A 72,089-nucleotide genomic window follows, 5' to 3' on the forward strand; every position below is an offset into this window, starting at 1 on the left:
AACACCAAGTTGCTCGGCCAGCTTGGTGAGGCCGAGAAGGAGAGGGATGAGCTCCAGGCCGAGCTGGATGCAATTAAGAAGTCAAGGAAAAAAGAGCTTGAGGATGCCAATAACGCCGGCTTTAAGGAGGCCGAGGACAGCTACAAAAAGTAAGTCTTTGCCACCCAAGACATCTATTTCAAAGCGGGCTGGAAGTCAGCTTGCGAACATCTCGGTCAAGGTCCTGACACCGATGTATTTGCCACTCCCCCGGCTGCCTTCCTACCGGTCTGCCTCGTGCCTTATGCCAATGACGTCTTCAGCGCGTTGCAAGCTGAGGCCGATGAAGAGCTTGCCAAAGAAACCGAGGTCAATGCCAATGAGGGAAGCGGCGAGGAGCAGCCTGGAGAAACTGAGGCCGGTGTCCAAGAGCGAACTACAGTCGACCTGGAAGCAGCTGACGACGAATTCTCCAATCTTTCCCCCCTGGTGTAGTTCTCTTTTTCTTCCATTTTTTGCTTTGCATATGTAATCGGGCTCTCTGCCCCTCCTTTTGTACTACTTTTACATCAATGAAAAAGCTTTAATTTCATTAAGTGTTTGTGCGGTTTTTAAGCCTCATAACTTCAGCCGAACAAGATATCTCGGCGGGGCAAACCACTTTAACTAACTAATCTAACCGGAGTAGACATCTCGGTTGAGAACATCTAAGTTGAGCAAACCATAAATTCTTTCAACCGGAGTAAACATCTCGGTTGAAAAGAACTGAGTTGAACAAACCATCAACTCTTTCAATCGGAATAACCATCGCGATTGGAAATCCCAAGCTGAACAAGTCATCAACTCTTCCAACTGGAATAAATCATCTCGGCTGGGATCTTCAAAGTTGCACAAGTCTTCAACTCTTCCAACCGGAGTAAATCATTTCGGTTGGGAATCCTAAGTTGAACAAGTCATCAACTCTTTCAACCGGAATAAATCATCTCGGTTGGGAATCCTAAGTTGAACATGTCATCAACGCTTCCAACCGGGGGTAAATCATCTCGGTTGGGAATCCTAGTTGAACAAGTCATCAACTCTTCCAACCGGAGTAAATTATCTCGGTTGGGAATCCTATGTCGAACAAGTCATCCACTCTTCCAACCGGAATAAATCATCTCGGTTGGGTATTTAAAATGCAAAGAACAAAATGCTAAAGGCAAAGAAGACACTTCTATATATTGACAAAAAGAATTACATTCTGAAGTGTAAGCCAAAAAATTCCCTTGCACAAAAAGAAGGCTAAAGCTAGAAATAATACAGTTTGAGGTTGGCCGCATTCCACGGCCGGGGTATTGTTCTACCATCCAGATCCTCTAAGTGGTATGCCTCCTTGCCCGCCAGACCGGTTATCTTGTAGGGTCCTTTCCAATTTGCCCCTAGTTTGCCTTCTCCTGGCACTAGGGTATTGCCCATGACCTTCCTCAAGACCCAATCACCAACTTTGAACGGTCTGGGGTGCACCGTCTTGTTGTATTTCTTTGAAAGTTCTTGTTGATAGGCCGCCACGTGGATGAGAGCCTTTTCCCGTCGCTCTTCCACTAGATCCAGTTCCAAGGCGATGGCCTCGGCGTTCAGCTCGGGCACAAAACTTTCGCTTCTGAGTGTGGGCATGCCAACTTCCAAAGGTATGACCGCCTCCATGCCATAAGCCAAAGCAAATGGAGTTTCCCCGGTAGACCGTCGAGGGGTTGTTCGGTATGCCCAAAGGACGGTGGGGAGTTCCTCAGCCCACTTTCCCTTTGCTTTCTCCAGCCGCTTCTTCAAACCATCAAGTATGGTCTTGTTTGATGCCTCAGCTTGACCATTGGACTACGGGTAAGCCGGAGTAGAGTTGTAGAATTCAATCTTTAAATCCTCACAAAATCCTCTGAAGAGGCGATCGTCAAACTGGGTGCCGTTATCAGAGATCAGAATTTTGGAGACGCCAAACCGCGTGACCAAATTCTGCCAGACAAAGCGCTTTACGTCTTTCTCCTTGATTGTTACCAAAGGCTCCGCTTCAACCCATTTGGTGAAGTAGTCTGTGGCGGTGATGAAGAACTTCCGGTTACCTGGTGCGGTGGGGAGCGGCCCCACTATATCTAGCCCCCACATCGCAAAGGGCCAAGAGCTGGTGAGGAGAAGAAGTTCCCTGGCCGGCTGGTGGATCTGGTGGGCAAACTTCTGGTACTTTTCACACTTGCGAACATATTTCTGTGCGTCGGCTTGCATGCATGGCCACCAGTAGCCTTGTGAAATAGCTCGGTAGGCCAAGGACCTCCCTCCTATGTGACTGCCACAGATGCCTTCGTGAATTTCGTACAAGAAAGTCTCCACGCTGCTTGGGTGCACACATTTTAAGTAAGGACCGGTGAAAGACTTTTTGTATAAAGCGCCGGATGGAGAGAGCCAAAACCGCTCTGACTTCACCTGCACTTTATGTGCTTCCTTTTTGTCGGTTGGAAGAGTCCGTTCTCTAAGAAACAGGATGATAGGGTCTATCCAACAGGGACCTAGCTCGGCGCACAGTACTTCTGTCTGCCCGGCTTCCTCAATGCTGGGTCTCAGAAGGAATTCAATCAAAAGAGGGTTGGGAGATGCGCTATCGACCATGGAAGCAAGGCCTGCCAACTCATCTGCTTAGCCATTTTCTTCTCGGCCAATCTGGTGGACCCTGATCGCTTGAAATTGCCTGATTTGGTCCCTAACCAGGGCTTGGTACTTCGTCATTCTGTCATCCTTTGCTTCGTAAACCCCAGAGACTTGGTTAACCACAAGCTGGGAGTCACTATATACAATTAGCTCGGATGCTTGCATCTGAATTGCGCTCTTGAGCTCGGCCAAAAGTGCCTCATACTCGGCCTCATTGTTGGATGCTGGGAAGCCAAGGGTAATAGAGTGTTCAATAGTTAGGCCATCCAGCGAGATAAGAACGATACCTAGCCCGGCGCCGTAACGGTTCGACACTCCATCAACAAAAAGTTTCCACATCTCCCCGACAAAGAGCTTCCAACATTCTGAAGGGTCGTGAGAGTTTCGAAGGTCGATGAGATCACGGTTGTTCGGCTGCTCGGTTGCACGTTCTGTACAGACTGGTTCCACTTCAGCCCCCCTCGGTGATTCGGCACCGGGCTCAGCAAGTTGATCTTTAATGCCCAAGTCCGTAGGCGAATCTCCAGGTTGCGGTATTATGCCGGCTGCAGGCTCTATGCTGAATGCTTCCATTTCTTTCCCCCTTTGTGATGCGGTACCGGACAGAGCAGGTTGGTTGGTGATACCCAATTCCGTCATCACATCACCAGGCGGTGGTTTTGTACAGACTGAGGGTGTTCCGGAGGGGCATGCAAAATCCGCGTCGCCAACTCCACCAAGTTGTTGTGTCTCGATTGTGCTTGCATTCACCTCATCATCTGTCGCGGCAATGTCGACCGGACACACCGGATTAGTTCCAGGTGAGAATTCCGCAATGAAATCGGCCAAGGTCTGGGCTTTTATAGCAGTGCGCGGCTGGAACTTAACATCAAATTGACCTAATTCGACCGCCCACTTGAGAATTCGGCCAGAGAAGTCTGTCCGTTTAAACAAGGCCTTAAGGGGAAACTCCGTCAGTACGATGATGGTATGGGCGTGGAAATAGTGCGCCAACTTCCTTGAAGCCATCATCAATTCCAACGCAAGCTTTTCCAACGGCAAGTATCTTGACTTTGCCGGCAGTAAGGTTTTACTGACGTAGAAGATTAGGAGGTGCTTAATTCCTTCAGCTCGGACTAGCACCGCACTGACTGCATGCTGTGAGACGGCAAGGTAAAGATAGAGTTCCTCGCTTGGCTTCAGTGTAACCAATATTAGCGGAGAAGACAGATATTCTTTGAGCTCGGCCAAAGCCCGGTCACACTCTTCATCCCACGAGAACTTTGATTTCAATGCCTGAAAGAAATGGCGGCAGCGATCTGATGACCGGCTTATAAATCGATTAAGCGCGGCAGCCATTCCGGCCAGATGCTACACGTCCTTAGCCGAGCTGGGCTGTTTCAACTCCTACACGGCTATAATCTGAGAGGGGTTTGCTTCTATGCCTCGGTTCGTGACTAGGAATCCCATAAATTTTTCGGACCCCACACCAAAGGCGCACTTAGACGCATTCAAGCGTAGCTTATGCTTTTTGAGAATGGTGAACATCTCGGCCAAGTCAGACAAGTGGTCTGCTTGATGCCGGCTTTTAACCACCATATCATCAATGTAAGCCTCCATTGTCCGGCCAAGCAACAGAGCAAACATCTTAGTCACCATCCTCTGAAAGGTTGCTCCGGCGTTCTTCAAACCAAAAGGCATAACTCGGTAGCAGAAGAGTCCTCTTGGAGTCGTGAAGGAGGTGATCTCTCGGTCGGGCCCATGCATGGCAATCTGATGGTAGCCGCGATAGGCATCCAAGAAGCTGAGCCTATTATGTCCAGCCGTCAAGTCCACGAGCTGGTCAATGCGGGGAAAAGGGAAGCTATCTTTCGGACATGCTCGGTTGACTGTCTTGTAATCGACACAAACTCGCCACTTCCCATTCTTCTTGGGCACCACTACGGTGTTGGAAATCCACCGAGGGTAGTGCACTTCCTGAATTGCTCGTGCCTCGAGCAAGTTTTTCACTTCCTCCGCAACTACCTCGGCGTGATGCAGCGCTGACCTCCTTGTTCGTTGAATGACCGGCTTTGCTCCGGGAAAGACATTGAGGTGATGATAGATAAAACTTGGATCAAGGCCGGGCATGTTGTAAGGCAACCATGCGAAGACCTCGATGTTGGCCATCAAAAACTCCACCATTTCAGTCCTTTCTCGAGTAGTAAGGCTGGAGCCGAGCAGGAAGAACTTGTCTGGATGCTCTGTATCAATTTGCACTTCCACTAATTCCTCAACGGCTTTGTCCTCTGCCCTGGTGCCCACATCCTCAAGAACTCCCTGGTCTCCCGGTCCTTCTATCATTTGAACAAAGCATTTGGCAGCCCGGCTCCCGTTGACTGCCATGAAGCACTGCTTTGACATGACTTGATCTCCCCAAATTTCTTCGATTGCCCCCACAGCCGAGGGAAATCTCATTACCTGATGGTAGATCGACGCCACGGCTTGCATCGCGTGAAACCATCCCCTTCCAAGGATCAGGTTATAAGTGGATGGTACTTGCAGCATCCAAAACTCCATTTGCTTGACTACGGATCCCGCTTTGACTGGCAGGATAATCTTTCCCAAAGGCCACTCTGGTTGTGAGTTGAAACCGACTAGGGGCGAAGTTGCCGGAGCCAAGTCTGTATCACGGAGCTTGAGCTGCTTGAATGCATCGTAGTACATGATCTCGACCGAGCTTCCCTGATCGATCAAGATCCGTTTGACATCAAACTCCTTGACGCGGAGCTTCACTACTAAGGCGTCGTTGTGTGGTGTCTGAATGCGCTCTAGATCCCTCGAGGAGAAACTGAGCACATCTCTTTCTTCGGTCTTCCCCCTCTTGATTGCAGGCTGAACCGACAAGACTTCCCTCATGTGTGCTGCCTTTTTTATCATACCCCGGAGCTCGCATACCCGCGCCGGTTCCATTATGCCGTGAATGACATTAACAACTCCTTGTGGGGGTGCATCATGGTCATCCGGTCCCTGCGGACCAACCGGAGCTTGATTCGCCTTAACACCTCCATCGATGTAAAGGTCCAGATGTCCGGCTGCGACTAACTCTTCCAAGTGTTGCCTCAAAGGCAAACAATCCTCTGTCCGGTGGCCGCGCTCCCGGTGAAACGTGCAGCGGTACCGCGGATTGAAGCCCTTTAAGAATGGCAACGGGGCGGGGCGGGGCCGGGGATCGCACTTCCTATCCCCGATCCCCGATGGTAAAATTGTCCCCGTCCCCGGCCCCGATCCCCGACGGGGAACCAATCACCGTCCCCGTCCCCGTCTCCGCCCCCTAACGGGGATCGGGTTTCCTCGACCCCGAAATTCCCCGGATCAAAAAAAAAAAAACCAAACAGAGATGGATAGGGATGGCAATCTGAACAATACCAGAAGCTTATCAATATAGATTATTATCAACAACAGAGAGCATTATCAACAATAACTAAGCATTATTATCAACAACATACATCATCATCAACAACACAGATCATCAATATAGATCATAATCAAAAAATAGATCAAAAAAGAAATAGATCATTATCATAGATCCCCCAAAAAAAAAAAACAATAACAGAACAAAAAAAAAGGCGATCAGAAGCTCTCTCTCACTGTGCAGATCTGTGAAGATCTGTGAAGATCGAAAGCGATCGAAGCTGTGCAGATCTGTGAAGATCTGTGAAGATCGAAGCTCTCTCTCATCGCAAAAATGGCGATCAGAACACTGTGAGTGAGGGACTGAAATCGGTGAGATATAGGAGAGAGAGTAGAGGGAAGAGCGACGGCGGTGGTGAGTACAGCGGTGGTGAGGGAGAGCGAGCGAGCGGCGGTAAGGGAGAGCGAGCGAGTGGCGGTGAGGGAGAGCGGAGAGAGAGACAGAGAGAGGCGTGTTTTTGTGTGAGTGTGAACCTATACACTGATCCCATACCAGCTAGACACACACACACACATATATATATATATATATATACAGATGGGCACAAACGTAATTTTACTTCGGGGGAAATACGGGGCCGGGAAAGCTATCCCCGTTCCCGGCCCGAAATTGATCAGGGATTTAATTTTGAATACCATCCCCGGCCCATTGGGGATATTTTTTGGAGAAAAATCACTCAATTCGGGGACGGGAGGTCGAGTCACCGTCGGGCCGGGTTCAGATTGCCATCCCTAAAGCCCTTCTGACCGTCGCCCAACTTAGCAGGAAATCGGACGTACTCCTCGTCACGGATTTCACTAAGTATGCGATAGATCGAAATTTTGAAGACCGTGGTAATGCCCGTCCTGGCCTTCAATCTCCTGTTTGCGTCGGCCACATCATCCCGGGGGTAGTCATCCCGGTCATTCCGACGTCCCCTACCCCGGTTTTTACGATTTGAGCCACGGTCCGATTCCTCAGCGCGGTCACTTGATCGGCTGGACTCTTGTCCAACTGTGTGCACTTTGCCAGCTGACCTCTTGTCTGTTGCCATCGGAGTCGCCTTCACGGTAGATGTTGACGCATCATCCTCTACTCGGATGTGCTCGTTGATGTGCTGCATTAGTTGGCCCATGGACGTCAGTTGGTGCATGGTAAGTGAGTCCCGCAGTCTATGTCCGACCGGGAGGCCCCGCTTGTACTGAGTGATTGCAAGGTTGACCGGACAATCCAAGATCTCGTTGAAAGTCTCCCAATATCTGGAGTTGTATGCCTTCAATGTATCGCTCGGCTCCATCTTGACACTCAGCAGGTGATCAACTTCTTTAGGTGTTTTAGTGTTGGTTTTGAAGCGCGTCACAAAGGCTTCGGCCAACTGATGCCACCCCTTAATACTCCCCTCCGGCAGCCGCTCGAACCATTTCAAGCCCAGCTCGCCCAAACTTGATGGAAAGATGAGGCACATAAGAGCATCATTCCGCCTATGTCTGGCCATGACCTGTCGGAAGTGGCTTACATGCATGTAAGGATCGGTCTTTCCGTCGTAAAGCGTGAACTTTGGCTGGTGGAAGCCTGTCAGAAGTGGTGTTGTTTCTATTTCCAGGGAGAAAGGGGTGGCGCTCAACCTTGCCAAGTCGGAATCCACAAGGAGTGGCGCCGCTAGGCGGGGTGGAGGCATTCCGACCTCCTCGCTGGCGTGAACTCCGTAGGATAACCGCTGGAAAGCCGGTATCCTCTGTGCCTCCCGCCGGCGAGCCCGTTCCTCTAAGACTGCCCGCAAATCTTTTGATCGAGCGAAATAGGTGTACCTCGACGTCGTCGCCGGACGTGAGGGCTGGTAAGTGCTATCTTGCGCGCTGGACTTCTCTGCGCGCACATTGGAATCACCAACCTTGTAACTTCTGGTAATAGAGATGGACGGTGTGTGCCGCTGACTCTAACTACCTGAACGGCGGGGTTAGGTGCGCTCATTGTGGTCTCCCACTCCAGCTGCACCCTTCCCTCTGACATGCCGCTTCAGCTCCTCCATCTCCGCCGCCATTCGCCGGATAATGGCATCCTAGTCCTTCAGCTTAGTTTCCAGACGTCTGGCGTGTGAGTCTCTCCTCCGCCGATGACCGTTTGGACTCCGTGAATGACCATGACTTCTTCCGCGCTTATCCCGCACTTCTCCCGACTGTCCTCCTGGGAATGTCTCCAAGTCCCCCATCGGAGTAATGGTGGGGTGTCCCTCTCTCCGTCTACTTGACTCCGGAGTGGCTCCATCGATGGCGGACAGCGGAATCTTTTTGTTGTTCGCCATAGAAAGCGATCGGATGAGCTTGGAAGACAAGGTTTTATCTGCAAAATTTTCCACAGACGGCGCCAATTGTGCGGGGAGCAAGTATTCAGGCAAGCCCGTACTCCCTTCTTCCAAGCTCCGCTTCTATCCGATCACCTGCGTATACAAAGGCGGTGAGCTACCCGGCGGTGTGTGGCCGGAAAACCCCTCCGACGGTCAAGTTAGAACACACACCAGGGGATAGATAGAGAGAAGGGAGAGAATTGTGTTTAGTGTATGTCTCACCAAATATCATCCGTCTAAGCATGGGGGGCACAGACTTGCTTATATACCTTCTGCGCCCCAAATCCACTCACATTCTTCTCTCGACACGTGGAGCTGCTATCCCATCTGTCAGCACAAATCTTGCTGAGCATCACCTAACCCAATTGCCAGCCCACTCTTCTGGGAGCTCGGCAGCCGGGCAACGTTATCTTGGCTACCAATGGCCATACTCCACTTCAAGCCCAAGCGCACTTGTCGGCGTAATGCTCCTCTAACCGGGCTCATTTCTAGCCGTTCTCGACTGCATTCCAACGAAGCCGAGATAGAGATTGATCACCTTGGTCGTGCCGAGCTGAGGGCGCGTGTATTACAACCGAGCAATGCGCGAGCTGTGGAACCCTTACTTGACTAAACCTTAACCTGCCCAGTCTTCGTGCCAACGAAATCAGGTAGCTCGGTTCCACAAGGCCTTTGCCATTACCAAGCAAGATCACGGCCCAATCTCGGAGCCAAATACCTCGGCCCAACCTCGTTCGGCCCAATCTGTCCGGCTAATTCCACGGCCCAATCTCAGATCATTAATCTCCGTCTCAATTTTAATCTCCCTCTCAAATATCAAGAAAATACCCTTATATTATTCATTTTCAAACCTTTAACACTTCCTCTTTTCCAGCTGTGTTGCCCTTCCCAGCGTCCTCTCCAAGCCCATTGCCCCCTCCCTCATGTTGTCCTTTTTATCTCTTCTTCAATTTAATGGACTTGTTTGATTTGTATCTCAATATACAATTTTTGAAAAAAAAAAATTTAATTTTATTTGGTTCAGAGTTTTTGAATTTTTTTCTTTCTAAAATCATTTTCTCTCTCCTGTATATCAATCAATCATTTTTTCTCTCACACACATTTACTTAACTATAACAAAATATCAAATTATCCCAAACTCCAAAACTATTTTAAAATATATAATTAAACAAACCAAAAAAAATTCTACACTCTCTTTCTAAATTTTTTTAAAAAAAATTATCTCAAAAGACAAACTAAACACATCCTCTCGTGATAGAAGTTATGCGTCGCAGAAGGTAAGGACTGTACTGCGGTTAAGCATCGTAGGTGAGAGGCACTGACAAGGTTAGAAAGGTGGTGGTGGTGGTGGTGGTGGTGGTGGTTCATGGTAGGGGGCGGTGACTAATAGTGAAGATAGAAGTTGATGGTGTGTAATGGCCTTTATGGAGGATTAGAGTTCAGAATACTTATTCAAAAGTTAATTTGAATGAAGGACATAAAAATAATTAAAAAAATCAAGGCTTCGTTTGGTAAGCAATCTGAATTGTAGTTCCATCCATTGATTTGAGTATATTATTTGTTTTGAGCTTTCAAATCATAATTTTATATCTATTTCTCAAAACTCAATTCAAAACATAATCATTACTTTTCAAAACTCATAACCAAACAAATAATTCAAAACTCTTTTCAAAACTCAATTTAAATCAATATTTTATTTTTTTTAATATTTTAAATATTTAAATATTTTAAAAATATTTTAATATTTAAATATGCTATGATTTTTTTAATTTTTTAATATTTTTAATATTTTTAAATATTTTAATTTCAAAATATTACGATTTTAATTTTTTAAAATTTAAAATATTTTATAAAAATAAATTCAAACTCTATTTTATAAAAATATTTTTAAATATTTTAATTTTTTTGTTATGTATTTGGTTACGATTTGAGTGAAGAGTTGTGAAAGTAGTATGGAGTTTCGAGTTATGTATTTGGTTATGAGTTTTAAAAATAATTTCTTAATTGAGTTTTGTTTTATGTGTTTGGTTATGATTTGAGTGTATAGTTGTTTTTAAATTTAAAATATTAACATTTTAAATTATTTAAATATTTATTTTAATTTTTTACTTATTAAATTTTTTAGATTATATAAATTATTTAAATATTTATGATTTAAATTTTTTGAATATTTATTTTGAAAAAAAATTATTTCCTTTGTAGTATTTTCAATTAAAAATTGATTAATGTTATTTTCTGTTAATAATAAATTTTTTTAATTGAATTTTAAAAAGAGTTTGGTTATGAGTGTTGATCAGAATTTTCAATAGTGTGAAAGTAGTGTGTTTTGTTAGAAGTTATAACAATTTGAATTAAGTTTTGAAAATTCTTTCCAAAACTCATAACCAAACAAATTTTCTTACTTCACATGTCAAATCAAACTTTCAAAACTCAATTCCACACTCTATTCAAATCCATAACCAAATAAATTTTCTACACTCAAATTATAATTCCACAACTCACAAACTCAAAATACAACTTATACTCGCAAATCATATTTACAAAACTCTACCAAACACAACCTAAATAATTCTTTTTTGTCATTACCGATGGGCAATCACATAAGAAATAAGAAAATGGCTAATAATACCAAGATTTTATGAATTATTAGTAAATATTATTTCATCCTTCTCGTTCATAAAAAAAAAAAAAAAAGTGCACTCCATAATTAGACTCATATAATATTTTGGAAGTATTATAGTCACAAAGCCCTTGTTTCTAGACTTTGATTTTTGACTCTTTGAAATTTTGTAAATTTTTTAAGAAAGATCAGCCTTGAAGATTCATTCCACCATCTAAGTGTCTACATCAATTATTGACCTCAAAAACACTCAGAAGAAAAAGACAAAATTTATAGAAGATAAGACCTCTCTTCAACGATTAGCGAAATTCACGCTAAGAAACGACAACAGCTATTGTAAATATTTGTACCTGTAATTATTTGCGTCTATCGGCAGTAAGGTTTTTCCTTCACTCACTACTTTAATAGAGCAGACGACACCTACCCTGCTCCATTAAAGCAAAGCTGTGAAAATCCTTACACGTATCTTGTAACAAATTATAGTGTCGACTCCATTAAAGCAAAGCTATGAAAATCCTTACACGTGTCTTGTAACAAATTATAGTGTCGAAATTTTATCAAAAAATGAGAATTAAATGATATGCGATGGGACCCAAAGCAGTACCCGATATCATTATCCTAACCCTTTATTGATAAAATTTTGTTATCCATATCTAGAATAGTAGTTGGTGTCAAAGTCTATGCATTTATTGCATAGAAATTTTGTAAAGTCTAAAGATAGGCCTAAATAGACCTTTAGACTTTTGGTTCAAATTTTTGACGTAGGATAAATCTCTAGTTTTGTTTGTATCTATCAAATATGTGTATAAATTGGCATTCATGCCAACGAATGAAGCAATGAAAAAATTCTCTCAACTCTTTCTTGCAAAAATCCTCCTCCGACTTTTGGCTAAATTTTTTTTTTTAAGTGTTCAAGTCTTTTAGAACCTCAAAGTCTGTAACATAATCTTTGCAAGTATACTACTTATTAATATGAAGTGTGCGTAGTCTCTCTTCTTCCTCATATATTTCAAAAGGGTTACTCTTCTGTTTTAAAAATCTATTTTCTTTTTGGAAAAATTAAGTTTATAAAATGCTTGCTTGCTCATTAATATTACATGCTTTGCACCTTCATAATATCTGATGTTTTCTATTTTATTACTGAGTGACCTTACCTGAAGAGCCTATGTGAGCCGTGATTAGGCATTTGAGGGTAAATTGTAGGCAGAAAGGGAAAAGTAAAAAATAGAAAATAAAAATATATTATATTGAACGAGGCTTAATTTCAAGGTGAGAGTACATGTAATGAAATCAAACATCGCCTAAAAATAATTTTACCAAAGAAAAGGAATTTTAGAATAAAAAGAGAGCAACCTGAGTAGAAATATCAAGGAAATGTTTTTCATAAAAGAATTTTAAAATCGAAATTTTATGCCTTTAGAAGAAAAACTTAGAATTAAAATCAGATCCAGTACTGAGCTTATACAAGAATTAGAAGATCAAAAATTAAGATATCGGTTTCTGTTATCATAAGCTTCTGGTAAATCTCTAGAAAATTATAGTTTGAAAATCACTCAAATAAATAGACAAATAACTATAAAACAAGAAGCCTTACAGCTAGCCATGCAACAGTTTGAAGATTTATTAGCATAACTGCAGAATTAATTAGACAATTCTCAGCCCAATTTCAAATAGTGGTAAACCACTAACTCAACCCCAAAAAATTGGTGTCAGAGCAGTATTCGATTTTAGGACAGTTTAAGTTAGTTTATGCATTTCGCTTATGGAAATAGAGTAGTTTTTTTATTTTTGGACAATTTAGTTATAAATTTCATATAGTAGCTTTTAATAATTTTAAAGTAGGATTTAATTTCGTGTATGAAAAGAGTAGAATATTTAGATTTAAAACTCAGCAATCCTAACCATCGTCTTAATATAGATAAAAATAAATTTTGTTGTAATTTTGAAGGTACTTTTACACATCAGCTCCATAGTGAACATAATTCTCAGTTAAATAGTATTATAGATCATCAGATTAATTTTGCAGAAAATATTAAAAAGGACGTAAATAAAATTAGTAATCTTTGTACCTTATCTATAGACCATCTTCGCAATACTCGTAGTATAATTAAAGATCAAGATAGAAAATTAGATTATATTCAAGACCAGTGTAGTTCAATCCTACAAAAACGAATAGAGTTGAATTTAAAAAAATTTCCCACAAAGCTAGAAATAGAACCTCTAATATCAGCCATAAATATTAATAGCTCGAAGCAAATAGAGTTAGAATTTAAGCAATTAATTGAAAAAATTCATAGTCAGATAAATCAAATAGCTAAACAAATAGAACAGATCAACCAAATTCAAGATAATTTAAAACTGAAATTAGAAATTTTAGAACAACTAATAAGATCTTAATTTATGAGCAGTGATAAAAAAAAAGCTAATAGAGACTACCAGATTATTTTAAAACGAGCAGAAGACTTTCATAATAACCCAGAACGAATTAGTAGCTATCAGGGAATAAATCAGTCAGATAAAATTTAAGTAAGACAAAATAATATAGAAATTTTATTTCTTATCTGGTTGTGTGAAAAATTTAAAGAATTATCAGAACAATTACACAGTTTAGAAAATCGTTTAGCTTCTTTAGAAAAAATAATACTTCAAAAAGGAAAAGGAGTAGAAGGACAAGCAAACAAACCTCAATCTCAAATAAACGAAGAGGATATAGCCAAATATTTTGAAAAGCTTAAATTACCAAAGAGACCTGCCTGTAGAACTTACAGAAAATAAAAATGTTTAAACAGCTAGTAAAAGGAATAATGAGAATGAAGATGTTAAAATGGAAGAATTTATAGATGTAGAACAACAAATAGAAAAATTTAAGAAAGAAAAACTAGAATTAATCACAGCTAAATATGTATGTAAGCTAGGTAAGATTCATAAAAAATAATATCTATTTAAACATTATGGTGAACAAATGATTAGTGTAACTCATGAAGATGAAAAAATAGAGCTAAATTTAATAAATAGAGAAAGCTATAAATATGCTGTAAATGAACATCTCAAAATGACTCACTTAAGATTAATTGTAGTAAGAATTAAGGCTTTAACTAGAGAAAATTTAAGAACTAAAGTTTTTGTATGTTTTTATGATGATAGGTTTAATGATGTAGGACAAAGTATTTTAGGCAGCTATGAATTAGATATGAATTCAAAAGGAGGAATAGTTTATTTTACACCAGATTTCCTATTACCAACTTCAACCTTTCATAAAAAGATAAAAATAGGGATAAAAAGTAGAGGATACAAAATGAAAAAATGAGAAAAGAATTTATTAGTTTGCACAGGATTTTTAGGCTTAGCAGTTTTAAAAAGCAATACTCATTATAGACTTACAAATGATCAAATAGTTAAAATATTAGGCGCAAAAGGAATAAAGGCACTATCAGCTAAAAAATATAATTCTGAAGATAATGCAGCACTAGATTGGAATTTAGGAGATTTTCTGGGACAAAAAAAGGTTAACCCGTCAAGATAATTTACTATATCAAAAAGCATATGGAAGCTATGCAGTAAGATTTACTCAATATACGTATGTAGCACCAGAAAAATCTAAAAATGATGAATTTAGCAGTATAGATAGGGAAGAAAATCAAGATAATCATAGTGACATAAATCAGCTTTATGTAATGACAGAAGAAAAAACAATATCACAAAATAAGATATATAATATTGATAAGATAGATTTGGAAAATTTCACTCTAAGCGATATGAATAAAATATTAGATGCGAGATACTTCGAATACATAGCTAGAGGAGATACGCATGATGAAGCAATGTCATTTTTAGACCAAGAATTTCATACCGAATATGTAGACGATATCATAGAAGATAAAATACATCCTAGCAAAATATTTAAAATACCAGAACCAGCTTAGTTAGAAGACACTTTTTATATGAACACTCAAACAACAGAAAGCACAGGAACTAGTAACCCACAACATATTGTAGAAGATCCAGTAGAACCAATGCATTATGCAGTAGGAGGAAGAAGACCATTATCCAATACAGGGCGTAGTAAAGCAGACCCGAATAAAAGTTATAGATTTCATGGAAAGCGTAGACAACCAGATATGAGTATACAATTACAGTCGGCAAATAACCAAGGAACCCTTTTAGATTTAGCTAGATTCGACCCCCAGATATGGCAAGAAGTGATAGAAAAATAGGAAAAAGATACGGTAAATGCATGGATGAATAATCCCTTTGAATCAATTGACATGCGGGAATATATAGAAACACTTTTAGGAGATTTAGCTTTTAATATATATTTAACTTTTAAAGGAAAATATGAGGAGACAATTAGACAGCTTAAACGACTAGGAGATAACCCATAGAATTTTACTAGTTTTATAAAAGAAATACTTATAGGATACGACCCTTCTAGAAAAAATGATTATACTCAGAGCATAGCACTGACCGAGTTAGATCAGATAACACTAGGAAGTTGGAAATATATTGTACCCTTTAGCAAATAATATTTAGTTATAGTAGCTAGAAGATGAAGAAATGGGAAGTCAATATTTTAGGAAATTACCTGGAGAATTAGGAAGAGAAATAGAAAATAGATGGTTAATTTATTATGCAAATTTACCAGCAAAAATAGCCTAAGGAGAAGTAAAATAAGAGGAGCTTTAGGAATAGGACCTAGGACAGTTTTTACATTCCACAGATTTAGAGAAAAATGTATAGAAGTTAAAATACAAAAAGATTTGAAAAAGCAAAACTATGGTTTCTGTAGTAGCATAATATATACTCCTCAGCAATATGAAGATAAATATAACAGGAAAAAATACAAAAAATATGGAAAATATAGAAAAGAAAAATATTGGAAGAAAAAATATAGAAAACCATGGAAAAAACAAAAATTCATTAGAAAGAGTAGAAATTTTAATAGGATAAATTATAAGCGACTACCCAAAGAAGAGAAAGATAAAAGAAAACAGAGATATGTTAGAAAACCTAATAGTAAAAAATGCAATTGTTTTATATGTGGAGAACCCAATCATTTTGCAAAAACCTGCCCAAAAAGACAAAGGCCTAATACTAACAAACAGATAGAAATACTACATATTATAGAAGATTTAGAAGAAGATATAGTTAGAATAAACAGTCATGATTCAAAAGTCTACAGCATAGTCAGTGATTATGAATATCAAATAGAAGCCATAAGTTCAGATAATGATTCAGAAAGTGATACAAACATGGACAATCTTTTAGGACAACTTAACCAAGAAATAGAAATGTCTCCTTCTCATGACACTTTCTTTATGATGGAATGCAATGCAGATACTGAATGTCAGCATAATATTCAAATAGGATTAGGATTTGACACCACTAGATGCAGTTATTGTAATTAGTTTTCGACCAAAAATAAGAGATCTCAGTGTTTATTATGCAGTATAACCTATTATGTAGTCTGTCTAGAAAAATTAAACATGACACACAAGATAACATTAGGAAATAACAACGAGATGTTAGAAGATCATAGTATAAAAAGTAGAGAATTGCATTTAACAATTAGAGAATTAGAAATACAAGTAAGATAACTTAAGTTACAAATATGAGAGGTAGAAACTAAGGCTAATTTTGACATAGAATGTTTAGAAACAGAAAATAAACAGCTTAAACAGCAGTTAGAACAATTTCATACTAGATACCCCTTAAAAGATAAATTGGTTGAAGAACATAAGAAACTCTTTAGAATTAGTCAACCTAGTTGATTCTCAACCCTTCAGTCAGTACTCCCAAGCACAGTAAGACAATACTTATTTACCATTTAATTACCCTGTTATACCCAAGCCAAATTTAGTTGAGATTTCTTGTGTAATTAAATTTGCAGAAAAAACCCTTAGTATAGATGCCATGATAGATACAGGAGCCTGTAAATCATATATTGAACAACACATAGTTCCACCAGGATAGAGCACAGCTTTAACAACCCCAGCCTTAGTCAATATAGCCGATGGCACTAAACAGACATACACACATTGCATCAATGGAGCACAAATTAGTTTTCATCACATAGATCTCGAACTCAACATATAGAATGGTTCCTTTACCTCAAGTTTGGATTGGAAAATACTTGATAAAACCATCCTTTCATCTTAGGACTTAAACTTCATACTTAGTCTACAAGGCGGCATGTTTATCAGCTAAAACAACATCAGTTTCTTCAAACGAACTGTATATACACCCACAGCCGATGCCCTTAGCACTATTGCCCATTCATCAGAGTTGCGTGCGAAGTGTGGTGGTACCATAGGAGTAGATTCTATTCCCGCTATTTTTTAATTTCCTAGTAGAAACATTTTTCTTGAGCTAGCCCAAAAGTATATACCAAATGAAGAGATAGCAAATACTTCTTTAGAAAATTTAGATATAGAAAATTTTGAATTAGAGGATATAGAAGAGTTTGAATTTGAAAAAAAAAAAGAGACTATTGGAACCTAGGAGATTTTCAACAAATTGTTAACCTAGAGTTAATTTTTTCAAAAATAGGAAAATTGAAGAAAAAACCAGTATACAGAAGAACAGAAAATGATTTAGATGAAATAATAAGATTAGCTGAAACAACATAAATTTTAGGTGAATAACCCATGAAATATTGGGAAATAAATAAAGTTTTAGCCAGTTTAGATATAAAAAATAAAGATTATAAGATTACATCAGCACAAATAGATCATACGCCAGCAGACATAGAAGAATTTAGGACACAGATTAAGAAGTTATTAGATTTAGGAGTAATTTGACCTAGTAATAGCCCGCAAAGGAGCGCCGCATTTATGGTATAAATCATGCAGAGATAAAAAGAGGAAAAGGTAGAATGGTTATAAATTATAAAAGATTAAATGACAATACAGAAGATGATAAATATAATATACTAGATAAAGATTAGCTCATAAACAAAATACAGACAGCAAAAATATTTAGCAAATTTGATTGCAAATCAGGATTTTGGCAGATAAAAATAAAGAAGGAAAGCATATCTTGGATAGCCTTTTGTTGCCTACAAGGACATTATGAATGGCTAGTTTTGCCTTTTGGACTAAAAAATGCACCTTCCATATTTCAACGTAAAATGGATAGTATATTTAATAAATATAATTTTATATTGGTATATATAGATGACATATTAGTATTTAGCCCAGATAAAAATAGTCACATAGATCATTTATATATAGTATTAGAAGAATTTATAAATAATGGAATAATAATTAGTAAGAGAAAAATGGTATTAAATAAATCCCATATAGAATTTTTAGGAATGGAGTTAGGAGATGGAAAAATCACGCTACAACCTCACATAGTTAAGAAAATTTTAGATTACCCAGATAAATTAGAAGATACAAAACAACTTCAATCATTTTTAGGAATTTTAAATTATGCATGAATGTGCATTCCTAACCTTAGTAAAATAATAGGACCCCTATATAGTAAGACCACACCTACAGGGCAAAAATATTTCAATCAACAAGATATAGCTTTAGTTAGAAAAATAAAAGACATTTGTAAAAATTTACCCGACCTACAACTTCCTTTAGAATCAGAATATATAATCGTAGAAACAGATGCAAGTCAATTAGGATGGGGAACAATAATATTAGTTAAACCTAGCAAATATGATAGTAAAAATAAAGAGCGCATTTGTAAATATAGTTTTGGATAATTTAAAGAAAAAGATACAATCATGATTAGCCTAAATTTTGAGATATTAGGAATAGTATATGCAATAAACAATTTTAGATTATTTTTGCACAAACCCTTTACAATTAGAACAGACTGTGAAGCTATAGTTAGATTTCATAATAAACTTAATGAGCGGAAACTAAGTATCAGAAGATGGGCAAAATTTTTAGATTGTATAGTAGGACAAGGATATAAAGTAGAATTTGAACATTTTAAAGGGAGTGATAATAAATTAACAGATTGGCTAAGTAGGAAAATTTATTTAGAAAAAGAAAATAACCAGTTTAATTTTTGTGCAGATAATAGAGAACAACAAAACAATGAACTTTGGGGGATTTGCTCTTCCCATTTATGAAAGCAGAAACAAATTCAGACCATTAACAGGAATCAAGCTAGACCCAGTTCAACAGTGTCTTTTAGATAACCTTTGGAACAACCATGACCATCCATCTAAACGTCTGTCAGCTTTAAACTCTCTTAGTATATATTTTTCAAAAATCCAGAACAAACCTTTATCTAAAAGCTTTTCTTTTTATGTAGTAATTAAAGGAACCAAGCCTGGTATTTACTGTGATTGAATAGAAGTTGAACCCTTAGTTAAAAATTTTCCCATACCTCAGTTTAAAGGATTTTATGATTTCGAGTCAGCCAGTACCTATGCCCGCAGACAGATAGGAACTAGTTATTTTATCAGCCAAATAGCTAAAGATTATCTGGACACATTGAGCAAGATAAAGTCAACAACTCTTGCTACTAGTGGAGGCCCAGTTAGCCAGATAACAGGAAGCAGTAGTGCTAACCCTCAACCAGATTCTTAAAATCCTCTCCAAATGTACAGACATTGTGAAGGCCATACCAGAAATTTTAAGAAAATTATGGATAAAGGCAAAAAGGTTAGTGAAGAACTAGACCAGCTCCAAGACGAAGAAAAACAATTGAGAGCAACTATTCGAACTCTAACGAACCAGCTTAAAAAATTAGCTCCAGAAAAAGCAACTGCTCCCTTTCCTAACCCAGAAATCAGATAACTTACCAGTGAGGAATTTGAACAATTGAGTGCTAGAATGTATTTCTTCAGGCATTCTATTATTCAATCTTTTGTGAGAAAAATCGAGAAATAGAAGACCTTAAACCCTATATATACACCTTAACCGAAGATAGTAGAAATAACGAGTTAGTCACTATACAACAGTTTCTTCAGGACCTCTCCATAGCAGGAGTTCAATGTCCTGGTATGGCTTATCAATGGACTTATCTCTATGAGGATGAAGAACAACCCTGTTTACAATAAGAAAGATGTATAGATAGGCTAGAATATTTCAGTAGATATCAGTGTAATTTAGATTTCAGCATCTGTCTTTGCTAGATAAATCTAGCAACATTCGAGCCATTGGAGATAGAGATTAGGGGCAAAACGCGTTATCTAACAGCCTCACAATTGTGAGATTACGGTTTTGTCTCTAGAATAATTTTCTCAGATCCAAATCAGACAGATAATTTTGGAAATAAACTTGCTCATTCAGTACTCTGTGTAAAGGAGGAGCATCATCCATTTGTAGAAGTATTAGTTGATAGCAAGCTACCAGAATGGAAAGGAATAAGATGCATTCCCGCCAAGCATAAAATGTACCTTAGAGGAACTTCAACATTTCCAGAATACCCAGGACTTCTCAATCGGAGACCGTGGCCATGCATAAAATTTTCACTCAGAGATCAGCTCAATAAATGGAGAAAATTTGCTAATAATCCTCTATTAGCATATAATGGAAATTATGGCCATCTAGTTTGTGAAGATAGAAATCAAAAGATATACTGTAACCTAGCTATCCCAGGATATCCCTTCAGCAAAGAAACATTTGTCAATGAAAGTCAGTATCTCGACTATCAGCATAACGTCTCTCGTGAGTCACCACTTGTGAGAAATGAAGATAACCAATGGAAGAATGAACTAGATAATGGGGTTGATTTCTACGATCAACTTTCGGCAACAGATCTTGACGATCTTTTAGATAGAATGTATGGGTTAAAAAAAAAAAAAAGAAGACAAAATGGGTTAGGTTTCGTTTGGAAAGATGGGTTAGGTTGGATAGGGTTATTTTAGTAAAAAAAACAAAATATATTTTTTAGCCTAATAAGACAAAATATCATATCCAACCCATAATCATTACATTCTTTCTCTCACACAAAGTCAAAAAAGCCAAAAAACCCTTTCCAAACGAGGCTTTTAACCCCAGGTTAAAATAACAAAAAAAATCAAAAAGTCAAAAAGTTAACCCATTTCCCAAACGAACCGTTATAAGAGTGTCTCCAATGCTTTCTTTTTTGTTTTATCAAATTTAAATTTGATAAAAACACCTACATATTCTAACATTAACATCAAACCAGTATTAAATTGAGAATTTCTCAAACTTTTCATCAAATTAAAGATGGTTAAAACCTTTTATCAAATTACTGTAAATAGCTGTTGGAATCATATACCAGATAATCGGTTGTTTTCCTAGACAATCTTTTCCTTAGGGGTGAGCAGCAGATATACCGATCCTCCAAAACCAACCGAACCGAACCGATCCGCCGCATTTTAGACGGATGCGTGATGATGAGCGGACGGTTGCGGACTGATTTTCTCCAATCCGCCAATTTGGTGGACGAATGACGGATTTGAGATTCCTTTGGCCGCAACCGAACTGCCAAACCGCGAGCACCCCTAGTAATTTATATGACTTTGTATTTTCAATTTGTTTAAATATTTTGTTTGTGTTTTCAATTGAAAAAGAGTTTAAATATTCGGTTGAAAAAAAGTTTTCAACTTGAATATATTTTTTGAATTGAAAAAAATAAACGTATTATTTATCTATATTTTTTAGTTTTTAAATCTAACTCTAAAAATAATAAATAGAAAATATGATACATGCTGATTGATTTTTGTTTTCAAAAATATATACAGATGTAACAATACAGGGACATACAATCTCTACTACTGCTCTGTTCATGGTTTTGGTGGTTTGAATTATTTTTATATTTTAAGAACCATAAATTGTAATACTTTATGTGGATGAATCATGCTGTCATTGTAATATGTGGATGAGACATACAATGATTGTGATATTCTAAAGTTTCAAACTTTCTTTCTTTGGATGAGATATACAGTGATTGTAGTGCTTTTTTAAGTCATTGACTGTAATATTTTTTTTTTTTTTTTGAGGAAGTGCACAAGTTGAATTATGTTGAAAATTTATAAAATTTTAAACCGTCAAACCGATTCGCATCCATCCGCTAAATCGCCAATCCGCTCAATCCACATCCGCTAGACTGGCGGAGGGATGTGGGTTGATTTTCTCCAATTCGCCAATCTGGCGGACGGATGGCAGATTGGAGGTTCCGTGGCGCAACCGACCCGCGCTCACCCTTATTTCCTACTTATGATTGACCGACCAGATAGCCTCTAGGTTGTCCTTCCATTCAATCAATGGTTTGATTAAAAATGAAAATTTTCTATTGCAACACTCTTTATCGAATGAAATTTTTATTTAAATTTATTGAAAAAAGAGAGTACAGGTTGAAAATGCTTCGAGTGATGTAAAAAAGGTAGAAGTAATATATTTTCATCATTGAAGTGTAAGTTATTATTTGACATGTATTAAAATAACATATATTATTTTAAATATTATCTTATTTAGGTCATAATTATTTTATTTAATTTACATTGGTCCCGTTTGGTAGAGCTGTGAGAAAGTGATTATAATTTATAACCTAACAGCTTATACCTTATAACTGTGAACATAAGCTAATTTTTGACTTATAAATTAAGTTTCTCCTCCTCCACTCAAAGAATAAGTTGATTTTTGACTTACAAAAAGCTATAAGCTGTATTGTTAAACTGAACCAAACACATCAAAATAACTTAAATTAAGCTAAAAATTAAAATAAACTGAAAATAAACCTTACCAAACAAGGCCATTACTCTTTTATCAAATTACTTTAAATTCAATTCATATTTTATATTTTTTCATAAAAAAAATTATATATATACTAAATGTAGCACATGCAACAACCCTAATACTTTAGGGGCGTTGGTGTAATTAACATATCACAAAACCAATCACCTCTCTCTCTCTCTCTCTCTCTCTCTCTCATCTGAATCCCCCGAACCCTCCGTCTTCTCAACTATAGAGACACACGGACATAGTCTGTATCTCAGCTCCGATTCGACTCATTCCTCTCCAATCTCTGCTTTCAGGTACGAACCGAACCATCTAATTGTTCATTCTCATCGATGTTGATGTAAATTCTCTGTTTTTGACGGAAAATCGTTTCCACCAATAACTTTCCGGGAAAATTTCTCTCTCTCTCTCTCTCTCTCTCTCTCTCTCTCTATCTCCTTTTATGAGATACTTGTTTACTCTAGGAATTTAACCTAATTTGTATTGTATGAAGAGATAAAAAGGATAGAGAGAATATGAACTAGTTTTAACGAGTTTGTTGTTTTTTGATGCTAAATCGTTTCCGGGAAAATTTATGTCTCGTTCTCTTTTTTTCATGATATTGTGATGGAGAAGAGATACCTATTTACGCTAGGAATTTAACCTAATTTGTGTGAAGAAATAAAAGGATAAAGAAACTGAACAAGTTTTACACTTTGTTTGGATGGAGTGATTTGGCGAGAAATAATTAGAACTTATGAGAAAGTGAACTCTTTTCTCATGTTTGGTTTGTAAGTTGAGTGAATGTTTATTGCCCACCAAAAGTGGTGAAATTTGGCGAGAAACAAGTTGATTGATCGTCAAATAAGTGAATTTTTTACTTTTTGGACTAAAAAGTTGAGGAAAAAAAGATGGTTGACTGGGTTAACTTTTTACTTTTTATGGAAAAATATGTATTAAAAAATTGTATAAATTAGTGTGTGGAAGAAGATTAGGAGCGTGAGTTGTACGGTCGTACTATTTACGCCGCTGAATTGATGCTAAAAAATGATTAGTTACTTTTCGGGCATTGCATTGGAGGGTGCTGTTCGGCCTGTAGGGGGCCATCACGGGTCCCGTTTTGATAATCTGAACCATTCAATGTGTAGAACTCGTCGAGTACTATATCCTTGTAAAAAATCACGTTGATCGGATATCGATAGCTATCTGATTAGATTAATTTTTTTCAACCGTTAATTATAACACTATCCATTTTTTTATACAAAACTGATTTGATCATGTAGTTACCTATATCCGATCAATGTAATTTTTTACATACATATAGTACCCGACGAGTTCTACATATTGAACGGTTCAGATTATCAAAATGGGACCAGTGATGGCCCCAACGGGCTGAACAGAAGTGTGTTAAAATTACACCAAAACTGTGCAATTTTTCTTAAAAAACGCAGCCACAGATCTGATTTTGAAAAGATTGACTTGTAATTTTGTGTGTGAAATTAAGGGGTTGTTTGGGATGTTTTAAATAAGTGCACTTTTTGACTTTTTATAAAAAGATGTGTAGAAAAGTAGAGAGGAGATATTGATTGATGTGACCCAAAAAAGATAAAAAGATAAAAAGTATAGACTTATTTAGTCTTCTTAAATTTGGCCTAAATTTTTTAATATTTTTTTTGGTAAATAGTGATAACTTTTTAAATTTTTGAGTAACTTTTTGACTTTTTTTACATATGTCAAACCAGGCCTTATAATACCAAGGTTGTTCCTTCGTTAAGGAAGAAAAGAAATCTCATGAATATCTCTCTCACATATTTTGTTTTCTTAATCATCCAAACGTGATGGTGAGAAAACACAATTATTTCTTTCTTTTATCACCCTATGATTGGATCGTAGTGTTAACGAGTTTGTCTGTGTAATTTTTCGGGAAAATCTCTCTCCCTCCCTCTGTCCTGTTTAATTCCTGCTGATATTGTGGAGAGAAGGGATACCTATTTACACTTGGAATTTAACTTAATTTGTATGAAGAAATAAAAGGATAGAGAAAATCAACAAGTTTTAACGAATTCGGATTGCCAAAATCTAATGTTTGGAACAAATGCTTACAATGTATAAATTTTTTGATTGTATGATCTGAAGTCTGCTAGAGCATTGTTGTTTCAATATTTGTGGTGAACAAGTTTTATTGGTTTTCAATTCCCAAACCACGATCTGGGTTTTTTTTTCAGCTCGAATAAGCTAGAAAAACGGCTTTTAGAATCTTTTCATCCTGACACTCTGCCTAGTGTTTTAATGTTTCATTGTTTGATGTCCCAGCATAAACATGTGGTTCTCACGAATTTGCATATACACAAACATATGCCTTATGTTTTGTTGTGGGTGCTGCGAGTATGTATCAATATTATTATTTTTAGGCAATAAAATGTTGCATTTTCAGGTCATTCTGTCATTGTGCATGAGGATGTCTTCACTGACTGCGAGTACTGTCCCTACCCCGGCAACAATACCGTCAGGTGTGTGGATATAATTATAATGGATGTTTTAATTTGGAGGTGGTTTGTTTCAGTCTCTGCACTAAACTGAACTCCTAAACTTTAGGTGAATTTTGGAGCAAATCAACCGGGAGGCTAAACAGAAGAATCCCATCTAAAAGTTATACAGTTTTTGGTTTATTTAGGATCAGATTTTGGAGGAAGATGAGGGGGACTGAAGGTGAAAATAACTGAGTGAGAAGTTCTTCAAATAGTAAAAGTAATGAATAGAATTTGATTTGGAAGTCTTAGGGACTTGGATTGGTTATCATTTAGCCAAGGTTACAATTGCACATGGACTTTATTTTCCTTTGTCATAGCTTCTCCACCCACACTGTGATTGCATTTTAAGCTCAAATTCATTGAAAACTGTTTGTGTGTGCGCGCGCGCGCGTAATGGAGTTAAAAGCCGTGTTCTTGTTTTTGTTAGAAAGGAAAAAGAAAAAGACCTAAGCTTTTGGATTATACATTTGTTTAAAGTATTACTAGGAATGGAGTTGGATTTATTTGGCAGAGTCTCACAGAGTTATATGATGGTTTGGGCTGATAAACTAAAGAGGCACACTAGGTTCATTTGTATGTCGTGAACACCTCATAATTAGTATTGTGGTTTTTTCTTTACAATTTACATGTTTTTGTGCTAATTGGAACTTATTCTATTTGGTTTAGGAGGCTTTATAGACATTAATTTTACTTGCGTTACTAAATCATCATTACCTCTTCATACAGTGAGATCAGAGAGTCAGTGCAGGAGGCAGACCAAGCTCAGTTGTTCTTTTCCATTAGGGCTTATGCCACTTGGCCTGCAATTGAAGCCCTTAGATAGAAGGCACATTATACATGCTGTTCAAATGAGGTCTGCTTCTATAATATGTGCTGCTGCTCTGGTAAGTCTATCTTCTCATAGTTTATAGTTACCTTCTTTGCTTTTACATTGTCAGCAACATGACTTTTGGTCATAAATCGTAATGGTTTTCGTCATCTCATCATCCCAAACTTTTAAAAACCATGAAATAAATGTTGTGCTAGAATATGAAATTAGAGATCATAGAAACTAAATGCATCTTTTCTCCTCAATGTGTGTTGGATGAAGTCATTAGGCTTTCATATTACTTTTTTCAGTCCATTCTTCCAAGTATTGCTGAGGCAAGCTTGAGTTATGAAACTTTCAATGCTGAATATGCGCATTGTTGTCTGAGCCTCTTAGCTTGCTTGAGTTGTACATAAGTTTAACATGTGATGAAGCAAGGGATGGCCTAGGATTCAGTTTGCTGCAAACCCCAATTTGATGATGTAAGATGCTCGAGTTTCTGTTTATGCTCGTGCCTTTTTTGGGAGAAGCAGTAGTTAATGGTTTTAGTGTTTAGTCTACAGCATATCTTTATACTAAGCTTTTTATGGTCGGGCCCCTTAATGTCATGAAATTATAGGGACATGTTTCAAGAAATGAGTACATGCGTTCTATTTTTTCTATTTACTGTTTTTTTTTTTTTTTTTTTGATATCTTCATCTGGATTTGTTTCCTGTGCAGAATGTGACATGTGCTGCAGAGCAAACTCAAACTGTTACACGGCAATCATCAACCATTACCGTTGCTCCCATTCAAGGTATTTCCCTTTTAACTGACTTAATTGCATGTGCTCTCCATATTGTAATTTGCTAGTTGTGGTGTTTAATATTTCTTGATCTCAGATTCAAGGTGTTTCTTTGGGAGTCATAACGATAGCTGTTTAATTTTCTCAAATTTCTTCATTTTAGCTCTTCCTTGAGAAACACTGACACTACTAATAAGGTGTTGTATCAGATGTGTTGCATTCAAATGTGTCTTATTTTATTAATCTTTTTAGAACCACTTCAAGCACTTGGGGGCACAAGTGTCCATTATTTAAAACACATCACGTGTTAGAAGAAAATATTTTAAATAACTTGGGAGCAATGATTTAAATCAAAATAATTTGTATTTATACTTGTTAATAAGCATTTTAATATAGAAACCCAAAAACCTTAGTGTTCTAATTTGTTTAGGAATAGAACTTCTTCGAATAAATATTTTTATTTTTGTACATACTTCTTTCTAACATATAGAATGCGGAAAGTAATTTATTACTATTCTAATATAATAAAATATAATTAGATTTGTTACATAAAAAATGAAGAATTTGATATTATTTTATTTTCCAGGGATATATTTATTTGTTGCCATCTCCCTTTTGTTCCGTGTCTTGATTTTTGAATGTTGTTGTATCTGGTTGTCCATATTATATTGTATGCATGTCTCATGTCTGGATCTTTGCTCTCTTTCGACATGTTGAACTCAACAAACCCTAATCCGCTATACCACATTGAAATCAAAGGAAAAAAATGAGGGTAAAGAGCAGGAAAAACTGGTCACCAACTCCTAGCCCCATGTGATGTAACGGAAACACCAGTATACTACAAAGACCTGTGTTGTTTGCTTTACTTGTCTGTTTGGAATTTCTTTGAACTAAAAAATGTGAAATTGAAAGTGTTATGTTGTATTATATTTCTATCTTTTGTATTATTTATGTTTCATGTTAATAAAATTTGGAAGGATTGTCCTTTGAATAGCCCATAATGTTTTAACCAATTCCAGGTAAGGAAAAGTCACCAGAACTTGACGATGGAGGGACTGGATTTCCACCCCGTGATGATGGTGACGGAGGTGGTGGTGGAGGGGGCGGTGGAGGGGGCTGGACTGGCGGATTCTTCTTTTTTGGATTTCTCGCCTTTCTAGGCTTCTTGAAGGATCAAGAAAGCGAGGGGCCGTACCAGGACAGTAGGAGGAGAAGACAACGAAATTATTAGTTAATAAAAATTTTTGAAGAATTTTCCACAAGTTGCACGCGAAAATTTCATTGTGCTGTATTCTCTTGTGATTGATGAGAACAATAATTTGTAGTATGTAATACACACTGAGGCTGCTATTTGCATGTCTTATTCCCCAAATTTATACGATGTGCTTGTGCTAGTGAATACTTTGAAATGGGTAGGCAGTTCTATGTAATGTTCCTTTGATTTTGTGAAGTAGTTGTGACTAGCCGTGTATAATTTAGGGGCAAGGAAAGATCAACATTCTGTCTTGATTTTTGTACTTCATAATATTGACCATTGAATACTGCAAACAACACCGGTCTTGTAGCCTAAAGACAACAGCGTAGATCTGTGGATGCTTAGGTCTCCTTTCGTACTTGGCTTATTAAGTTAGCTTATTGACTTGTTCCTTGGGCATATTAGTGACTTTAACTTTTCTTATGTTTCTTAAAATGACTTGAATTTTAACTACTACTCAGAACTGATAAACTCAACCTCCATATCCCAAAAAACGTCTTTGATCCTTGGCACCTCAGGTGCCAACAAATGGTTTTGTTTTTGATTGATTAAAATCATCACATGGAACCACTTACAGCCTTGCCTCCTATGGAATTGGCACATTACCTCGAAACCATAGGATAGGGCAATAGGCTCATAAAACACAACGTAGCAAACTTAACTGTACTCTTACCATGTCATCAGATCATTGACCACAAAAGAGTAGTATTTGCTAATATACCACCAAACCTTCTTAATAACCAAGTTCTGTTAAGCAGTGTCACATCTGATCTTCAAACAAAAAAATGACCATGAGAAAATAGCCCCAATCGAATCTTTTATTTTTATCAATACAACTAGTGGACTTGAGCCCCAAAAACAAGGCTGCCAAAAAATTAAATTGACCACTCCAAACTAGGCCGTTATCACTCGAACACATAAACCTAAATTGAGTCGTATGAAACCAATGTCACAAGTGACCAGACACCATCTGCTGTGCCATTGATTCTTCCCGCTCATGAACAACTAATAAAATGTACATGTAATGAATGGGACTTGTGAGAGCATCTCAATTATATTCGACAATACAACAAAACAGAAGATGTGAAGCAAAATCAGGATGTTAAAAAAAAACAAAACAAAACAAAACAAAAAGAGAATTCAAAGGGAGGGGAGGGGGTTAAATTTACATTCCCAAAATGCAAAAGCTAAGTGATTTGTTGTTCCCTGCCAAAATCTATTAATGATTCATTTTGTTGGTTTTGTCCAGGTTGTTTCGGATGTGATAGAATTTCCATAATAGACCTGCTTTGAGGATTCATCCCAGTAAGCCTGAAAGATGGAAAAAAGAAACAAAATTGCATGGGGATTAGAACAAAAGAAACTACAAATACATTATGATAAATATAAATATAAATATATATATATATATATATATACATGATTCCTGCCTATTTACACAAGGGTTTCAATCTCGCAAGCAAGGGAATTCCATAAAATAAAAATAAAAATAAAAACAAATAGAGGCCACAACTTAACCACCAACAGCATCAACACCCAGTTTTTTCTTCTTTTTTTTGAAAATATATTTTTCTCAAACCAGTTTTTATTTTTTGAAAAATACAGAAACAAATTTTGAATACTCAACCAGAAAAGGAAAATACACTTACGAAAATTTTGGTACCAGTGGGGTTTCACGACCCACTTCTGACTGCAATAACCGGATTAGTAAAGCAAGGCACAACGGTGGGCTGGCTAGTTTGCAAGTAATGCCTCTCAATAGGCATGCTAGAAACCTGAGATCTAATCCAACCCACAGCAGGAATCAAGGTTTATATTGAGGACCTTACAAGGAGGGTTACCTTTAAAGCAAGGCACAACGGTGTGGTAACTAATTTATGTTTATGTTTATTTTATCATTGTATTGTTGAAGTTATTTTGTTCAAACTTATTATGTGTTTCATGTGTGTCTAAGCGGTGGACATTGATATTTGTACCACATGCACCCATCAGCCAGTATTTACTAGATTAAAGTTGAAGAGTTGCTCTAGTAGAGACTAGTATACCTGCCATCCAGATGGGAGATCTCTTGAAAATTCTTTCAGATCAGGCTGCTGGTTTCCATTAGTAACAGCCTCAGATGGAGTCTGTACAGCTACTTTGTTTAATTGAGCTCTCTTGCGCTTCACCCGCTCCCGCCTGAAAAATAAAAATTCCAATTCACATAAAAAAGAAGAGGCATGGATGATTGCAATGTGTGTGTGTGTGTGTGTGAGAGAGAGAGAGAGAGAGAGAGAGAGAGAGCAACAGAAATACACAAATAAATAAATAAATAAATTTAAAAAAAAAAAAAAAAACTTCCTCCCTAGGAAGCCACCACTCAGCCCTTGATGATGTAAGTAGATGATTTGGTCATACTCAAAAAACAGACATCAAAAGGAAGCTGCAGCTTCGACACACCACATTCAACTCCAGCACATCAATTTTGCATAGAAGTGAAAAAATATAGATGATCATTACAATATGCAAAGGTGTGTGTGCATGTGTTTGCAAGAAATATATCATAAAATGAAATATATGATATAGATACGCAAAAAAGACTGGCAACAGAAATGCAAAAATAAAATAAAATGAACTTCAGATGCAGCCTCCATTCAGCCATCAATGAAAGCCATTTTTGTTCATTACAGAAAAACCAATATCAAGCAGCAGTAATGTAGTTACAAAGCACCATCTTCACTTTACTACACAGAAATATATCATCAACTTCAGGTTTCCATCATTGTCATCATATAGGTTCAAGATTACATACCAATCACCACCCAGAGGCTGAAAGTTAGCATTAGCTCTGGCCTCTCCACTAGCAATTTGCTGTGCACGCCATTCCTGCAATTAAAAGGAACTTGAGGCACCAGAAGCAGCTGACAGAAAGATTAACAAAAGGATAAGAGATTCATTTGCAGACCTCTATTTCCCGTTGTCGCTTCTTCTCTAAAATCTCATAAGCATTTTCAGGTTCATCTTCCTCATCTTCTTGCAACTTCTCTTTGGCTGCCTTCCACTAATGGACAAAATTATTGAATACTTAACAACTCCAAAATACTAATGCACATCCATGACATATATACATATAGAACCTCTAAAGCTAATAAAGTAACGTACTGAACAAAGGAAGTACCTTGTCCACCAAGCTGGAAACTTTCTTATTTGACCTTAATGTGGATACCACAGCAACTGTCCGTTTTTTGCTGTGCGGAACTGAGAAAAAGGAAACCAAGTATGATGAGTCCATTTGTATAGTTATGAATTCCTTCAAGAACTGGTGTTCTTATACAATGTACTTGTGTGTGTGTGTGTGTGTGTGTGAGAGAGAGAGAGAGAGAGAGAGAGAGGCACCAAGGCTCTTATTTTGTACTAATCTTGGTCCTTAAGTGGGAAAAATTCCAATAACCAAACAGCCTCTTAAGGATCAATTATATGAATTGATGAGCAGCATAAAAACATAAATTTACAAGATGAATTTATAAGCACAGCATGTCCCACCAATCAGTTGGCCCTAGTTCAGGGGTTCAAAGAGGGAAAATGTTTGGAGGACTATAATAGCCCAACAAAATGAATAATTCTGTAAAACCCATAACGAAGAATATATTGAATTCTCTGAAATTATCACCATCCCAGCAGCTAGTGATCATGAGCTGCAAGCAGCTGCAACACCTATACTAAGTACAATTACATGGCAATTACAATTTTTGACAAAATATATGATTCAGTAAAGATTCGAACACACAAAATTTGTACAGTCCATATTTAAATATGGTGTCGTGTGCGTCACACCTAAGATGAATCTGACCCACAGATTTCATCTTATGCATTCGTAGCATTGTTGTAGATGAGTAGAATAGAAGAACCATAGAGCACAAGTAGGCAATCATAAAATCTTAAGTTCATGTGAATGCTGTAGGTCGATCTGCATGTGACAATTTGGATATTTTGAAACTTTACCTTTAGATTGAACATTAGTGGCTGTTGATTTAGCAACAGCAGTCGCAGCCGTGACTGCAGTGGTTGACAACCCAGGAGCACTCTCTACTGCTGAAACGGTCACTGGAGCTTGGATGGTAGCCGGCGTAAAAGGAACCTCTAGTGATGCTATGTCAGTACTGACAGACAAACCAACCTCAGCGTTCAATAATGAAGTAGAGTGCGCTTCTGCGTGTGACTCCACAGAACTGATTTGATCAGAACCAAGGACTTCATGACTGGATATTCCGTGTGACACTAAAGATTGTGCACCACTTACTGCTGGTCCAGGGAGTACTGCTCCGTCTTGAACGTCACAATACACAACAGGCTCAACAGGGTTAACTACAACTGGAGCAGCAACAGGGTATGTACTAGGCAATGCTTCATAATAAAGTGGTGGATGGGACACAGCTACCTGAAATCCTTCAGTGTGTCCATATACATTATTGGCTGGGAATTCTGTAGTCGATTGACCATAATACTCAAAGTTAGAAGCTGGATAGGACAGATTGTACTGTTCTGTATAAGAGACTGGTTGTACTGTTTCAAAATAAGTTGGTGGTGGGGGATATGAGAGTTCAGGTGGGTCATCAGGCGGCGGTGGAGGAAACGATTCATTATCAGGAGGTGGCGGGGGAATCCAATCATCATCTGGAGGGGGTGGAACACCAAAAGCTTCTGGCAGCACAAAAGATTCATGTTCTGCAGGTGGATTTGGCTGAATAGTCTGTTCTTCTGGAGCACAATATTTGGCAGCCAATGAATCTATGGTAATTGTGGCATTTTCTGGAGTCGCATCTTCAACTTCCATGTCCACATCCATATCCACATCTTCCCCACCATGGAGTACAATATTGGAAGTTAATTCAGTTGGCTGTGCAACTCCATGAACTCCACTGCTCCCTCCAACACCACTGCCTGAATGAGCTGTGGGATAATCAATTACAGAAACATGTTCAGCTTGAAGAACATCATTATTGGCAACTTCATTTTTTGAATCTTTCTGGGACACTGTTACATAAACATCCGCAGAGGGGAGATCAAAAGAAGAAGAAACTACTTTCTTTTCATTTCCATCTGCATCAATCTCATTCCCCTCACTTTCCCATGAATTATGTGGTGCTTCAGCTTCGCGTATTTTGGTAGAATCGGCAGATTTAAAAAGTTGGGAAACTTCATTGTCAATGGCACCTTCTAGCTCTTTAAGGTGCCTCTCACAGTGCACCCAGAAAGGTAACAAGGATGATCCAAAAGGTAAAAGTGACTTGATGTCAGAAAGCCTAATCTCAACTTCCAAAAGAAACTTTGATATCCATTCATGCCCTTGCATGTGGCTCTTGGAACTGAAATATTTCAAATATAATCACAAGAGAAAATCATTTTACAACAGAATAAAAATTTGGCAAACTTAAATTACAGGAGGAAATCTCCAGTCATCAAGAAGATAGATAATGCAAAAAAGTAGATAAAGAAAACAGTGGTGAAGGATGTCCGTACCCTTTCAGTGATTTTAATCTCTCCAATAATTGCTCACTATGCTTCAGAACTGAAAAACTAAGGTCATTCTCCGTGTCATCTTCTTCATGAACCATGGATTGATCAGCATCTGTGGCATCCCCATTGCACAAGAGAGTATCACCCAAGTCCTGGGAAGAAACACTGTCCCCAAGTGAATACAGTGCAAGGGCTGCATTGGAGCTATTTTTCATCTCAGTTTGGTTAGCATCAGAACCTGGCCTTTTATCTTCCAAACCTTTATCTTTAAATCCATCATTCTGATCCTCTATCTGGGCCTCGGGCTCATCAATTTCTCGAGTTTCATGGATTACATTGCCTGCTTTACAGTGATTATTAGGATGCACTGTTACAGAACCATCCAATTCCATGTCTAAAGTGGAATTTGGTTCATGTGTCCCACCAAGAGGACCGTTTCTTACTTCAGTATCAGGAGCAGTTTTCTGCTCACCCGTCAATTCAGCTCCCTGAGCCAACAGATCAGGACCTGCCCATGAAGTTTCCCCAGTCACAGTATTCCAGTAGTAATATTGATTGCTCTCTTCATGCAGCACAACCTTCCAACTTGAAATCACATCACCGGTTAAGTGAACATCAGAAGTTCCTGTAATAGATGCTTCTTCCGTTGAAACAACTTTGCACAAATCAGCTGTGACAGCAGAATCAATTTCTCTAACGTCATTGTCCTCTCTATTCTGCAAAGGATCTGGTGAAACAGAACCTGTTTCTAGGTCATGTCGTCTTTCCTTGTCAGCATCAAGCTCCATGCTCGCATTGTTTTCCATATCTTCATTTTCTGTGCCTACAGATCCCTTTACCTAAGTCAATGTAAACAAAATTTAGTATGTGAAACACATAATTTTAATGTGGAAAGGTGCTGGAAAGTAAACAAACCCTTTAAGTTTACTCCAGAACTTGGAAACTATTAGGTGATAAATTAAGGCATCACCAGCAAAACAAATAACATTGTCTGCTCCAAATGAAAAGCAGACAGATAGTTTGCATAGAATGAATATGGAGTTTACACATGACAAAAAGCATTGAGGACCTGCCACTACCAAAACACCGGAATTTAGCTCACAGCTTGTAACATTTTAGAAACGTATACTAGCAGAAACTTGAGAAATGCATCCTATAATAGAATCATCTCTGAACTCAAATTACAGGAAGCACAACATGACATCGCCAACATGAATTTTAGAAAAGACCCATCTAAGAAAAAATTTAACTAGACACAAAACCAAACCCAGCTTTAGTTTCTTTGTTCAGGCCAGTGGAGGTGGATAAAGATGGTAGTGGGGACCGAAAGGGGGGGGGGTGTTGTTGATGATGATGATGTCCTCCAGATACTCTTATGCTAATCACTCACTATTAAACTATTAACCACCTGAGCCCGTCATAGCCAAGCTCATGTTTGTTACAAAGAATAGCTTTCTTAAAACTTGAATTTCTGATTTGTGCACCACAAAAGCATACTCAAGGATAATCTATGACATGGGAAATACACCTTCCTCCACAATAGCCAATTAAAAAAAGATTGTGGAATCGATAAATCACCTGTTCATCATCATCTTCAGCAGTGGACTTCTCTGCAGTAACATCGTCAAGTCTTTTACTTGATTCCTCATCCAACTCATCATCACTGTATTGCCCAAGTAACAACAAAGGATTCTCTGACTGTTTACCTGAAAAACAAAATACCAACATGTCAAAAGCCTTCAAAACACATCAAAAGAATCCTACCTAGCAATGACTAACATATCTGATCTCAGGAAAATATATATACTGTAGGTATAAACTACAAGAAAGCAGTTGCTGTGAAAGTCAGAAAACAAAAAGAATAAAACAAGAATAGTCAATCATAATTTGACTGTCAGATTTTCAGATCAACTCATCACAACCACCTGTTACACAATGATTAGTTGTTAGTGAAGCATAAAACAAATAAAGCCAGAGACATACGAACCGCGAAGGAAAACAATTCCTGTCGAAATCTCCAAACCGCTTTGATGCCGCGAAAAATAAAGGGCATATCAGGTCGGGAGTTTCATTCAATAATTCAGGACTTATCTGATGACCAATTGAACGTTCCCGAGACTACAGCCACCCTACATGCTGAAAACAAAAATTCTTTCGGGCAAACAATATGTTCTGTACAAAGTATAATTTCCACCAAAATAATGCGGTGCACATCAAGTCGTCTCTACATAGATCAGTCCTTTTGAAGATAACTGACGGAACCCACCTGAAGATGATGGTGAATTGGGTGACCCAGCACGATGTCTCGGATCTATGTCCCCTCCAAGTTCATCCTGGGCGGAGGAACCACCAGAATCTCCTAAAAAGACAACAAAAATGTCCAAATTAAAATACAATCAATCATAAGCTGAGAATTAATTATGATCAATTTGTAACTGACAAATATGAAACTAATAAATTATCATTATCTTTATCATTAACAACAAAAAAATGGCAAAACCCATTTTGTTATTTCCATCTGGCCATAACAAAATTCAGATAAATCATTAAAATGTAAGCTTGGCTATTTTAATCTATTTTGTCTTTATTGGCTATTTTAACCAAAAAAAGCCTCCCAACCCGAGTTCCCAAACACCCCCAATAAAAAGCTAGGCAATACAATACACAAACCGTAAGTTCTCCATTTGGTACCAGAAGAATCTCCATGTTTGGTTTTGTTTTCATTTTCTGTTTTCCAAGAAAACAAAAACGAATAACCGAAATTATATTTGGCAAACTATTTTTCAAAAAAAATATAATAAAATCTAAAAACACAACTCTTAAACAATTTTCTAAATTTTAGAATGATATATAAACAACAGGTGTTGTTTCCACACCTATCTTTGTTTTTGTTTCCCAAAACACAAAAAACAAAAGCAAACAAATAAAAATGAAAATGAATCCAAACAGAGGCCTTAAACTTTTTCTACATGATAGAGCTTAAATTCATCTATTGAAACCAAGACAATTAGAAACCAAATATCCAAAAGCCAAAATTCCTTTTTTCTAATCTCAGCAACCAAATCATACTAATCAAACAAGCATCAAGCATCAAACTTCAAACCCTAACAACATAATAAAATTCATACATACTGATGTACATGCATGCATACATATATGTAGAGAGGGAGAGGGAGAGAGAGAGAGAGAAAGAGAGAGAGGGCAAGAATTTGAATACCAGAGGGTTCCGCGAAGAGGTCGAGCTTTACTCTACGCCCAGCGGCGATCATGGCGGCGATTCGACGCTCCTTTCGTTTACCCATTTATCTATAATGCTCCAAGATTTGAAATTTTGATTCAAGATCGCGATTGAAGATCGAAATTGAAAGATTCAACTGGAATTGAATTGTTCACTTTCTAGGGTTTCACAGAGAGAGAGAGAGAGAGAGAGAGAGAGAGAAGATAAGGATAGTCCGACTTGTTTTGGATCCGAATCAGACACGAATGTTGTATATTTATAGTTAAGGGTTATTATTGGGCCAAAGGCCTATAATCTGGGCCAGGCTTGTTGAACTTTTACCTGGCCCAATCTTGTACTTTAGTTGGGCTGGGCTAGTTAGAATCAAGCTTGATTTGGGGTTGGGCCTAAAGTGTTGAAGCCTGTAAGAGGCAGTACGTCGGCCCAATTCACCAGTCCAGAAGAAATATAAAATTAAGGGACAAAAAAGGTAAATTACACAAAAATCCAAAAGTATCATTATTTTTTAGCTTTTGAGTTCTTGATTTTTAACATTATAATAAAATAATTAATGATTAATTTTAATATGCTGCAAGATTGTTTGTATGTTTTGTTGTTAATAAAATCTTACTTTACCCACACACTGACACAGACACACACACACACTCGTTAAAAAAAATTAATTTTACATTAACTGGTACCTTTAAGAATTCAATAATAAGACTTGTAAACTAAAATTACAAAAATATATATATACATATAAAGTAGTTTTGCAATTTGTTATTTAGGCCTCGTTTGGGAACAGACTAATTTAGTAACTTTTTGGCTATTTAGCTAAAATATGAGCTAAAAAAAACTAGTACGTTTGGGATGACTTTTTGACTTTTTACGAAAAGATGTGCAAAAAATAGAGACAAAAGAGAATTTTTGACTTTTTGGTATGTGTTGTTGGCCTTTTGACTAATTTAGTAATTTTTTGACTTTTTGGCTAAAAATGAGGGTTCCCAAACGAGGCCTTAGTAAAATTAGTAACAGTAACAGTAACAGTAACAATGAAAACAGAGAAGAAGTGAAGATTGAGAACCAAGAACTGCCTAAGAGTAAACATTTTCGTTATTTAGGGTCGATTATCACAACAGCGGGAGAGATTGATGCAGATGTGGCCCATAGGATTAAGGCGGGATGATGTAAATGGAGAAGTGCGTCTGGGGTATTGTGCGATAAACGAATACCCACTAGACTAAAAGGTAAGCTTTATAGAACGGCTATTAGACCAACTATGTTGTATGGGACGGAGTGTTGGGCAACCAAGAAACATCATGTAGATAAGATGAGTGTGGCTGAGATGAGGATGCTAAGGTGGATGTGTGGTAAGACTAGACAAGACAGGATTAGGAATGAGCGTATTCGGGAATGGGTAGGAGTAGCACTGATAGAAGATAAGTTAAGAGAGAATCGTTTGAGATGGTTTGGTCATATTCAACGGAGACCAACAACGGCAGTAGTGAAGAGATGCGATGTTGTAACGGTAGATGAAAGTGTTAGGGGACGGGGTAGGCCTAGATTAACGTTGACTAGCGTTATAAATAGAGATATGAATCTACTTAATTTGACTAATGATATGACCTTTAATAGGACCGCGTGGAGAAGAAAGATTCATGTAACCGACCCCATTTAATGGGACTTAAGGCTTGGTTTGGTTTGGTTTGCAATTTGTTATTTCAACAAAAAAAAATATATACTTTATACAAAATTTATATTTCATTTTTTAAATTTATGTTTGATTGTATCATTGCAACTAATATACTAATAGTTGCATTAGGGGTGGTAAGGTAGCACAGGTGGTGGTAATGGAGTAGTGGTAGTGGTGGTCGTATCGTGACATTTGTAAAATTTTAGTATGAAAAACGTTTTTGAGAAGGAGATTTGTGCCGAACAAGTGGACCGAGATACGGTAGCATGAAATATGGTGTTAGGCCATGTGAGGGCTAGAGACACTGTGCCTAGTCGAATTGCACCAACACAGCACTTCGGCCCTTTACATTAGGCCGTGCTGAGGGTCACCCGGAATATGGAGGCACGCAGGTGTTTAGCTGAGTTAGGATCACGTGGAATCGGATATTTGGTTAGGTCCGCACGGATGCGTTGGGTCGAACTATGGATGGTTCGAACTGATGTGGGGATTGAGATAGCCCCTAAGATCACTATGTGAGGCCGAGATGCCGAACGGCGCGCCTCGCATCTAGTCGGTTCTAATGGACCAGTTTAGTTTTGCTTGGCAGTGGCTATCAATCATAATGTTTATGTTTATGTTTATGTTTCACTAAGTAATAGCCTGGTTCAATATTCCACGTGGACCAATGATAAGAAGAGGGGGATCTACTCCTGGTATGCATCAATATCGTTTGGTGGTTCGACAAACATTGTTTGGAGGTTTTGGTCTCTACACGTATAAGAAATCACTACGCCAAAACAGGGCATTAACGGCAGTTTTTTTAACGGCGGTTTTCGTTACCGCCATTAAAGATATTATTAAGGGCGGTAACGAAACCGTCGTTAATGTATTTTTAACGGCGGTTTCGTTACCCCCGTTAAAAAAATCGCCGCTAAAGTATCTTTAACAGCGGTAATGAAACCGTCGTTAAAAAAACTGCCACTAAAACCCTCTTTTAACGGCGGTAACGAAATCGCCGCTAAAGCCCTCTCATTACCGCTGTTAATGACGGCGGTCTTTTCCGGCAGAGCTCCGGCGGAACTCCGGCGAGTGGTGACCACGTGCGGCCAGAGGTTGAACATGACCATCTACAATAAAGCAAAAGTAATGTTTAAATATTTATTTAGGGAATATATTTCATATAGAGTGGCTGTGGTGGAGTGGTTGGTGTGCGTGGATTAGAGGTCAAGGGTTTGAGACCTGGGGGGTGCAAGAAGAGAGAATTACCTTTTTAAAAATTTGAACCTATTTACGGCGGTAAAGAATCGCCGTTTTTGGTCCTATATTACTGCCATTTTTGGTCGACTTTTAACAACGATAATTTACCCTTTTACGACGGTTGTACCTTTTCCGACATGAGTATAAACAACGGTCCTAAATTACCGTCGTTAAAGGCTTTAACAGCGGTTTTACATCCTTTAACAGTAGTAAAAAACTGCTGCTAAAGCCCAATTTTGGCGTAGTGAATGTAGAGGGGAGCACAATAGCTTGTCCAAAGAAGGACAACAGATGTAGTACGCCCATAGTCTCTGAAGCTGCATGGCCAGTCTTGAAAAGGAGGAGCATGCAACCGTTAGAGGTAAGCTATTTTTGATATACTCTCTCTCTCTAGAAAGTGCTTTGCCTTATCTCTTATTCTCTAAGTGTGCTAACTTGATCTTTGGAGGGTTTATCTGGAAGCACACCACCGGGCAGCTCACCGTCTTTTTATTCTCAGGTTAAGCGACGTTATAGGAGGCTTGGACACAAAGAGTATGGAGAGCGACAAAATTTCCTTCCCGTATAATTGGCGTCGTCTGTGGGAATTCGTTGATAGACAAACCTTGGTCTACTAGCCTTGTTGACTGTCTTCCATGGCGAACGTCGACGAAACACCGCTGTCCGTTACAGACGGAATCACTCCAGAGTCAGTCTGGAGAAGAGATGGCCCTCCCACTATTCCAACCATGGTGGGCTTAGAGACCTCATCTAGAGGGCAGCCCAGGGAGGCACGAGACAAATACGTGAGGAGCACTAACCATTCAAAGAGCCCTGAGGGTCACCAACGGTGAAGAGAATCGTATGCTTAGCGCTTGGAGCACAAACTCAGAGACCATGACGCCTTCATTCGGAAGATGGCAGCGGAAATGGAGACGTTGAAGCAACAAATCAAAGGGAAGGGTGTTGCTGGAGTGGGCGACCACAGTGAGCGCACCCAATCCCGTCGCTCTGATAGTCATCACCAACGGGGGACACCCTCGTTCTTCATCACCAGAAGCTGCGGAGTTGGCGATTCTGACCCACCAGTGGAGAGGTTCTACACGCACGACAGCAGCTACAGTCCCTTGCGTCCGTCGATGACGTCGAGATACTCTTACTCTGCCCGTTCGGAGGACCTGAGGAATGTGATGGAGGAGTGAGCACCCCGCAAAGAGGCACAAAAAGTGCCGGCGTTGCAAAGGCTGAGCCTCCAAATCTGTTACAGTGAGGAGGTGGCCATGTCGGCACCTAGAGTGATGGCTCCAGCACCGATTGACAGAGAGCTGGCAAGACTTACCGTTACCCTATTGTCTCCAAAGATCGAGAGCACACCACTCCCTACCAGATTCCACTAACCTAAGTTCACGTTATGCGACAGCAAGACGGATTCGTACATGCATGTTAGTCATTGCCAGTAAGTGATGGCAGGCCATCGGTGCAACGATGCCTTGATGTGTCTCATGTTCCCCACAAGTTTGGGAGAACTGGAGCTAAAATGGTTCGAAAAGCTTTTAGAGGGAAGTATTGAGGAGTGACAACAACTAGCGGGAGCCGTTGTCACCAGATTCAAGACCAATAGTCGTACACCGAAGGAGGTCGACCACCTCCTGGGTATCAAGATGGAGTCAGGCGGTTCTTTGAAGGCATACAATGCCAAGTATTGGAAGACTTACAATGAGATCCTCAATTGGCCCACCAATTCGGCGATCACCCAATACAAGCGAGGTTTACCAGTCGAACATAGGCTGCGAGACTCACTCACAATGCATCAGTCCATAACCATGGAATCCTTAATGCAGCGGATTAACAAACACATCCGAGTTGAGGATGATGCCGCCACCGCCACTGCAACCGAGAAGGCAAATCCGGTTTCGGCAGAAAAACGAGTGGCCGGAAGGTTCACTCGGTAGGGCAGGAGGATTATCGCCCTAATAACCAAGCAAGAGAGCAACATTGCGGAACTAACCATAATGACAAAAACAGAGGCCATTGACTGAGCTAATACTCCACGTAATGAGGAGGAAGATGCCAAGAGAAAGTTGAAGGCGCGGACCGATATCATGACGATCTTCAAAATCCCAATTTATCGCATCCTTAATGAAATCCGAGGTGAGCCATACATCTATTGGCCAGCAAAATTGGGAGACGCATAGAGGGGCTTCAACTTAAGATACTGCTACACTTTCCATGAAGAAATGGGACACCGAATGGAGGATTGCGTGCCATTGAAACAGCATTTGGAAGAACTGGTCGCAACAGGGCACTTAGACCAGTACATAGACGGAGGTATGATGACGGCTCCATAAGGGCAAGCCGAGCCAAATGGGCTAGACGTCTTGGATGTAACACCTCAAGGAGTTATCAACGTTATTCACGGAATCATTGAATCGACTCGGGTATGCGAGCTTAGAGGGATGACTAAGAGGCAGAGCACATGAGGGAAATGCTCTCTGATCTGCCTGTCGTGAAGAAGGGGAAGACCGAGATAAAACACATCTTGACATTTTCAAGCAAGGACTTGAAAGAATTCAAACACCTCACAATGACGCCTTAGTTGTGACACTTTGCATCAAAGACTTCGACATAAAAAGAATACTGATTGACCAGAAGAGTTCGGTCGAGATCATGTACTACGATGCATTCAAGCAGATGAAGTTGGAGGACAAAAACCTAGCTCCAGCAATGTCTCTTTTGGTCAGCTTCAACTCTCAGCCGGAATGGCCGATCGAGAAAATCATATTGCCGGTCAAGACTGGGTCAGTTACGAAGCAAGTAGAGTTTTGGATGTTGAATGTGCCATCGACCTACAACCTAATCTTGGAGAGAGGTTGGTTGCACACCATGCATGCAGTAACGACGACTTATCACTAGGTCATGCGCTTTCCTGCTCCAACTGGGCAAATTGAATAGGTTTAGGGGGACCAAGTGATGGCAAAGTAATGCTTCGTCGCAGTAAATGGTAGCCGGGCTGCCAAAGGCTTTGTCCAAATGACAGAAGGGCCAGAAGGAAAGGAAGTCCTAGAAGATGTGGGAAGAAAAGCCGAAGAGAAATCAGTTAAAGACTTGGTGGAGGTTCGAAATGATGAGAACGATCCGAGCAAATTCTTTCTCTTGGGCTTATCATTGTCCAACATTGAGCGGATGGACTATGTCCACTTCCTGGTCTCCAACATTGAAGTTTTTGCGTGGACGCCTTACGATATGCCTGGTGTTGATGCTAGCTTCATTTGCCACTAGTTGAATGTCTTTTCCAACGCACGACCAGTTATACAGAAAACATGGCGCGCGGCCCTATACCATGTTGAGGTGGTGGCGGAGGAGGTCAAAAACTTACTAAAAGCCAGAGCAATTGAAGAAATGCAATACCCTAGATAGATCTCTAATACGGTGGTAGTGCCGAAGAAGAATGGGAAGTGGCTGGTATGCATCGATTACAAGACGGTCAACCGTGCCTGCTCGAAGGATAGTTTTCCATTTCCAAGGAGCGACCAGTTGGTGGACCTTACCGCTGGTCACCAAAGGTTCAGCTTTTTAGATGCATACCGCAGCTACCACCAAATAGCCATGCACGAGCCAAACAGAGAAATCACATCATTCACCATACCAAGATGCTTGTATTGCTACAAGGTTATGCCTTTTGGCCTCAAGAACGCCGGTGCGACTTTTCAAAGAATGGTGACCAAGATGTTCGCCCCCCTGTTGGGCCGCACTATGGAGGCCTATATTGACGATATGGTGGTGAAGAGCAAAAACGAATCCTAGCACCTCACCAACCTAGTTGAAATGTTCGTCATCCTCAAGCACCACAAGTTGCGATTGAATGCATCTAAATGTGCTTTCGGAGTGGGAATTGGAAAATTTTTGGGCTTTCTAGTTACCAACTGAGGCATTGAGGCCAACCCTTCACAAATCAAGGCAATCCAAGAGCTGGAACAATCAAATTCCACAAAGGACATATAATACCTTGCCGGACTGGCAGCCGAGCTGAACAGATTTATCAGCCGGTCATCAGATCGTTGTAGGCCTTTTTTAAAGACTTTGGAAGCCAAGTTTTTCTAGGATGAAGAATGCAACCGCGCTTTGGCAAACCTGAAGACATATCTCTCTTCCACCCCAATCCTGGGCACACCATGGCCAAGCGAAGAGCTCTATTTATACTTGGCAGTTTCTCAGCATGTGGTAAGCGCGATTATAGTCCGAGCTGAAGGGATTCAACACCTTCCTATTTTCTACGTCAGCAAGACACTGTTCCTGGCCGAATCGAGATATTTACCACTTGAAAAATTGGCTCTAACTCTCACGATGGTCTTCAGAAAGTTAGCGCACTATTTTCATGCCCATACAATAGCATTGTTAACCAAATTTTTGCTTAAGGTGCTTTTTGAGAAGGCAGATTTCATCGACAGAATTTTGAAATGGGTAGTAGAGCTGGGGCAGTACGACATCAAATTTCAGCCCCAAACAGCCATCAAGGCGCAGGCCTATAGACATCTCATTTTTGACCGTCCTTACGACTTGGACGTCATCGCTTGCACACCCAATGATAAGTGTATATGCTCGTTAAGTTCTCGAAGCCCTCAACGAAAAGTCATAACTTTGAGCCCTTCAAACCCTGCACCCATGTTGCCTTGCTTTTGACCAAAACCTTGGATTTTTAAGCATGCAACCTCTGGTGGCTTGCCTGCCGGCCATTGCTGTGGGCTGCAGGCCATTGCTTCTGGTTGCCGGCCACCATTAGTAGCCTGCCAACCACTAATGTATTTTATGAATATTTTTTGCCAGCTGTGCCAACTGTTTGCATAGATACATGCATCTGTTCACACGTATATGTATATATATTTTTGAGGGAGTTAGTTGGTTTCCTATATATAGGAGGCCTCCCCTTCTATTTTGAAGGTTGGATTTTTTGGAGCAAAAAATTCTCTCTCTACAAATCTCTTTTGAAATTTCTTAGCTTTTTACAAGCTTTTTCCTATACACTCTTAACCAAACCTCTTCATATTTGAGTTGAGGTACCTTTGAGCCTTGTTTGAGCTCTTGAGGATGTGTTTGCCTTGATTTGTTGCCTAGAATTGGTTCTCTACTTGCTTTATTTACTCTTTTTCCTACTGTTTTTTCTTTATTTTTGGGCTGTAAAAACTTTGTATTTTTAGGCTGAAACCTGGGTTTTAAGGCCAATAAAGGTTAATGGGTGGTTCACTCTTCTTTTCACCTTACTCTCAAGGCCTTTATCCTTGTGTTTCCCACATTTACACTAATTTTTTTTTTGAGATTTTAAACACTGATTTTCAGAGTTATTTCAGCGGCTAAAATCATGGTTTGAAGTTCAAAATTGAAGGGGTTAGCCTTCCCTCCTTGTGTTTTGTTTACTAGACTAGCATGATCCATGTTTTAGCCTATTGTCCTAGTTATTTTTGTCTTAATTCTAGCAAGTTTTAGAACTTATTTGGCACTGTTTTAGGACTGTTTTTAAGTGTTCATTGCATTTGAACCTTATATTGCATGCTTATAGTGTAATTGTCCTCATAAGTTTGGTGTTTTAGGCCTTAGACACCACCTTATTTGAGTTGATTGCATTTATTTAGTGTTTTTCTTACTTGTTCTCACCTTTAATCACCTTTGCAACCTCCCTCCTTTCTTGGCTTTTTCTTTGCTTTGAAAGTGGTTTCAAATTAGTTGTTTGTTAAAGCATGAGATTGAGATGTCATGCTTAATGGTTTAATCCCTTTAGGGGTTCATTACCAATGGTATAATGTCTCTTTTATGCCCAAAGTAACACTTGGTTTGAGCCCTCTTTCCATTATAGGATTTAAATTCACTTGTGGACTTAATTGATTAAAGAATTAAGAGGTAACTAAAATGGAGTAATAAAATTGGTGAATAAAAAAGGTGCAAGATAATAATTTGGTTTGGGTTCAATCGGACATTAATTGAACCCTTGAGTCTTGAGTCGTTTCATTCTCATTAGTGATGAAAACGGTTCAAGATTCATTGTTTACTACTTTTCTTGATTTTTCATGATAGAGAGGTGGTTTTGAGAGTCTTGCTTTGTTGCATTCATTGAACTTGCACACTTGATTCATAAGCCATTATGCCATGAAATTGCATCCATTGGTGGTTTGTGAATCAAATTTACTATTCCTTTGAGTTGTTCAAATGATAAAGAGGGTTAAATTGTGCAAACAACCCTTGAAAATATCCTGTCCCTGCTCTATTTGCTTTTTGTTGGAGTAGAACAATCCAGTCATCAGTGGCTGATAGGCTACTATTGGTGGCTGACAGGCCATCATCAATGGACGGCATGCTCTTTGCCGGCTACCTGTGCAAAATCCAGCAGTGTACTTTTGAAGCAAAACAAAGTTGGTCTGGAGGTGGAAATCAGTGCAAGTGTTCTACTGTGCAATAGAGGCATTTAGCAACAGAAACAGTGGCTTTTTCGGGTGGAAAGTCCGTGCATGCATGAGCATTCCTTGTTTCTCGAGGAGGAGTAATTTGAATAGTTAATTTGGTTACTTCGTTTTGTAATTAATTAGTTAACTAATTTTGTCTTGTAATAATTAGTTAGCTAGAATAGTTAATTAATTCAGTTTGTAATAATTAGTTAAGTAATTTAGCTAAATTATTCATTTGGTTTTGTAATAGTTTCTTAATTAGCTTAGATAGCTAGCTAGTTAGTTCATTCGGACCCTCCTGTGTGAGGGCGCAATGTTGTAATAATGTGTATTTCTTCCAACCCCATGTCTTTCTCCTTTTTATTTAACTGCTTACGATGGTTAGATTAGAGCATCATGTTTTGTTTAGTATAATCCATGCTTGCATCTACTTGTATTGCATGTACCGAGGTTCAGTTCATCATTTTAACTTGCATTATCGTTTAAATACTTCTTTGCATACGTGCTTAGACCGTATGCTAACAAATTGCTTTATTTGCCATATTAGTAGCCAAGCTTAGTAAATTGCATATCGCATGTGTTGCATTAGTCATGTCGCATAGTTAGAAATCTTGCATTTTTCTAACTCATTTCTTTTTCGGCTTGGAGTACTAGGTGAGCCTTTACTCGCTTTAGCATATCGTATGCGTGTGATTGTTGCCATATTTAGCATGCTTGCCATGAGGCTAAATGCTTAAATGATAAATTGCCTGAATGCCTGTGGATGAAGGCTAATTGCTTGAATTGGAATACTTTGAGTAATGTTCATATGCGATCACTTCCTTTTCAAGTGGTATATATTCGAAACAATTTTCAAAACAAACATGAATCAAGTGTTCCAATTCTTGCAAATTAGTCTATACTTGTGTGTGTGTGCATCACATAGTAATGTTAGCCTAATAAACCGAAACAAGAGCATATAATATACATAAGATTCATATCATGATTAGTAGAGGCCAATCTTTGATCAGGCAAGCGGGGGTGCTCAATTCATGACCTTCTCCTCTCGTGCCTAAGTTCCCAAGCCGAGACAATCTTGGTGATGACAGACACGTGGCCTTTGGCAGGAGTCATAGGTGTCCTAAATTTCTCAAAAAAATATTTAGGTGACGACTCTGTATCTGGCAAAATAGTCCATTTTTGGCATTTTTGATTCAAAATCGATTTTTTAAAAGATTTGTCGGATTTGGACTCTTTGGTGTTTTTCTATTTCACATTGCACTTGTGACATTAGATTCAGAACTGCGGGAGTCCGATATTATAGGGCTAATTCATCTTCCGAAAGGAGCACAAAAAGCCGAGCTACAGTTTCTGGCGACTCTGCTGGGGACTTAGAGAACTTGACTCGAAATTCATGATATGATATTTTATCTACACTTACATGTTTCTTTGCATTACATTTACATTGGTGCGTTTAAGTCACTGTGTTTGCTATTTGCTATTCTTGGACAGTTTGTCGGAGGCTTGCCTGAAAAGCTTGCCAAAAGGCTGATCGGTCACAAGCTCTGCCATGACGGAAACACAACCCTTGGGTCTAGACTACCGCTGTACCGTTTGATTTTCCTTTCACTTCTCGGTGTTAGGTGTGAGAGGTATATTAGGTAGTTTTGCTGAGGTACCCTTCTGACCATTCGGCTTAGTTACATATCGAAAAGCCATAGAGACTATTCCAAACTAGGACAGGATGCTCACCGAATACAAGATTGCGTGAAACCACTTTGTTTGAATAGTGAACCCTAGTTCCTGACAAAATTAGGACAGGCCTTACCCCCTCATAGGGGTATTTTGGCTCTCACTTAACTAGTATGTGCTTTACAGTGAAACTGTACAAGAATGTGCGTATCAGTTGCAAGTTTGGTATCTGTTTTGGGGTAAAATTCAGTGTTAAGTGCAGTCCTACAGTTTTGATTACACCTGTGTTGGTAACATCATTAGCTAAGGTGTTGTGCGGTTTCTGATTACTGCTTTCCTTTTGCTTTATTTATTCTTGCTAGGTAGTTTAACACCATAGCTTCAGAAAGTTTGGATATCCCCCAAGTACTCTGGACCTGAGTCAGAAAGCTTTGCAAAGCCGGAGATCTTGTTAGGGGGTAACCTGTGTTTACTTCACTCCCACTGGTTTCAAGACGGAGGAGAGTTAGGCAGAGTTCACCGATCCAGTTTTTACAACAGTCACCCCTCAATTCACCTGCATCAAGTTAGGCTCAGGGACAGTCTTCTACTTTTAGTCCAGCACGAGATTTCTCGCCTATTCCGATGGCATAGTATCTCCCAGTTAGTATGGAGGAATTGATACATCATCTTTAGCAAACAGTTGAAACCCTACAGCAAGACGTTGCTTGTCAGGCCGAGGTCACAGCCCGTCAGGCTGAAGTAATAAATAGGTTACAACAACAACAACCACAGCCGGCAGCGGCTTTTGCATCCCATGTACCTCCCATGGGTATCCCAACACCCGGAGCCACTGCCCATACTGCTAATGTCTAAGAAAATCAGGGCAATCTGGTAAACCCGATCCCAACATAAACCTCCAAAGCACCTGTGTATCAAATTGAGGCTCCATTCGAGTTTAAGGTGGACCTGACTGTGTTCAAGGTCAATAAACTGGAGAAGCTATTCAAGCACAAGGTGTTAATTCCATCCCAAACATAGAGGGCAGGTATACTGACTCTACAGTGACATTACCAGATCGATTCAAAATGCCGCACATTGATCGATTCGATGACTTTGGAGATCCCATGGTTCATCTACAGTTGTTTCCAGACATCTTGCGATCGATGGGCTTGACCAGATTGCTGAAACTGTTTCTCTTTGGCCATACCATGTCTGGTATAGCGGCCATTTGGTATGTGAAGTTGGAGGATTATGTTAAGTAGAATTTGGAGGAAATGGCCGAGGTCTTTATTTCTCGGTACTCATATAGCACACAAATCGAGGTCACAACTCGTGATCTTGAGGCAACGCACCAAGAGTCGAAGAAGGGCTTCTCAGAATTTGTGACGTGGAGGGCTAAAGCTTCAATGATGACCACAAGGCCTTTCGAGAAACATCAGATAAGAATGGTAGTCCGTAATCTGCACGGGAAGTTATTGTAGAAAATGATCGTCCTACCTCTATTCACATTCACCGAGCTCCATGAGATGGGGGTTCAGATCGAAGACGCTATGAAACAAGGGCTGATTACAGACGAGAAAGAGCAGGCAAAAAGGCTTTTTGTGCGCAGTTCCAATGCTACCACTAGTGGTAGCACAGCTACGACGCCATCAGATGTGAGCGTTGTCACCACCATAACCAAGACTGCCAATCCCTTTGCCAACACAGCTCCATAAACTTCAGCCAACCCTACCCGACCCCAAAGGACCTTTATTGTGGTCAAATTAAGCCTGAATTGATGTTGCCAACTCTGGTAGAGGTTAATGTGGTTAGGGAAGATGGTCCGAGCCAAGGGTTGGATGATTTGGCAGAACTCGAGGAGGATTTAGACAACCTATAGTTCTTTGACGAGCAGGATCAAAGGGATGTGCAGATTAGCTGGTTCGATTTGAATAGATTAACCGATAACTCTGGGTGGATGAGTGATGAGCTAGATGAGGAGGAAGGAACTGAAATGAAACCAAGGAAAGAAGAAGCAGGAATTGCTGTAGTGGCCGGAAGGGCTGATGAAAAGGGAAAGTTACTGGAGTACACTGGCATGGAAAATTCAGCTCAAAAACTGCGCACTGTGAGTATTGTGGACACAGAACAGAAAGTTGTGTTGAAGCAGTTTGAACAAGAGAGGGTCGAAGACAACCAGAAAGCAGTACTGACTCAACACCCTGTGGAGGATACTTGTGATCTGAAGGTGATCCAAACAGAGCCGGACAACTATTTGTCGGCTGCTGAAGGTGTATGGTGGGATGATGACGATCTGTATCTAGCCCATATCGACGAAGACTGGGGTGAGTGCCTTCCAGATAACACGTGGTATGCTGAAGAAATAGATCACACGACAAGAAATGGGCGGTATTTTAAGCCACCGCACTTAGATCAAGCTGAGGCATCTAGAAAAGATAGAGGTTGAGAAACAGAAAAAGAAGCAGCTGGAAGAAAAGACAGTGTTGAAGTAGCTTAAGAAAATCCAGGCTGACATCTCAATTTGAGGTTTCCTCATGGCGTCCACAGGTACATCGACAGGTAGTACTGTCAACGATGGACAAGGTTAAATTGTCCATTGACACTACCCCCAAACAGCTTGTGGGATTGGTTTTCCCAAGTGGCGTCAGGCCAACCCTAACCTTTTCTGACAAGAACTGTCGCTGGAAGGCTTAGCTCACAACAAATCCTTGTACATATCTGTTGAGTGCAGAGAGAAATGGGTGACGGTAGTGTTGATAGACACCGGTTCGGCCATCAATGTTTGTCCTTCCCGTACAGCTTATGCAATTGGTCTTAGACCAACAGACTTTGTGCCCACAACCCAAGTAATTCGGGCATATGATAATACAAGCAGGGAGGTCATAGGCACGGTGCAAATCAGAGTCCAGGTGGGCCCAACTCAGTAAGATGTCGAGTTCTATGTCCTGGATATGCCGGCCACCTTCAATTTACTGTTAGGGCGGCCCTGGTTGCATCTTGTGAAAGTTATCTCATCCACCCTCCACCAAATGTTAAAATACCCTCACGGGAAATGAGTGACGATTGTTTTCGGGAATTTATCCATCCATCCGCCGCTAGAGGTAACTATAACAGTGCTGGAAATCACTCATGGCGAAAAGGATGTATTCCTCTCCAAGTTCACTCTGGCTGAAACCCGGGTAGTACAGACTATTTTGGCCGCGGATGAGGGCATGTATATCAGCGCCTAGTCTATCTATTTCATGAACAAGCTGCACCATGTGCCAGGAATGAGACTCGGAGAAAGCAGCCAGAAAGGCGTCGCTGCACTAACAGATGTGCTACACAATCCACACACCTTTGGTTTAGGCTATGTACCCACTAAAGAGGACTGGATCAAGAAAGGAGAAGAAATCAGAGGCAGAGTCAAGGCCAAGCAAGCTGGGAAATACTATGAGCTCATCCACAGGCCAATCTAAGGAATGCTGAATGACCACTTTGTTCAGGAGAGAGAAGATTTTCCTTTTTGTGGTTTTCTTGAACCTTGGGTGAATTCCACGAAGCAGCGTGTTCCCGGGTTCAAAATCTTTTTTGACCTGCAGTTGCAAGATAGTATCGAGAAAAAGGCTGATCCAAGCACTGAAGCCGAACAGAGCATGGAAAGTGACTCAGACAACAGCGAACTTGGAGTAAGGGCAGCACTAGCTAGTCTTCTGATAGATCCGGCAGTTGACTCAGAGAACTTGGGGGATAACCTTACCATCAGCAACATTTTGGATGCATCAGAGGCACCATCTCTTATCTAGCAGCTGGAGGAAGGCTATCTGTTTAGTTCCGAGTCGGGTAATGAGCTAGAATCTGATTCCACTAAGTCTGTGGGATCGGGATCAGATTCCGGTTCTTTTGAGTCTGAGTAAGGTATTCCCGGGAGTGATAACTCAGATGCCAAGGTCTTGTCCAGGTCCTCTTTTTCTTTTGCTTTTGAGTTGGTTGTAACTAAAAAGCCGGAACTTGTGAATGAGAACGCTGCCGATTCTAAGTATTTCTGTAACAACCCTCGTCACTGTTTACCGATAACCACTGATTACCGTTAAACTAAAACTGATTATGACTGATAAGTGAACTAAATAAACTACTGAACTGACTGACTGAAATTGAAACTGAATTGACTGAGTATACCTATTTAATTGTAATTCTATCTGTTTGGTTATTTGATTATCTATTCGTGTCTTTGTGTTTAAACTGCTAATTGAGGGCCTTATCGGCGGCCGAACCGAAAACCGATTAGTGTTTTACGATCATCGCGATTTATGTGATTTTATGGTGTAATTACCTGAAAACTGATTAGGTATGATTAAATTAGATTAAAATGAGTTAAATTGCATTGTTACACTTAATTACAACCTTGCCCTATTAGTGGCCATTACCTTACACATTTTGAGGCTTGTATACACTTTGAATCAACACTTTTCCTCAGCCATTCTCCTTGTTATTGCCGACCATAGAGAGAGAGAGACTAGAAGAGTTGATGTCATCTCATTTTTGCTTGAGTCTTGCTTGATAATTAAAGTAATTGAGGAGTTCTTTGCATAATTGAGCTTGTACATCTTAGACTACAAGACCTAAGATAGTGTTATTACCCTCTTGTTTGTGAATTGAACTTGCTATTACATGATTCATGTCAATTTAGTGGATTAAGTCAAGAATTGGTTCCTTAATGTTGAATTGGAGCTCATTCCATGCATGCATGTTTGAATTGTTGAATTTTGAGTTGATTCCATGGAGAATTGTCATATGCATGCTCATGGTTATGTTAAGTCCATGTTTTCATCTTGTTTTTGTAAGAGTTAGCTCATTTGAGCTTGTATTTAAAGCTTTGAAATGATTTAAATTCATGCATGTTTGCATGTTCTTCATATTTGGGCTTTGATTTTACAAATTGAGCTTTGAATCATGTTAAAGTATGAGTTTTGGGATGTTTTCTGGAAAATTGGCCCAAGAGGATCGAAATTTATGGTTTAAAACTTGGTTTTGAGCTTGAGGTTCAAATCTGGAATTTCCAGAATTTGGACTCACGCCGTGCTCCCAGCATTTTGTTCTGTTTTGAAGTCCGCTCGAGCGGGATAATTGACGCTCGATCGGGACATTGTGTCTCATGCTCGAGCGGGTGTCGAGCGCACAATCGAGCGTGATTTTCGCCTATCTAGCACTTTTGACTGTTTTGCAAAACGCTCGAGCAGGTAAGTCTATGCTCGAGAGGAAACCTTTGTCTGCATGTCCGCTCGAGCGGAGTAACCTACGCTCGAGCGTGAACCCTGTTTTCTGAAAATTCTGAAAATGTTTTTCAAGTGCATCTTTGCATCCTCATCTCATCCTAGGCATTCTTAGGCCTAGTTTAAGGCATCTTAATGAGGATATAGATATAGAACACACCGAGGCAAATTAGGGATTAAGTTATTATTTTCCCAACTGTGTAGCTTAGTGTGTGTTCAATCTGTAACTTTGTAGGGTTGGCGACTGGGGATGCGCTCTAGCTTTACTGTAGCCCAGAACTCTGTGAGTAACAACTGTGTAAAGATATGTTCAAAATGATTATCTTCTGAACAATTGAACTGTACTGTTTTCTAAACTGATACTGTTAATTGAATGAATGTATGTCCTATATTCTGAACTGTATTGTGGCATTCTTAGAAACTACTGTTTACTGTTACTGTTACAGAGATCTCTGTCGGTTCCCTCGTTGGAACCACTACTGTTACTGACTGATGGCCATCATTTACTGTTCGGTCTTTTAAGACCTACTGTTTACTATACTGTTATGCTAATGGATGTACCACATATGACTGTACTGACTGAACGACTGAAATACTAATTTAATGAACTGTTTTCATTACTGTAAGGACATTCATTCTTAACCCCTTTACGCATTGTGTTATTCACTGGGCTTTAGTTCACTGCTCATATATATATGTAGGTGTACAGGCACCAGATCGCAGCTAGAAGCATCGGGATAAACTCCAGTTTTGTCGAGCCAACCTATGTGCCTCAATACGAGGTTCCGAGCCTGTCAAGTTATGGCTTAGGGGTGTTTTAGTTCCCCCTTCTGTCTCTGTAACCGTTTTGTTTACTGTACTGTACTGTACTGTTTAATAGGGATTAGGTACCTGAACTGAATGATTGCATATATGTACATACTGTTTTGTCTGACTGTATATATTTGAATGAAAAGTCTTTTTGCATATAGATTATCATAGCTCATTGGACATTGTTTATTTACTGTATTAGCTTCCGCCAGCCCCTGTACTCTGTATTACTGTATTACTGTTAAGCAGGCCTTCGGTAATCTCGGATTACTGGCCGGTTACGGTGCTAAACCCATAGGGGTGGGTTTGGGTCGTGACAATTTCTCTATGCCGCTTATTTATTGTATTGAATAAGATTTTCAGAATTTTAATGAAAATAAAGAGGAAGGAATTCCTTTAGTTTTGAAAAACTTGATTAATTGAAAGAAGAAGAGGTTTGCTAAACCACGTGCTGATGAAATCGTTGCTATTAATATGGGTACTGAGAAGGATTTGTGTCTGGTCCAGATCAGGTCTATGTAGTCTTCGGAGGAACGTGAGCGCTTAGTCGCTTTATTAAAAGATTTCAAAGATATTTTCGTGTGGTCCTATGAAGACATGCCTAGAATCGATCATGAGATTGTATAACATTAGATCCCTCTTGACCCCAAGGCCCGACCCGTCAAGTAGAAGTTACGTAGAATCTGTCAGGATTGAGCGCTGAAAATCAAGGAAGAGGTCACCAAGCAGATCGAGACAGGTTTCTTGTTAGTATCTAAATATCCGACTTGGTTGGCCAATATTGTCCCATTGCCGAAAAAGGATGGTAAAATCTGAGTGTGTGTGGACTTCCGAGACTTGAATAGAGCCAGTACGAAGGATGACTTTCCTCTCCCACACATTGATGAGTTAGTGGACTTCACTGCGGGCCATGTATTGTTATCCTTTATGGATGGGTTTTCTGGGTACAATCAGATTCTGATGGCGCTCGAGGACAGAGAGAATACCGCATTCACTATGCCATGGGGGACCTACTGCTACCGTGTTATGCCGTTTGGACTGAAGAATGCCGGGGCTACCTATCAGAGGGCTGCGACCACCATTCTGTATGACATGATCCATAAAGAGGTCGAGGTGTACGTGAACGACATGATTGTCAAGTCCAAAGAAAGAGAGGGCTACTATACCACCTTAAAAAAATTCTTTTAACAGATTAGAGAATACATGTTGAGGATAAACCTGCAGAAACGCACCTTCGGCATAATGGCAGGGAAAATGCTAGGCTTTTTGATCACATAGAGGGGCATCGAAGTAGATCCTTCCAAAATTAAGGCCATCCTAGAAATACTACCACCAAGGACTGAAAATGAGGTGCGAGGCTTTCTGGGTAAAGTGCAATTCATAAGACGGTTTATTTCTAAATTAACCTTGACTTGTGAACCACTTTTTGGTTTTCTAAAGAAAGGGAAGAAATTCCAATGGGATGATCGGTGTCAATTTGCCTTTGAGCAGGTTAAGTAATACCTCTAGAATCCGTTTGTGTTATTTCTGCCAGAACCGGGGAAGCCTTTGATTCTATATCTGTCAGTAACAGACACTACCATGGGATGCATGCTTGCTCAAGAATATGAAGATAGAGTGGAGAAAGCCATCTACTATTTGAGCAAGGAAATGCTGGAATACAAGACCCGCTATACTATGTTGGAGAAATCTTGCCTAGCCTTGGTATGATCTACCAGGAAGTTAAGGCAACACTTGTTAGCTCACTCTGTAATCCTCATTTCGAGATTAAACCCCATTAAATATTTCTTTGAGAAACCAGCACTTACGGGTAGGCTAGCCCGTTGGTTGCTTCTCATCTCCAAATTTGATCTCAAATATGTCACCCGTAAGTCGGTCAAGGGAAGAGCTATAGCGGAGTTCCTGGTAGACCACTTGGTAGAAGGGGATGAGGCAGTGGAATGCTTGTTCCCAGATAAAGCCATTATGCAAGTTGAGGAGGAGACTTGGATGGTGTACTTTGATAAAGCAGCCAATCAGTACGATTATGGGATAGTTGTGTTGTTGATAGCACCCGACGACTCCCATATACCTTTAACCTTCAAACTCTGGTTCAAGGTGTCCAATAATGAAGCAGAATATGAAGCGTGTATTGCTGGTTTAGAAGCCGCCTTGGAATTAGGGGCAAAAAGGTTAGATGTTATCGGGGACTCGAACTTAGTTGTTTCTCAAGCAAATGGAGATTGAAAAGTCAAAGAAGAAAAGATGAAGGCTTATCACCAGACCCTGGATGTTCTGATTCCTAGGTGTGAAAAACTGACTTTCACGCATCTACTAAGAGAGAACAACAGGTTCGCTGATGCTTTAGCAACTCTATTTTCTATGGTAGACATCCCACTTGGGGTCTGGATGCGTCCAATTATCATTGAGCAGAAATACACATCGACTTATGAAACTATCGCTGTAATAGATGAAGCTCAAGACAAAAACCCTTGGTACTACGGTATTTGGAACTTCTTGAAAAATATAATTTATCCGCCAGGGGCAAATTCCAAGGACAAAAGGGGAATATGGCGAATAGTCGTCCAATTTATCATCTGCGGAGGTAACTGCATAAAAGAGGTCATCTGGGAATGCACAAGTTATGTGTCGAAGAAGAGGAATCAAAGCGCCTGATGGAGGCTATCCACGGCGGGGAGTGCAGACGCACATGAATGGAGTGATTCTAGCCCGGAAGATTCTCAGGCAAGGTTACTACTGGTTGTATTAGTTTTGTTTAGCAATGCCACAAATGCCAAATTCATGCCAATCGTATGAATATTCCACCGTCAAAACTATACAATATAATTGAACCATGGCCTTTCTCAATCTGAGGAATCAACGTTATCGGTGTAGTCACACCAAAAGGGTCGAATGGGCATGAATACATCTTGGTGGCAATTGATTACTTTACGAAGTCGGTGGAAGCTCAGTCCTATGCCGTATTGAAAGTATTGTATGTGACCAAGTTCATCAAAAAAGTAAGAAAAGGGCTTTGAGAGAAAAATAGAGCATGAGTACCGAGTGATGTGAGAAACACATTTGAGAAAGGGTGGGAAACAATACCTGAGGAAGTAGTGGACTCCCTGTGACTTTGGTAGTCTTTCACCGATGAAAGGCATCTAAGCCCATCAAGGTCTCGGCCAGCGCCAAACTAATGCAACTCTTACCTTCTTTCAGACCTTGGGCCACTTCGATCAACTGAATGATGGTTCCACCAAAGCTAGGGGCAAGAAGGAAATATGCAAGCATACATAAGCAGAGAGCGTGTTGTCGAAAACCTCGCCAGAGAAGGTCTCCTCTGTCACCGATGTCAAAAAATTAATAAATCAAGCTGGGTATGTCTAGCTCTCCGTTGTAGGCCAAAGATCAAGCCTCGTGTAATGTGAGCCCACACATTTGTCCCAAAGCTTAGGCATGGCCAAAACGGGGTTGAGGCATGATTTTATCATCGCGCCGAGTTTCCATTAGTGCCTGAAATTCTTCAAGTGTCAGGCATATTTCTTAAACTCCGAAGCGAAAAACATGTGTGATTGGATCCCAGTATCGGGTCGCGGTATAGAGGAATAGAAAACAAAGTGGAGTACGGCTCAACGGAAAAAGTGCATTTATGTCGAAACCCCAGAAATTTACCTTTTCCATGTCGTCTAAAGCAGCTATCCAATCCATGAGCTTCTCGGCAAGGAATATCTCCATTTATGGAAGAAATTACATCTAAAATGAGGTTCTGGAGAAGAAATCATGAAGTAGAACCTTTGGTAGAAGATAAGGCTATGAGTGGAAGCCAGTTGTCAATATTCTGGAGGTTCCTCACATTGGTGGTCGGCAACTCCCATCTCTGGCCGGCAGTCCCTCTTTTTGTCCTGTCGTCCACCTGTGTGCTGGGTAGTGTTGGCAACATGTGTTCTGACTTGATCTTTGTGTGTTTTAAGGTCTTGTTTTGAGTCTTTTAGTTTTAACAAGTTTGTTTATTTGTATTTGAGTTGTTTTTGCTTTGTTTATCGAGTTATATTTTGTATTTTAGTTGTTGGTCGACTCATTACTTGATTAAGAACATTGTTTCAATCAAGTGCTCTCTTGGCCAATTCAATTCTATTTCTATTTCATGCAAATATGGTGCTCATGATGCAAAAATAATAAACACTTTTTATAAAAAAAATTGTGAATTTTTATTCTGATCAGGGCTTTTCACAAAAGAGGAGTGCAAGTTTCAAATGCAAAATAAAACCTATCTGAAGCTATACATGTGTTAATGCTACTAAACAAAAAGAAACTAAGAAAAAAGTACAAAAACATTAGTGTTGGTCATCTTAGGCTCGAGAGGCCCTCTTCGTTCTCTTCCTCGAAGGGGACTCGAGAGCACTGTCTTCGTCGACATCGCTGTCAGAATCAGACTTTGAACCAGAGCTGGTATCATCTCCGCTTTCTGCCTCAGAGCTCGCCTCGTCATCACCTCCGCTCTCGGACCCCGAGCCAGCATCCTTACCTCCACTCTCGGATGACTCAGAATGCCGACTCACTGCCTCCTCAGAGTCATTGGTCTCAGTATCGTCGTCACTCAAAATGGGCTGTAAAAGACTGTTCTAACCTCGAGTGCCCCTATCCTTGTCTCGACTATGGCTCACATCTCGGCCACGAGTTGGGGCCTATCTCTCTCTCTCTTCCCTGCTACTGGAGGAGGTGCTGCCAATGCTACTGCTGCCGCCGTTAGTGCCATCGGTGTAGGTGGAATCTGAAAAAAAATAGTTGTCAACATGTCAGCTACAATGTGTGTATAAGGATGCAGACGTAGTATGCAGATGCAGAAATCGGATATAGTATGAGTATAGTGTGCAGTGCATCAGTGCAGTTTGGGGAAGACTTAGTTGAAATGCCGATGTATCAGTGGAAATGTAATAGCGTGCTGCATAAACAGAGTTAGTAATGAAATGTATGTTGAACTGGAGGAAATTGCCTGGATACCGTGGAGACAAAGCACCATCTCCCTCCTCTACACCATGCCCATTAGAGAAGCCACCAGCTCGAGGAGGCTCCCTGTATACTCTATAGATGCCTGCAAGCGTATTTGGATGATCAATGTTTGGAATAAACATATCTAAAATGGAAATGTGGGGGTGCAAATTGTAAAGTATGGTCCATACCTGAGATGTGCCTTGTCACAACCCAAACCTGCCCATAAAAGTTTGGACATGACAGGCTTGACTCGAGGCCTTAACTTAGTTATTTTAAATGTTACTCAATTTTGGGGCCTGAACGGAAGCAAAATAATAGAAGAATAAGCATTCATTGTGCTATGTCTAAATGTCAGGATCATGTTCCAATACCATACATGCATAGCATTCCATGTACCATTCATATTATTGAATGTAAAAGGAAACCAACCCAAAATGTTTAATGTTGACAATATTTACATACATATTTATTTTCCCCAGTTATAACAAAACATGCCATCAAAGGGCTTTTCCAAATAAAACAAAAGAGTCACTTCGGGTGAGTTAGCAAGACGGGTTCAGTTACAGGCTTCTGGGCTGACCTAGGGTTGACTCACAAGCTAGTTACCTACAAAACATTCAGGAAAGTAGAGTGAACAAAGCTTAGTGAATAATAGTAGTACCAACAATTAAAAGTACGAACATGGGTTAATAGTGCATATTCACATATCATAATCTCACTCGTTTTTCCCTTTCTGAGCGGCCTCAGGCCCACATAAGACAGAACGGCCTTAGGCCCAACAGAATACAGAACGGCTTTAGGCCTATTGTAGTATAGAACGGCCGTAGGCCCATTATATTAGCAAAATGGCCTTAGGCCCAACAAAACACAGAACGGCCTTAGGCCCATCGTAGTACGGAATGGCCTTAGGCCCATTATAATAGCAAAACGGTCTTAGGCCTAACATAATACAGAACGACCTCCGGTCCATATTTCACATGTCAAAGTTCAAGCGCATTTCATATAGCATAAGATATTCATTATAAATAACATATACAAACATAATACTTGAGTAGGGCATGAGATTACACTACTATCACTCACTGTGATGCGTGTGGATGCTAGTTTTCTCCTGCGGATGCCTTACACATTGCACATAAATCATAAGCACATCACTATTCTTAGTTTCCTTTCAATTTTTAATTATTCTGTTCGTTACGTTTCATGTAATTAAATACATTATAGAAACACCGAACGAACATAATAACACATTCAGATGGTCGAGAAGAGCGAAAGAAAGTTTTAGAATTTTCCAACTTGGGTCGCACGTGTAGAAGTCCTCACCGCACGTGCGGGCTACACGTGCCTTTTTAGCAGTATAGTTCCAGCCTTCTCCCTTGTTTTTCGCACGTGCGGTTGTGCCTCCCGCACATGCGGCCATGGGCTCTCGCACGTGCGGTCATTTGCTCTGTTTTTCTATCTGAATCTCAACAATTCTAAGTCACAAGGGGAATAGTCACATAGCTAGAAGCAAGGCAAATTTTACCCTAAAACAGAACATATAAACATGTGAACATGTAATTTTAGCCAATTAAAGGCTTGTTTTACTTAGGCTTTTACACTTCCAATTTTCCATAATTTCCTCATTCTCACCATGTACATATATGTCTAGATATACATGCTTATGTATCACACAAGTTCAAACATACAAAAGAATGAGGTTTAACATATCATAGAGATCAAGTTTCCTATTATACACACCCAAGAGATACACAATCATTTGTAGGATTGATTACTCACAATCAACCCTAGTTTTTATGGAGGATGCTTCATTTCAAAGCTTAATTCAACCAATAGAAGAGAAATTAAGAATTGACTAGGGATCTATACTTATTTTAGATTGTATTCTTCAATTTCCGCTAGCAAGATCTTGAATCCCCAAATTCTCCTCATTGTTCCCTTTCTTTTCTCTTCTTTCTCTCTCTTTTAGGTGCTCTCTAGAATTTCCACTCAATACATACAAGGAGATGAGTTCAAAAAGGGACTTATATAATACATAGATAAGTCTTTAGCTTCTAGACTTGCCAAACGAGCCTTAGCGAATCAGACAAAACAAATTTTCCATTAAACCTCCCGAATAGCTTTAAAAATTCCCACTAGCATATTCACATACTCAATTTCGATTTATCGTGCCTCTACAACTTTAAATTTCCAAGTTAAGATTTTAATTTTAACAGATGTATTCCAATAATCAATTGGTAGAAAAACATGATCAAACAATTCACACATGTAAGCATAACTTTGCATGAAATTTCACATTAAACATGTAATTTCTCATAGAATTAGGGATGTAAAGCATATAAGATGATCAGGTTATTACATGCCTCGAACTTCGACATACTTGTGCCCAGCCTTTGCTGGCTCGATCGGAATCTGGTAAGCAGTCCTAGTAGGCCGCCATCATGTAAGTGTAGTGGAAAGCTCCGGCTAACGTGTAGTCTGCTCAATGAGAGAAATCCCTCTAGTATGAGCCCTAGTCGCCCGAGTTGCCTTGCTTGCCACAGGAGCCCCTGCCCCCTCGCCTGCGTGAGCACCCGTCAGAGGAGGCATAAGGTAGGTCTGAATAAATGTCGTGTAGTCGCCATTTCCTTTGAAGAAATCAGCGTCCAGGCCTACTATGAACTGAATGACTGCATCAATAGATATGCTATCCTTTGTCCTTATAGACTCTGGAGGTGGCATCGGAACGACTGGATCAGGCAAGCCAACAGTCTGGCGAATGAATCTCTCACTGAAAGACCAAGCCCAGCAGACTGGGCCCTCCAGTAGAATCCAGAAGTGCGATGTGCCCCAAGCTCCCGCATACTGGTATCTCACCCTAACCGGCATCATGGCCCAGGGCTGTCACGTGATTTGTAAACAGAGGATGCACAGATTGTTAGTTGTCGTTAGTTGCCAAAGTATGAATCATAGCAATATTAAAGAAAAAATGACTATGAGTTTTGGGTTACCTCGGCAACGACTACAATATCAAAGTAATGGCGAAAAAAGGCGAAGGTCTCACGGCTCCGGCGCTAGCATCGACCATCGTACCATTTCGAATAGGGGACAACAAGGGGGAGCTTTTCCATAGGTTTTGGAGCGAGGGCAGGAAAATATGCATAAACCCATAGCTGTAAGGAAATGGTAGTTGTTATTAAATAGCATGAACATATATAGAAAGTGCAAAGTAGAAAACATAGAGCATGGACAGATATAGAAAGTGCAAAGCAGAAAGCACAGAGCATGAATAGATATAGAAAGTGCAAAGCAGAAAGTACAGGTGTTGAACATACATAAAATAGAAAATGTGAAGTAAAAATTGTAAAGTGCAAAGAGGGAACTGAAATGCATACCTCCCAGGCTCGCCAGTAGCCTCCGATTCGCTCTCCCTTCATGCGAGAGGTAGAGCTTATATAACTGTAAAGGGTGACGAGGCCGGCTCCACCCCAATCATAGAATCGCACTTGGGGAAGGGTCACCAGGGCACTCAATAGATATAAACCCATGGTGTTCCACCTATTTGAAAACAAGGTGGTACCGAGGACAAACATCAGGAATCCCCAGGCATACTGCTCCATCTCCTCCAGTGTCTCGGGCTTGCTCCCGCGTAACTGCTTGGCGGACCAACTGTATCTCACCATGGTTGGTCGGTGCAGAGGTAGGCGCGCTCTCAACAGATCAATCTAAGTAGCCTCCCACTCGCCCATGTCTGTGTCAAAAGGGGATCGGATCGCCCTTTACTCTTAAACCTGTGATCATGGCAAAGTCGTAGGGAGTTATCGTCATCTCCTCAGTAGTAGAGAAGTGGAAGGAGTTAGTATTGTCCCACTACCTTTCCACCTGCGCTCCAAGAAGGGGGCGGCTTGCTATGACATGTGTCAGTCTGGAGTAGAAAAGGCTGAAGCCAGCCTCATCAACAATGTCACGAACCCTAGCAATGAGCTCATTGTACCAGTCCCTTACCTTCGTCACTCCGTACCCCCTGTAGGCACGGGAGTCTCCATGTGGCAAAGAATAGGTGAATCAGATGAAAGGTAGTGACGAAAGTGCAATAAGATGACAGGTAATGCAATGAATGTAGAGAAATGAAAGGCAAGAATACATGAAAACAAAATTCATACCTCAGTAGCTCTGAAAGAAAGATCGGAGGCCGGCTCCCTCAGCAGGAGGTCCTCTAGTACACTATGAGCAAAATCGCTTAAACATCTAATGCCTCTAGGCGGTAATATATGTGTGCAGGGATGATATGTCGTCAGATCGAAAGGTCGCACTCTCAATGGTAATAGCTCTGGTTTTAACTCTGGTGCAAACTCCACCTCAAGGTCAGCCTCAATGCCCTCTGCTGCCCCGCCGACCTTGGCAACTGCTGGTTCCTCTACCTCGGCAACCGGTGGAAACACAAGTGGAACCTCGGGAGGAGCTCCGTCATGAGGAATCTCATCCGCCATCTGGAAAATGGGTGAAAAGTGAAGAAAAATGGAAAAAAGATGGTAAACTTGAAAAAAGTCAACCTTAGAAGAAAGAAAATAGGAGAAAAAGTCAAAACCCGGGAAAGTTCATGAAACCTAAGAGAAACTCGAGGGGAACAAGCCTAAAGTGGTGAAAATGAAAAAAAAGCGACGAAATCAAAAAATGATCAGTTCAAAATGTAGAAAACCAAGAGGGTTTTACGAAAAAAGTGTGCGTGGGGTATTGGAAAAAGCGTATAAAGCACGGATCTAGAGAGAGAAAGTACCTAGAGAAAGAGAAGGAGAGGATTTTCGAGCTTAGAGAAGTGAGGAAATGAAGCCTTGAGATGTATACTTAAAGACCTGAGCCAAAAAGACCCATTTGCCTCGAATCTGCCATCAGTGGCCGGCAGGCCACATTTGTGGCTGGCAGGTGGCTGGCGGTTTCTCCTGATGGCCGGCAGGTGGCCGGTGGCTCTCAGTTGGGTCCTGGTGCTGTTCTGTGCTTCTGCTTCCTGAATAGTGTATGGAAGGTTCTGTTTTGGGAGCTTGCAACTACGTTTCTGTGTGTGAATGTGTCTTATTTGCTACTATGAACGAGGTGTATCCTTTTGAACATGTTGCAAAGCCTCTGACAGGTAAACCGAAAGTTTCCATCGAATATCATTTTATTCGTTTTGTCAAATTATGTTTTTGTTTTCTTTCGTTGCATAGAATATGCATTTTCACATATATGTATGTTGCATGCGTGTCTTACATCATTCATGATTCGTGCATGAAACATGTTGTCAATTTTGCATAGAATATGCTCTTATTTTATGCATAGAATATGCTCTTGTTTCTTGCATAGAACATGCTTTCAATTAACATCACACGTTAGTTGTCTATCTTGCATGGAATATGCATTGTCGTTGTATTGACTGGTTCACTTTGTGCATCTATCGCACTTGTTTACTTTGTGCATCTATCACACTTGTTCATTCCTCTTTGCATCTTCTCTTGTGTATCTCAAGACGCATAAAGCGCTACCCTGGGTGTGTTTTATCTCGGGACGAGTAAAGTGCGAGCTTGAGCGGTCTCTCTTGTATTTCAGGACATGTGAAGCATGGCCATGGATGTGTTTTATCTCGGGACGCGTGAAACACGAGCCCGAGCGGCTTGTCTTGTATCTCAGGATGCGTGAAGCATGGCCCTGGACGTGTTTTATCTCAGGACACGTGAAGGGCGAGCCCGAGCAATTTTTCTTGTTTCTCAAGACGCGTAAACCGCAACCTTGGGTATGTTTTATCTCAGGACGTGTAAAACGCGAGCCCGAGTGATCTCTCTTGTATCTCAGGATGCGTGAATCGCTTCCCTAGGCGTGTCTTATCTCAGGATGTGTAAAACGCGAGCCCGAGCGATTTTTTTTGTTTCTCAAGACGCGTAAAACGCGACCTTGAATGGCTTTTATCTCGAGACGTGTGAAACACGATCCTGAGCAATTTTCATTTCTCAATTTCTCAGGACGTGTGAAACGCAATCCTGAACGGTGTTTTCTTTCCTCGTCTCGCATTTTGGCATGGTTAGACTGTGTTTTAGATCTTTGTGCATGGAACCTGTGTTGGTTTTAAGCTTGAAGCTGCTCATTCATATGCTATTATCTCATTATCTTGTTTATTGCATCATCTGTTACTGCTTATTGCATTATCTTGCATGATCATGAGTTTTCAAAATAGCCGGCTGTGCGAAGTGTGTGAGTCCTGCTTTTAAAGTTGTCTTCTTGTATATCATTTGCATCTTGCTCCAAAACTACACTGGTTTGATTCCCTGCATAGGGACACGTAGGCAGCCTGTCGGCACAACCATTTATTTCTGTCTTGATTATTTGTCAAAGTCTTAAGGTCTTGTCAAAATGGGTCGTCTTCGGGCTTTGACATTCACTCACGTCATTTCATGACTCCAAGTTCTGTCAAAGAGGGACAACTGTAGACACCCCATTTTTTATCATCCTTACGACTTGGACGTCATCGCTTACACAACCAATGATGAGTGTATATGCTCGTTAAGTGCTCGAAGTCCTCAGCGGAATGCCACAACTTTGAGCCTTTCAAACCCTGCGCCCTTGTTGCCTTGTTTTTTGACCAAAACCTTGGATTTTCAAGCCTGCAACCTCTAGTGGCCTGCTGGCCACTGCTATGGGCTACTGGCCATTGCTTCTGGTTATCGGCCACTGATGTGGCCTGCCGATCACCAGTAGTGGCCTGCCGGCCACCGATGTGTTTTGCAAATATTTTTTGCCAGTTGTGCCAGCTGTTTGCACAGATGCATACATCTGCTCACACGTGTATGTATAGATATTTCTGAGGGAGTTGTTTGGTTTTCTATATAGGAGGCCTCCCCTTCCATTTTTAAGGTTGGATTTTTTGGAACAAAAAATTCTCACTCTTTTGAAATTTGTTAGCTTTTTGCAAGCTTTTTCCTATACACTCTTAACCAAACCTCTCCATCTTTGAGCTGAGGTACCTTTGAGCCTTGTTTGAGCTCTTGAGGGTGTGTTTGCCTTGATTTGTTGCCTAGAATTGGTTCTCCTCTTCAAGAGGTATAAAGTTTTGCTTCTTCACTTGCTTTATTTACACTTTTTCCTACTGTTTTTCCTTTGTTTTTGGGCTGAAACTTGGGTTTTAAGGCCAATAAAAGTTGAGGGGTGGTTCACTCTTCTTTTCACCTTGCTCTCAAGGCCTTTACCCTTGTGTTTCCCACCTTTACACTATCTTTTTTTGAGTTTTTAAACATTGATTTCAGAGTCATTTCAATGGCTAAAATCATAGTTTGAAGTTCAAAATTTGAGGGGTTAGCCTCCCCTCCTTGTGATTTACTTACTAGCCTAGCATGATCCATGTTTTAGCCTATTGTCCTAGCTATTTTTGTCTTAATTCCAGCATGTTTTAAGACTTATTTAGCACTATTTTAGGACTATTTTTAAGTGTTCATTGCATTTGAACCTTATATTGCATGCTTATAGTGTAATTGTCCTCATAAGTTTGGTGTTTTAGGCCTTAAACACCACCTTATTTGAGTTGATTGAATTTATTCAATGCTTTTCTTACTTGTTCTCACTTTTAATCACTTCTGCAGCCTCTCTCCTTTCTTGACTTTTTCTTTACTTTGAAGTGGTTTCAAATTATTTGTTTGTTTAAGCATGAGATTGAGATGTCATGCTTAATGGTTTAATCCCTTTAGGGGTTCATTACCAACGGTATGATGTCTCTTTCATGCCCAAAGTAACACTTGGTTTGAGCTCTCTTTCCATTATAGGACTTAAATTCACTTGTGGACTTAATTGATTAAAGAATTGAGAGGTAATTAAAATGGAGTAATAAAATTAGTGAATAAAAAAGGTGCAAGATAATAATTTGGTTTGGGTTCAATCAGACGTTAATTGAACCCTTGAGTATTGTGTCGTTTCATACTTATTAGTGATGAAAACAGTTCAAGATTCACTGTCCACTACTTCCCTTGATCTTTCATGATAGGGAGATGGTTTTGAGAGTTTTGTTTTGTTGTATTCATTGAACTTGCACACTTGAGTCATAAGCCATCATGCAATGAAATTGCATCCATTGGTGGTTTATGAATCAAACTTACTATTCCTTTGAGCTGTTTAAATGATAAGGAGGGGTAAATTGTGCAAACAATCCTTGAAAATACCTTGTCCCTGCTCTGTTTGCTTTCTGTTGCAGTAGAACAATACAATCATTAGTGGCAGGCTAAATTTTATGGTCGGCAAGCCATCATCAGTGGACGGCAGGTCCTCTGCTGGCCACCTGTGCAAAATCCAACAGTTAGGAATGGCAACAGGGCGGGGCGGGGCGGGGCTGGGGATCACCCTTTCCGTTCCCGATCCCCGATGGTGAAAATTCCCCCGTCCCCGGCCTCGATCCCCGACGGGGAACCTGTCACCACCCCCGCCCCCGTCCCTAACGGGGATCGGGTTTGCCCAACCCCGAAGAGTCCCCGGCCAAAAAAATAAAAAAGAGCTTCAGATCATATATTCAATAACAAATTTAACAACAACAGATTTAACAATGGATTTAATAACAACAATAGATTCAACAACACAACAGATTCAACACAACAATGGATTTAATAAAAAAAAAGAGCTTCAGATCATATACTCATGAACAACAACACAACAGATTTAACAACGAATTCAACAACAGCAGATTCAACAACAAATTTAACAATGGATTTAATAACAACAATAGATTTAACTAGAGAGGAAAATCAAAAAACAAAATCAAAAAAATCAAAACTTCCAGATCTTGTTGTCTCTTCACTCCTCAACTCGGATCTTGGCATCGGTGACCAGAACTTCCAGATCTGAAGAACAAAATCAAAAAACAAAGCGAGAGAGAGAGAGAGAGTAACTAGAGAGGAGATACCGTGAAAAGAGAGAGAAGACATACCGTGAGAGAGAAAGAGAGAGAGGAGCTGCCGCCATTGAGAGAGAGGAGGAGGAGCCGCCGCTGTGATGCCGTGAGGGAGGAGTGACGTCGTGAGGGAGAGAGGAGGAGCGGCCGACGCCGACGCCATCGCCGTGAGCATCGCAACAGAGAGAGGGAGAAAGAGGCCGAGAGAATAGAGAGTGTGAGTGGGAGAGGCTCAAATGAAATGAGTCTTAAAAGTAACCTAAATATATATATATAGATAGATATATATTCGGGGATATATACGGGGATTACTCGGGTCGGGGTCGGGGTCGGGGCGGGGGAATCTATCCCCGTCCCTAGCCCGAAAATGATCAAGGATTTATTTTTTAATACCATTCCCGGCCCGTGGAGAGTTTTTTTCGGGAAAAAACCGTCCCATTCGGGGTCGGGGGGTCGGGTCCCCGTTGGACCGGTTTCAAATTGCCATCCCTACCAGTAGTGTACTTTTGAAGTAAAACAGAGTTGGTCTGAGTTGGAAATCAGTGCAAATGTTCTACTGTGCAACAGAGACATTCAGCAGCAGAAACAGTGGCTTTTTTTGGTGGAAAGTCCGTGCATGCATGAGCATTCCTCGTTTTTCGAGGAGGAGTAATTAAAGTAGTTAATTTGGTTACTTCATTTTGTAATTAATTAGTTAGCTAATTTTGTCTTGTAATAATTAGTTAGTTAGAATAGTTAATTAATTCGGTTTGTAATAATTAGTTAAGTAATTTAGCTAAATTATTCATTTGGGTTTGTAATAGTTGCTTAATTAGCTTAGCTAGTTAGCTAGTTAGTTTATTCAGACCCTCCTCTGTGAGGGCGCAATATTGTAATAATGTGTATGTTTTCCAACTCCACATGTTTCTCCCTTTTATTTAACTGCTTACGATGGTTAGATTAGCGCATCACGTTTTGTTTCGAATAATCCATGTTTGCATCCACTTGTATTGCATGCACCGAGGCTCGGTTCGTCATTCTAATTTGCATTGTCGTTTAAATACTTCTTTGAATACGTGCTTAGACCACATGCTATCAAATTGCTTCATTTGCCATATTAATAGCCGAGCCTAGTAAATTGCATATCGCATGTGTTGCATTAGTCATATCGCATAGTTAGGCAATCATGCATTTTTCTAACTCATTTCTTTTTTGGCTTGGAGTACTAGGCAATCATGCGTGTGACTGTTGCCATATTTAGCATGCTTGCCATGAGGCTAAATTCTTAAAATGATAAATTGCCTGAATGCCTGTGGATGAAGACTAATTGCTTGAATTGGAATAATTTGAGTAATATTCATATGCGATCACTTCATTTTCAAATGGTACATATTCGAAACAATTTTCAAAACAAACATGAATCAAGTGTTCCAATTCTTACAAATTAGTCTATACTTGTGTGTAGGTGCATCACATAGTAATACTAGCCTAACAAACCAGAATAAGAGCATATAATGTACATAAGATTCATATCGTGATTAGTAGAGGCCGATCTTTAATCGGGCAAGCATGGGTGCTCAATTCATGACATTTCCCTCTCATACCTAAGTTTTCGAGCCGAGACAATCTTGGTGCTGACAGACACGTGACCTTTGGCATGAGTCATAGGTTTCCTAAATTTCCCAAAAAATATTTAGGTGACGACTCTGTATCTGGCAAAGCAGTCCATTTTTGGCAATTTTTGATTCAAAATCGATTTTGCAAAAGATTTGCTGGATTTGGACTATTTGGTGTTTATCTATTTCACATTGCACTTGTGAGATCAGATTCAGAATGACGAGAGTCTAAGAATATAGGGCTTATTCGTCTTCCGAAAGGAGCACGAAAAGTCGAGCTACAAGGCCCTGGCGGATTTTGTGGTGAAATTCGCCCTTGACACTCACCTGGTCTGTCTTATTGATCTGGCGCATGAAACCAAGCAACGGGAGATGGCCAGTGCGGATATAGTACGGCCCACTATCACAATACCACCACAAGAGAATGAGGTGCAAGCAATAGAAAGACAAAACACTCCAGAGCAAAAATCAACTGACCTGCCAGACGACATGCTAGGTACGCATGCAGAAAGCCATGCACAGAGCCGAGCGATGCCTTTGACTTGCGAAACTCTCAAAACCCGTATGACTGCTGGAAATTATTCATCGACGAGATGTGGAAACTCTTTGTCAATGGAGCCTCTAATAGACATGACGCCGGGCTGAGAGTGGTATTGACCTCGTCGGACAGGCTAACCATTGAACATGTTATCATGCTTGGATTTCGAGCGTCCAACAATGAGACGAAATATGAAGCCCTCCTTATTGGCCTAAAAAGCGCTTTACAGATGAAGGCACTAGAGCTTATGGTATTCAACGACTCCAAACTAGTGGTCAATTAGGTCTCAAGGGAATGTGAGGCCAAAGATGAAATGATGGCTAAGTATCAAGCGTTGGTGCGCGCTAAGATTAAGAAATTCACCGCAATAAGGATGGAGCAGATAGGCCGAGAAGAAAATAGTAAGGCAGACGAGCTGGTCGACTTGGCGTCTATGTAGACCGCCTTTCCCAATCCATTGATGATTGAGTTCATGCCCAGATCTAGCATCGAGGAACCAGAGGCATCCAAAGTGCTTTGCACCGACCTGGGACCGTCCTAGATGGATCCCATCATCACCTTCCTAAAAGAACGAGTCCTGCCCACTGAAAAGAAAGAAGCCAACAAGATAAAGGCCAAGTCTGAACGGTTTTGGCTCTCTCTATCCGACGCCCTATACAAGAAGTCCTTCACTGGACCATACTTAAAATGCGTCCACCCCAGCAAGATTGACGTTTTCTTTTTCGAAATTCATGAAGGCATGTGTGGCAGCCACATTGGGGCCAGATCGTTGGCGTACCGAGCAATTTTCCAAGGTTATTGGTGGCCGTGCACGTAGGCCGACGCACAGAAGTATGTCCGCAGGTGCGAAAAGTGTCAAAAATTTGCTCATCAGATCCACTAGCCAGCCAGAGAGTTACTCCCCTTAACTAGCCCTTGGCTGTTTGCACTATAAGGGCTGGACATTGTGGGACCACTCCTAACCGCTCCAGGGAACCGTAAATTCTTCATCGCAGCCACTAACCACTTCACTAAGTGGGTGGAGGTCGAGCCATCAGCTACCATCAGAGAGAGAGATGTGAAGAAGTTTGTATGGAAAAATGTTATCACTTGTTCTGGCGTCCCAAAGGTCCTCATCTTGGATAATGGTAGACAGTTTGATGGAAAGCTCTTCCGCGGATTTTGCGAAGAACTAAAGATTGAATTCTACAACTCAATGCTGGCTTACACTCAATCAAATGGCCAAGCAGAGGCCTCAAACAAAACTATCCTAGATGGCCTGAAGAAACGACTGGAGAAAGCCAAAGAGAGATGGACTGATGAGCTCCCCAATGTGTTGTGGGCATACCGTACTACCCCAAGACGCTCAACCGGAGAAACTCCATTCGCTCTAGCATATGGCATGGAGGCAGTCATATCCTTGGAGATCATCATGCCAACCATCCGATCTGAGAATTTTGAGCTCGACTTGAATAGTGAAGCCATTGCCCTGGAATTGGAACTGGTCGAGGAAAGAAGAAAAAGGTCATTAATTCACATCGCGGCCCACCAACAAGAGCTCTCCAAGAAATACAACAAGACTGTGCATCCATGCCTGTTCAAAGTAGGGGATTTGGTCATGAGAAAGGTAAAGGACAACACATTGGTCCCTGGAGAAGGGAAATCGAGCGCAAATTGGGAAGGGCCTTACAAGATAATCGGCCTAGCTGGCAAAGGGGCATACCATCTGGAGGACTTGGACGGCAAAACGATCCCAAGACCATGGAATGCGGCCAATCTCAAGCTGTTTTACTTCTGAAATGTAACCTATTTTTCTTTATTTGAAATTTTGCCTTTTGGTATTCTATGTAATGTTTAAATCAGCTATGAACAAAAATGTTGTATCCCTTTTTGTATTTTGGGCATTTTCTGTGACCTATTCCATTAAAGCCTAGTTGAGCTGGTTCTGCTCGCTATTAGGAAATTGCTCGTCGCACAGAAAGTTGGTGTTGTGCCTAACTTTCTATTTACAACCAAGCTGACTTTGCTCGCTACCCCGAGCTGATGTTAATCACCAGGGAAATTTGTTGTTCCTCCACTCCTCTATCCGAGGACTTTGCTCACCGCATAGAAAGTTGGTGTTGTGCCCAACTTCTGATTTAAAATCAAGCTGCCTTTGCTCGTTACCCTGAGCTGATTTTGCTTGCTAGGGAAGTTTGTTGTTCCAACACTCTTCTATCCGAGCTAATTTTGCTTGCGTAAGAGGGGGTGTACCCTCCAAGCTGACTTTGCTCTCTAGGAAATGAGTTTGTGATT

The 72,089-nt window shown here is 40.0% G+C and overlaps 2 protein-coding genes across 6 annotated transcripts; one reads left to right on the plus strand and one right to left on the minus strand.

Moving 5' to 3' along the window:
- Positions 1 to 22,774: 22,774 nt before the first annotated feature.
- On the plus strand, positions 22,775 to 28,214 carry LOC114304220 (uncharacterized). Of its 2 annotated transcripts, XM_028249404.2 has the most exons (6): positions 22,818 to 22,999; positions 25,117 to 25,192; positions 25,278 to 25,391; positions 25,940 to 26,097; positions 26,742 to 26,817; positions 27,825 to 28,214. In XM_028249404.2, the coding sequence occupies exons 2-6, from the start codon at positions 25,135 to 25,137 to the stop codon at positions 28,034 to 28,036; spliced, it is 618 nt and encodes a 205-aa protein (XP_028105205.2). In that variant the 5' UTR covers positions 22,818 to 22,999; positions 25,117 to 25,134; the 3' UTR covers positions 28,037 to 28,214. The 2 variants fall into 2 exon arrangements, with proteins under 2 accessions (XP_028105207.2, XP_028105205.2); XM_028249406.2 differs by lacking the exon at positions 25,278 to 25,391 and having other exon boundaries at positions 22,775 to 22,999.
- A 646-nt stretch (positions 28,215 to 28,860) lies between these two features.
- On the minus strand, positions 28,861 to 37,026 carry LOC114304219 (WW domain-containing protein). 4 transcript variants are annotated; one of them, XM_028249401.2, is made up of 10 exons: positions 36,774 to 37,026; positions 35,823 to 35,915; positions 35,135 to 35,262; positions 33,560 to 34,395; positions 32,042 to 33,405; positions 31,218 to 31,297; positions 31,005 to 31,100; positions 30,852 to 30,925; positions 30,106 to 30,238; positions 28,861 to 29,371 (listed from the first exon to the last, which is right to left on the minus strand). In XM_028249401.2, the coding sequence occupies exons 1-10, from the start codon at positions 36,856 to 36,858 to the stop codon at positions 29,288 to 29,290; spliced, it is 2,973 nt and encodes a 990-aa protein (XP_028105202.2). In that variant the 5' UTR covers positions 36,859 to 37,026; the 3' UTR covers positions 28,861 to 29,287. The 4 variants fall into 4 exon arrangements, with proteins under 4 accessions (XP_028105202.2, XP_028105204.2, XP_028105203.2 ...); XM_028249403.2 differs by having other exon boundaries at positions 35,544 to 35,915; XM_028249402.2 differs by having other exon boundaries at positions 33,560 to 34,389; positions 36,774 to 37,022.
- Between the last annotated feature and the right edge of the window lie 35,063 nt (positions 37,027 to 72,089).

The sequence above is a fragment of the Camellia sinensis genome, chromosome 7 (genome assembly GCF_055761805.1).
Source record: "Camellia sinensis isolate YWXY chromosome 7, ASM5576180v1, whole genome shotgun sequence".
Taxonomy (NCBI): Eukaryota; Viridiplantae; Streptophyta; class Magnoliopsida; order Ericales; family Theaceae; genus Camellia; species Camellia sinensis.

What these genes read in the sequence shown, in the direction of transcription:
- LOC114304219 (XM_028249401.2), bottom strand. Translation starts at nt 36,858, where the DNA reads ATGGGTAAACGAAAGGAGCGTCGAATCGCCGCCATGATCGCCGCTGGG. An exon ending in CACTAATGTTCAATCTAAAG is followed by an intron (nt 31,298 to 32,041) that starts GTAAAGTTTCAA and finishes CCTTTTTCTCAG; the next exon opens with TTCCGCACAGCAAAAAACGG. An exon ending in TTTCCAGCTTGGTGGACAAG is followed by an intron (nt 31,101 to 31,217) that starts GTACTTCCTTTG and finishes TTTGTCCATTAG; the next exon opens with TGGAAGGCAGCCAAAGAGAA.
- LOC114304220 (XM_028249404.2), top strand. Translation starts at nt 25,135, where the DNA reads ATGAGGATGTCTTCACTGACTGCGAGTACTGTCCCTACCCCGGCAACA. An exon ending in GAAGATGAGGGGGACTGAAG is followed by an intron (nt 25,392 to 25,939) that starts GTGAAAATAACT and finishes CTCTTCATACAG; the next exon opens with TGAGATCAGAGAGTCAGTGC. An exon ending in TAATATGTGCTGCTGCTCTG is followed by an intron (nt 26,098 to 26,741) that starts GTAAGTCTATCT and finishes TTTCCTGTGCAG; the next exon opens with AATGTGACATGTGCTGCAGA.